This window comes from Dendrobates tinctorius, unplaced genomic scaffold (assembly GCF_039654945.1).
Source record: "Dendrobates tinctorius isolate UK_male_01 unplaced genomic scaffold, ASM3965494v1 ptg000273l, whole genome shotgun sequence".
NCBI lineage: Eukaryota > Metazoa > Chordata > Amphibia > Anura > Dendrobatidae > Dendrobates > Dendrobates tinctorius.
The window spans coordinates 97,097-169,185 of record NW_027361940.1 but is presented as its reverse complement, the minus strand read 5'-3'; the positions used below and the strand labels follow the sequence as shown (position 1 = coordinate 169,185).

At 47.1% G+C, this 72,089-nt stretch overlaps 1 long non-coding RNA gene across 1 annotated transcript; it reads right to left on the bottom strand.

Annotated features, from left to right (window-relative positions):
- Positions 1–42,195: 42,195 nt before the first annotated feature.
- Positions 42,196–67,706, bottom strand: LOC141072460 (uncharacterized). The gene is made up of 3 exons (XR_012226688.1): positions 67,531–67,706; positions 66,475–66,611; positions 42,196–42,717 (listed from the first exon to the last, which is right to left on the bottom strand). It is a non-coding gene; the product is annotated as an uncharacterized lncRNA (long non-coding RNA).
- Positions 67,707–72,089: the final 4,383 nt, after the last annotated feature.

The window sequence follows — 72,089 nt, the reverse complement described above, 5'->3', positions numbered from 1 at the left end:
TCAGATCCCCCTCTGACACTCTCATCAGCATGATTCTTCAGATCTTCCTCTGACACTCTCATCAGCATGATTCTTCAGATCCCCTCTGACACTCTCATCACCATGATTCTTCAGATCCCCCTCTGACACTCTCATCAGCGTGTTTCTTCAGATCCCCTCTGACACTCTCATCAGCGTGATTCTTCAGATCCCCTCTGACACTCTCATCAGCATGATTCTTCAGATGCCCTCTGACACTCTCATCAGCGTGATTCTTCAGATCCCCCTCTGACGATCTCATCAGCTTGATTCTTCAGATCCCCTCTGACACTCTCAACAGAATGATTCTTCAGATCCCCTCTGACACTCTCATCACCATGATTCTTCAGATCCCCCTCTGACACTCTCATCAGCGTGTTTCTTCAGATCCCCTCTGACACTCTCATCAGCGTGATTCTTCAGATCCCCTCTGACACTCTCATCACCATGATTCTTCAGATCCCCTCTGACACTCTCATCACCATGATTCTTCAGATCCCCCTCTGACATTCTCATCAGCATGATTCTTCAGATCCCCCTCTGACACTCTCATCAGCATGATTCTTCAGATCCCCCTCTGACACTCTCATCAGCTTGATTCTTCAGATCCCCTCTGACACTCTCATCAGCATGATTCTTCAGATGCCCTCTGACACTCTCATCAGCGTGATTCTTCAGATCCCCTCTGACACTCTCATCACCATGATTCTTCAGATCCCCCTCTGACAATCTCATCAGCTTGATTCTTCAGATCCCCCTCTGACACTCTCAACAGAATGATTCTTCAGATCCCCCTCTGACACTCTCATCAGCTTGATTCTTCAGATCCCCCTCTGACACTCTCATCAGCATGATTCTTCAGATGCCCTCTGACACTCTCATCAGCGTGATTCTTCAGATCCCCCTCTGACAATCTCATCAGCTTGATTCTTCAGATCCCCCTCTGACACTCTCATCAGGATGATTCTTCAGATCTTCCTCTGACACTCTCATCAGCATGATTCTTCAGATCCCCCTCTGACACTCTCATCAGGATGATTCTTCAGATCCCTCTCTGACACTCTCTTCAGCATGATTCTTCAGATCTTCCTCTGACACTCTCATCAGCGTGATTCTTCAGATCTTCCTCTGACACTCTCATCAGCATGATTCTTCAGATCTTCCTCTGACGCTCTCATCAGCATGATTCTTCAGATCCCCTCTAACACTCTCATCACCATGGTTCTTCAGATCCCCCTCTGACACTCTCATCAGTGTGATTCTTCAGATCCCCCTCTGACACTCTCATCAGTATGTTTCTTCAGATCCCTCTCTGACACTCTCATCAGCATGATTCTTCAGATCTTCCTCTGACACTCTCATCAGCATGATTCTTCAGATCCCCTCTGACACTCTCATCAGCATGATTCTTCAGATCCCCCTCTGACACTCTCATCAGCGTGATTCTTCAGATCCCCCTCTGACAGTCTCATCAGCATGATTCTTCAAATCCCCTCTGACACTCTCATCAGCGTGATTCTTCAGATCTTCCTCTGACACTCTCATCAGCATGATTCTTCAGATCCCCCTCTGACAGTTTCATCAGCATGATTCTTCAAATCCCCTCTGACACTCTCATCAGCGTGATTCTTCAGATCTTCCTCTGACACTCTCATCAGCATGATTCTTCAGTTCCCCCTCTGACACTCTCATCAGCGTGATTCTTCAGATCCCCTCTGACACTCTCATCACCATGATTCTTCAGATCCCCCTCTGACAATCTCATCAGCTTGATTCTTCAGATCCCCCTCTGACACTCTCATCAGGATGATTCTTCAGATCCCTCTCTGACACTCTCATCACCATGATTCTTCAGATCTTCCTCTGACACTCTCATCAGCGTGATTCTTCAGATCTTCCTCTGACACTCTCATCAGCAAGATTCTTCAGATCTTCCTCTGACAATCTCATCAGCTTGATTCTTCAGATCCCCCTCTGACACTCTCATCAGGATGATTCTTCAGATCCCTCTCTGACACTCTCATCACCATGATTCTTCAGATCTTCCTCTGACGCTCTCATCAGCATGATTCTTCAGATCTTCCTCTGACACTCTCATCAGTGTGATTCTTCAGAACCCCTTCTGACACTCTCATCAGCATGATTCTTCAGATCCCCCTCTGACACTATCATCAGCATGATTCTTCAGATCCCCCTCTGACACTCTCATCAGCATGATTCTTCAGATCCCCCTCTGACACTCTCATCAGCTTGATTCTTCAGATCCCCCTCTGACACTCTCATCAGCATGATTCTTCAGATCTTCCACTGACACTCTCATCAGCAAGATTCTTCAGATGTTCCTCTGACACTCTCATCAGCATGATTCTTCAGATCTTCCTCTGATGCTCTCATCAGCGTGATTCTTCAGATCTTCCTCTGACACTCTCATCAGCGTGATTCTTCAGATCCCCCTCTGACGCTCTCATCAGCATGATTCTTCAGATCTTCCTCTGACACTCTCATCAGCAAGATTCTTCAGATGTTCCTCTGACACTCTCATCAGCATGATTCTTCAGATCTTCCTCTGACGCTCTCATCAGCATGATTCTTCAGATCCCCCTCTGACACTCTCATCAGCATGATTCTTCAGATCTTCCTCTGACGCTCTCATCAGCATGATTCTTCAGATCCCTCTCTGACACTCTCATCAGCATGATTCTTCAGATCTTCCTCTGACACTCTCATCAGCAAGATTCTTCAGATGTTCCTCTGACACTCTCATCAGCATGATTCTTCAGATCTTCCTCTGACGCTCTCATCAGCATGATTCTTCAGATCCCCCTCTGACACTCTCATCAGCATGATTCTTCAGATCTTCCTCTGACGCTCTCATCAGCATGATTCTTCAGATCCCTCTCTGACACTCTCATCAGCATGATTCTTCAGATCTTCCTCTGACACTCTCATCAGCGTGATTCTTCAGATCCCTCTCTGACAATCTCATCAGCATGATTCTTCAGATCCCCCTCTGACACTCTCAACAGTGTGATTCTTCAGATCTTCCTCTGACACTCTCATCAGCATGATTCTTCATATCTTCCTCTGACAATCTCATCACCATGATTCTTCAGATCCCTCTCTGACAATCTCATCAGCATGATTCTTCAGATCCCCCTCTGACACTCTCAACAGTGTGATTCTTCAGATCTTCCTCTGACACTCTCATCAGCATGATTCTTCATATCTTCCTCTGACAATCTCATCAGCATGATTCTTCAGATCCCCCTCTGACACTCTCATCAGCATGATTCTTCAGATCCCCCTCTGACACTCTCAACAGTGTGATTCTTCAGATCCCCTCTGACACTCTCATCAGCATGATTCTTCAGATCTTCCTCTGACACTCTCATCAGCATGATTCTTCAGATCCCCTCTGACACTCTCAACAGTGTGATTCTTCAGATCCCTTCTGACACTCTCATCAGCATGATTCTTCAGATCCCCTCTGACACTCTCATCAGCGTGATTCTTCAGATCCCCCTCTGACGCTCTCATCAGCATGATTCTTCAGATCCCCCCTCTGACACTCTCATCAGCATGATTCTTCAGATCTTCCTCTGACACTCTCATCAGCATGATTCTTCAGATCCCCCTCTGACAATCTCATCAGCTTGATTCTTCAGATCCCCCTCTGACACTCTCATCAGGATGATTCTTCAGCTCCCCCTCTGACACTCTCATCAGGATGATTCTTCAGATCTCCCTCTGACACTCTCATCAGCGTGATTCTTCAGATCTTCCTCTGACACTCTCATCAACGTGATACTTCAGATCTTCCTCTGACACTCTCATCAGCATGATTCTTCAGATCTTCCTCTGACACTCTCATCAACGTGAATCTTCAGATTTTCCTCTAACGCTCTCATCAGCATGATTCTTCAGATCCCCTCTGACACTCTCATCACCATGATTCTTCAGATCCCCCTCTGACACTCTCATCAGTGTGATTCTTCAGATCCCCCTCTGACACTCTCATCAGTATGTTTCTTCAGATCCCCCTCTGACACTCTCATCAGCATGATTCTTCAGATCCCCCTCTGACACTCTCATCACCATGATTCTTCAGATCCCCCTCTGACACTCTCATCAGCATAATTCTTCAGATCCCCTCTGACACTCTCATCAGTGTGATTCTTCAGATCCCCCTCTGACACTCTCATCAGTATGTTTCTTCAGATCCCCCTCTGACACTCTCATCAGCATGATTCTTCAGATCCCCCTCTGACACTCTCATCACCATGATTCTTCAGATCCCCTCTGACACTCTCATCAGCATGATTCTTCAGATCACCTCTGACACTCTCATCACCATGATTCTTCAGATCCCCCTCTGACACTCTCATCAGCATAATTCTTCAGATCCCCTCTGACACTCTCATCAGCGTGATTCTTCAGATCCCCTCTGACACTCTCATCAGCGTGATTCTTCAGATCTTCCTCTGACACTCTCATCAGCGTGATTCTTCAGATCCCCTCTGACACTCTCATCAGCATGATTCTTCAGATCCCCCTCTGACACTCTCATCACCATGATTCTTCAGATCCCCTCTGACACTCTCATCAGCGTGATTCTTCAGATCCCCTCTGACACTCTCATCACCATGATTCTTCAGATCCCCCTCTGACACTCTCATCAGCATAATTCTTCAGATCCCCTCTGACACTCTCATCAGCGTGATTCTTCAGATCCCCCTCTGACACTCTCATCAGCATAATTCTTCAGATCCCCTCTGACACTCTCATCAGCGTGATTCTTCAGATCCCCTCTGACACTCTCATCAGCGTGATTCTTCAGATCCCCCTCTGACACTCTCATCAGCGTGATTCTTCAGATCCCCTCTGACGCTCTCATCAGCATGATTCTTCAGATCCCCCTCTGACACTCGCTTCAGCGTGATTCTTCAGATCCCCCTCTGACACTCTCATCAGCATGATTCTTCAGATCCCCCTCTGACACTCTCATCAGCATGATTCTTCAGATCTTCCTCTGACACTCTCATTAGCGTGATTCTTCAGATCCCCCTCTGACACTCTCATCAGCATGATTCTTCAGATCCCCCTCTGACACTCTCATCAGCATGATTCTTCAGATCCCCCTCTGACACTCTCATCAGCATGATTCTTCAGATCCCCCTCTGACACTCTCATCAGCATGATTCTTCAGATCTTCCTCTGACACTCTCATCAGCGTGATTCTTCAGATCCCCTCTGACACTCTCATCAGCATGATTCTTCAGATCCCCTCTGACACTCTCATCAGCATGATTCTTCAGATCCCCCTCTGACACTCTCATCAGTGTGATTCTTCAGATCCCCTCTGACACTCTCATCAGTATGTTTCTTCAGATCCCCCTCTGACACTCTCATCAGCATGATTCTTCAGATCCCCTCTGACACTCTCATCAGCGTGATTCTTCAGATCCCCTCTGACACTCTCATCAGCATGATTCTTCAGATCCCCCTCTGACACTCTCATCAGCATGATTCTTCAGATCTTCCTCTGACACTCTCATCAGCGTGATTCTTCAGATCCCCTCTGACACTCTCATCAGCATGATTCTTCAGATCCCCTCTGACACTCTCATCAGCATGATTCTTCAGATCCCCCTCTGACACTCTCATCAGTGTGATTCTTCAGATCCCCTCTGACACTCTCATCAGTATGTTTCTTCAGATCCCCCTCTGACACTCTCATCAGCATGATTCTTCAGATCCCCTCTGACACTCTCATCAGTGTGATTCTTCAGATCTTCCTCTGACACTCTCATCAGCATGATTCTTCAGATCCCCCTCTGACGCTTTCATCAGCATGATTCTTCAGATCCCCCTCTGACACTCTCATCAGGATGATTCTTCAGATCTCTCTCTGACACTCTCTTCAGCATGATTCTTCAGATCCCCTCTGACACTCTCATCAGCGTGATTCTTCAGATCCCCTCTGACACTCTCATCAGCGTGATTCTTCAGATCCCCCTCTGACGCTTTCATCAGCATGATTCTTCAGATCCCCCCTCTGACACTCTCATCAGCATGATTCTTCAGATCCCCCTCTGACACTCTCATCAGGATGATTCTTCAGATCTCTCTCTGACACTCTCTTCAGCATGATTCTTCAGATCCCCTCTGACACTCTCATCAGCGTGATTCTTCAGATCCCCTCTGACACTCTCATCAGCGTGATTCTTCAGATCCCCCTCTGACGCTCTCATCAGCATGATTCTTCAGATCCCCCCTCTGACACTCTCATCAGCATGATTCTTCAGATCCCCCTCTGACAATCTCATCAGCTTGATTCTTCAGATCCCCCTCTGACACTCTCATCAGGATGATTCTTCAGCTCCCCCTCTGACACTCTCATCAGGATGATTCTTCAGATCTCCCTCTGACACTCTCATCAGCATGATTCTTCAGATCTTCCTCTGACACTCTCATCAACGTGATTCTTCAGATTTTCCTCTAACGCTCTCATCAGCATGATTCTTCAGATCCCCTCTGACACTCTCATCACCATGATTCTTCAGATCCCCCTCTGACACTCTCATCAGTGTGATTCTTCAGATCCCCCTCTGACACTCTCATCAGTATGTTTCTTCAGATCCCCCTCTGACACTCTCATCAGCATGATTCTTCAGATCCCCCTCTGACACTCTCATCAGCGTGATTCTTCAGATCCCCCTCTGACACTCTCATCAGCATAATTCTTCAGATCCCCTCTGACACTCTCATCAGTGTGATTCTTCAGATCCCCCTCTGACACTCTCATCAGTATGTTTCTTCAGATCCCCCTCTGACACTCTCATCAGCATGATTCTTCAGATCCCCCTCTGACACTCTCATCAGCATGATTCTTCAGATCCCCCTCTGACACTCTCATCACCATGATTCTTCAGATCCCCCTCTGACACTCTCATCAGCATAATTCTTCAGATCCCCTCTGACACTCTCATCAGTGTGATTCTTCAGATCCCCCTCTGACACTCTCATCAGTATGTTTCTTCAGATCCCCCTCTGACACTCTCATCAGCATGATTCTTCAGATCCCCCTCTGACACTCTCATCACCATGATTCTTCAGATCCCCTCTGACACTCTCATCAGCGTGATTCTTCAGATCCCCTCTGACACTCTCATCACCATGATTCTTCAGATCCCCCTCTGACACTCTCATCAGCATAATTCTTCAGATCCCCTCTGACACTCTCATCAGCGTGATTCTTCAGATCCCCCTCTGACACTCTCATCAGCATAATTCTTCAGATCCCCTCTGACACTCTCATCAGCGTGATTCTTCAGATCCCCCTCTGACACTCTCATCAGCGTGATTCTTCAGATCTTCCTCTGACACTCTCAACACCATGATTCTTCAGATCCCCCTCTGACGCTCTCATCAGCATGATTCTTCAGATCCCCCTCTGACACTCGCTTCAGCGTGATTCTTCAGATCCCCCTCTGACACTCTCATCAGCATGATTCTTCAGATCCCCCTCTGACACTCTCATCAGCATGATTCTTCAGATCTTCCTCTGACACTCTCATTAGCGTGATTCTTCAGATCCCCCTCTGACACTCTCATCAGCATGATTCTTCAGATCCCCCTCTGACACTCTCATCAGCATGATTCTTCAGATCCCCCTCTGACACTCTCATCAGCATGATTCTTCAGATCTTCCTCTGACACTCTCATCAGCGTGATTCTTCAGATCCCCTCTGACACTCTCATCAGCATGATTCTTCAGATCCCCTCTGACACTCTCATCAGCATGATTCTTCAGATCCCCCTCTGACACTCTCATCAGTGTGATTCTTCAGATCCCCTCTGACACTCTCATCAGTATGTTTCTTCAGATCCCCCTCTGACACTCTCATCAGCGTGATTCTTCAGATCGCCTCTGACACTCTCATCAGCGTGATTCTTCAGATCCCCCTCTGACGCTTTCATCAGCATGATTCTTCAGATCCCCCCTCTGACACTCTCATCAGCATGATTCTTCAGATCCCCCTCTGACACTCTCATCAGGATGATTCTTCAGATCTCTCTCTGACACTCTCTTCAGCATGATTCTTCAGATCCCCTCTGACACTCTCATCAGCGTGATTCTTCAGATCCCCTCTGACACTCTCATCAGCGTGATTCTTCAGATCCCCCTCTGACGCTTTCATCAGCATGATTCTTCAGATCCCCTCTGACACTCTCATCAGCGTGATTCTTCAGATCCCCTCTGACACTCTCATCAGCATGATTCTTCAGATCCCCTCTGACACTCTCATCAGCGTGATTCTTCAGATCCCCTCTGACACTCTCATCAGCGTGATTCTTCAGATCCCCCTCTGACGCTTTCATCAGCATGATTCTTCAGATCTTCCTCTGACACTCTCATCAGCATGATTCTTCAGATCCCCCTCTGACACTCTCATCAGGATGATTCTTCAGATCTCTCTCTGACACTCTCTTCAGCATGATTCTTCAGATCCCCCCTCTGACACTCTCATCAGCATGATTCTTCAGATCCCCCTCTGACACTCTCATCAGGATGATTCTTCAGATCTCTCTCTGACACTCTCTTCAGCATGATTCTTCAGATCCCCCCTCTGACACTCTCATCAGCATGATTCTTCAGATCCCCTCTGACACTCTCATCAGCGTGATTCTTCAGATCCCCTCTGACACTCTCATCAGCGTGATTCTTCAGATCCCCCTCTGACGCTTTCATCAGCATGATTTTTCAGATCCCCTCTGACACTCTCATCAGCGTGATTCTTCAGATCCCCTCTGACACTCTCATCAGCGTGATTCTTCAGATCCCCCTCTGACGCTTTCATCAGCATGATTCTTCAGATCCCCCCTCTGACGCTTTCATCAGCATGATTCTTCAGATCCCCCCTCTGACACTCTCATCAGCATGATTCTTCAGATCCCCCTCTGACACTCTCATCAGGATGATTCTTCAGATCTCTCTCTGACACTCTCTTCAGCATGATTCTTCAGATCCCCTCTGACACTCTCATCAGCGTGATTCTTCAGATCCCCTCTGACACTCTCATCAGCGTGATTCTTCAGATCCCCCTCTGACGCTTTCATCAGCATGATTCTTCAGATCCCCTCTGACACTCTCATCAGCGTGATTCTTCAGATCCCCTCTGACACTCTCATCAGCATGATTCTTCAGATCCCCTCTGACACTCTCATCAGCGTGATTCTTCAGATCCCCTCTGACACTCTCATCAGCGTGATTCTTCAGATCCCCCTCTGACGCTTTCATCAGCATGATTCTTCAGATCTTCCTCTGACACTCTCATCAGCATGATTCTTCAGATCCCCCTCTGACACTCTCATCAGGATGATTCTTCAGATCTCTCTCTGACACTCTCTTCAGCATGATTCTTCAGATCTCTCTCTGACACTCTCATCAGCATGATTCTTCAGATTTTCCTCTGACGCTCTCATCAGCATGATTCTTCAGATCCCCCTCTGACACTCTCATCACCATGATTCTTCAGATCCCCTCTGACACTCTCATCACCATGATTCTTCAGATCTCCTCTGACACTCTCATCAGCGTGATTCTTCAGATCCCCCTCTGACGCTCTCATCAGCATGATTCTTCAGATCCCCCTCTGACACTCTCATCACCATGATTCTTCAGATCCCCCTCTGACACTCTCATCAGCATGATTCTTCAGATCCCCCTCTGACACTCTAATCAGCATGATTCTTCAGTTCCCCTCTGACACTCTCATCACCATGATTCTTCAGATCCCCCTCTGACACTCTCATCAGCATGATTCTTCAGATCTTCCTCTGACACTCTCATCAGCATGATTCTTCAGATCCCCCTCTGACACTCTAATCAGCATGATTCTTCAGATCTTCCTCTGACACTCTCATCAGCATGATTCTTCAGATCTTCCTCTGACACTCTCATCAGCATGATTCTTCAGATCTTCCTCTGACACTCTCATCAGCATGATTCTTCAGATCCCCTCTGACACTCTCATCAGCGTGATTCTTCAGATCCCCTCTGACACTCTCATCAGCATGATTCTTCAGATCCCCCTCTGACACTCTCATCACCATGATTCTTCAGATCCCCCTCTGACACTCTCATCAGTATGTTTCTTCAGATCCCCCTCTGACACTCTCATCAGTATGTTTCTTCAGATCCCCCTCTGACACTCTCATCAGCATGATTCTTCAGATCCCCCTCTGACACTCTCATCAGTATGTTTCTTCAGATCCCCTCTGACGCTCTCATCAGCATGATTCTTCAGATCCCCCTCTGACACTCTCATCACCATGATTCTTCAGATCCCCCTCTGACACTCTCATCAGTATGTTTCTTCAGATCCCCCTCTGACACTCTCATCAGCGTGATTCTTCAGATCCCCCTCTGACACTCTCATCAGTATGTTTCTTCAGATCCCCCTCTGACACTCTCATCAGCGTGATTCTTCAGATCCCCCTCTGACACTCTCATCAGTATGATTCTTCAGATCCCCCTCTGACACTCTCATCAGCATGATTCTTCAGATCCCCCTCTGACACTCTCATCACCATGATTCTTCAGATCCCCCTCTGACACTCTCATCAGCATGATTCTTCAGATCCCCCTCTGACACTCTAATCAGCATGATTCTTCAGATCCCCCTCTGACACTCTCATCACCATGATTCTTCAGATCCCTCTCTGACACTCTCATCAGCATGATTCTTCAGATCCCCCTCTGACACTCTCATCAGCATGATTCTTCAGATCCCTCTCTGACACTCTCATCAGCATGATTCTTCAGATCCCCCTCTGACACTCTCATCAGCATGATTCTTCAGATCCCTCTCTGACACTCTCATCAGCATGATTCTTCAGATCCCCCTCTGACACTCTCATCAGCATGATTCTTCAGATCCCTCTCTGACACTCTCATCAGCATGATTCTTCAGATCCCCCTCTGACACTCTCATCAGCATGATTCTTCAGATCCCTCTCTGACACTCTCATCAGCATGATTCTTCAGATCCCCCTCTGACACTCTCATCAGTATGATTCTTCAGATCTTCCTCTGACACTCTCATCAGCATGATTCTTCAGATCCCCCTCTGACACTCTCATCACCATGATTCTTCAGATCCCCTCTGACACTCTCATCAGTATGATTCTTCAGATCCCCCTCTGACACTCTCATCAGCATGAGTCTTCAGATCCCCCTCTGACACTCTCATCAGCATGATTCTTCAGATCCCCCTCTGACACTCTCATCAGCATGATTCTTCAGATCCCCCTCTGACACTCTCATCACCATGAGTCTTCAGATCCCCCTCTGACACTCTCATCAGCATGATTCTTCAGATCCCCCTCTGACACTCTCATCACCATGATTCTTCAGATCCACTCTGACACTCTAATCAGCATGATTCTTCAGATCTCCCTCTGACACTCTCATCACCATGATTCTTCAGATCCCCTCTGACACTCTAATCAGCATGAGTCTTCAGATCCCCCTCTGACACTCTCATCAGCATGATTCTTCAGATCCCCCTCTGACACTCTCATCACCATGATTCTTCAGATTCCCTCTTACACTCTCATCAGCGTGATTCTTCAGATCTCCTCTGACACTCTCATCAGCGTGATTCTTCAGATCCCCCTCTGACGCTCTCATCAGCATGATTCTTCAGAACCCCCTCTGACACTCTCATCACCATGATTCTTCAGATCCCCCTCTGACACTCTCATCAGCATGATTCTTCAGATCCCCCTCTGACACTCTAATCAGCATGATTCTTCAGATCCCTCTCTGACACTCTCATCAGCATGATTCTTCAGATCCCCCTCTGACACTCTCATCAGCATGATTCTTCAGATCTTCCTCTGACACTCTCATCAGCATGATTCTTCAGATCTTCCTCTGACACTCTCATCAGCATGATTCTTCAGATCCCCCTCTGACACTCTCATCAGCATGATTCTTCAGATCTTCCTCTGACACTCTCATCAGCATGATTCTTCAGATCTTCCTCTGACACTCTCATCAGCATGATTCTTCAGATCCCCCTCTGACACTCTCATCAGCATGATTCTTCAGATTCCCTCTGACACTCTCATCAGCGTGATTCTTCAGATCCCTCTCTGACACTCTCATCAGCATGATTCTTCAGATCTTCCTCTGACACTCTCATCAGCATGATTCTTCAGATCTTCCTCTGACACTCTCATCAGCATGATTCTTCAGATCCCCCTCTGACACTCTCATCAGCATGATTCTTCAGATCTTCCTCTGACACTCTCATCAGCATGATTCTTCAGATCCCCCTCTGACACTCTAATCAGCATGATTCTTCAGATCTTCCTCTGACACTCTCATCAGCATGATTCTTCAGATCTTCCTCTGACACTCTCATCAGCATGATTCTTCAGATCCCCCTCTGACACTCTAATCAGCATGATTCTTCAGATTCCCTCTGACACTCTCATCAGCGTGATTCTTCAGATCCCTCTCTGACACTCTCATCAGCATGATTCTTCAGATCCCCCTCTGACACTCTCATCAGCATGATTCTTCAGATCTTCCTCTGACACTCTCATCAGCATGATTCTTCAGATCCCCCTCTGACACTCTAATCAGCATGATTCTTCAGATCCCCTCTGACACTCTCATCAGCGTGATTCTTCAGATCCCTCTCTGACACTCTCATCAGCATGATTCTTCAGATCCCCCTCTGACACTCTCATCAGCATGATTCTTCAGATCCCCCTCTGACACTCTCATCAGCATGATTCTTCAGATCTTCCTATGACACTCTCATCAGCATGATTCTTCAGATCCCCCTCTGACACTCTAATCAGCATGATTCTTCAGATCCCCTCTGACACTCTCATCAGCGTGATTCTTCAGATCCCTCTCTGACACTCTCATCAGCATGATTCTTCAGATCCCCCTCTGACACTCTCATCAGCATGATTCTTCAGATCCCCTCTGACACTCTCATCACCATGATTCTTCAGATCCCCTCTGACACTCTCATCACCATGATTCTTCAGATCCTCTCTGACACTCTCATCACCATGATTCTTCAGATCCCCTCTGACATTCTCATCACCATGATTCTTCAGATCCCCTCTGACACTCTCATCACCATGATTCTTCAGATCCCCCTCTGACAATCTCATCAGCGTGATTCTTCAGATCCCCCTCTGACAATCTCATCAGCTTGATTCTTCAGATCCCCCTCTGACACTCTCATCAGGATGATTCTTCAGATCCCCTCTGACACTCTCATCACCATGATTCTTCAGATCCCCTCTGATACTCTCATCAGCATGATTCTTCAGATCCCCCTCTGACACTCTCATCAGCGTGATTCTTCAGATCCCTCTCTGACACTCTCATCAGCATGATTCTTCAGATCCCCCTCTGACACTCTCATCAGCATGATTCTTCAGATCTTTCTCTGACACTCTCATCAGCGTGATTCTTCAGATCCCCTCTGACACTCTCATCAGCGTGATTCTTCAGATCCCCCTCTGACGCTCTCATCAGCATGATTCTTCAGTTCCCCTCTGACACTCTCATCAGCGTGATTCTTCAGATCCCTCTCTGACACTCTCATCAGCATGATTCTTCAGATCCCCCTCTGACACTCTCATCAGCATGATTCTTCAGATCTTCCTCTGACACTCTCATCAGCATGATTCTTCAGATCCCCCTCTGACACTCTAATCAGCATGATTCTTCAGATCTTCCTCTGACACTCTCATCAGCATGATTCTTCAGATCCCCCTCTGACACTCTCATCAGCATGATTCTTCAGATCTTTCTCTGACACTCTCATCAGCGTGATTCTTCAGATCCCCTCTGACACTCTCATCAGCGTGATTCTTCAGATCCCCCTCTGACGCTCTCATCAGCATGATTCTTCAGTTCCCCTCTGACACTCTCATCAGCGTGATTCTTCAGATCCCTCTCTGACACTCTCATCAGCATGATTCTTCAGATCCCCCTCTGACACTCTCATCAGCATGATTCTTCAGATCTTCCTCTGACACTCTCATCAGCATGATTCTTCAGATCCCCCTCTGACACTCTAATCAGCATGATTCTTCAGATCTTCCTCTGACACTCTCATCAGCATGATTCTTCAGATCTTCCTCTGACACTCTCATCAGCATGATTCTTCAGATCCCCCTCTGACACTCTAATCAGCATGATTCTTCAGATCCCCCTCTGACACTCTCATCAGCATGATTCTTCAGATTCCCTCTGACACTCTCATCAGCGTGATTCTTCAGATCCCTCTCTGACACTCTCATCAGCATGATTCTTCAGATCTTCCTCTGACACTCTCATCAGCATGATTCTTCAGATCCCCCTCTGACACTCTAATCAGCATGATTCTTCAGATCCCCTCTGACACTCTCATCAGCATGATTCTTCAGATCCCCCTCTGACACTCTCATCAGCATGATTCTTCAGATCCCCCTCTGACACTCTCATCAGCATGATTCTTCAGATCCCCCTCTGACACTCTCATCAGCATGATTCTTCAGATCCCCCTCTGACACTCTCATCAGCATGATTCTTCAGATCCCCCTCTGACACTCTCATCAGCATGATTCTTCAGATCCCCCTCTGACACTCTCATCAGCGTGATTCTTCAGATCCCCTCTGATACTCTCATCAGCGTGATTCTTCAGATCCCCTCTGATACTCTCATCAGCGTGATTCTTCAGATCCCCTCTGACACTCTCATCACCATGATTCTTCAGATCCCCTCTGATACTCTCATCAGCGTGATTCTTCAGATCCCCTCTGACACTCTCATCAGCGTGATTCTTCAGATCCCCCTCTGACGCTCTCATCAGCATGATTCTTCAGATCCCCCTCTGACACTCTCATCACCATGATTCTTCAGATCCCCCTCTGACACTCTAATCAGCATGATTCTTCAGTTCCCCTCTGACACTCTCATCAGCGTGATTCTTCAGATCCCTCTCTGACACTCTCATCAGCATGATTCTTCAGATCCCCCTCTGACACTCTCATCAGCATGATTCTTCAGATCTTCCTCTGACACTCTCATCAGCATGATTCTTCAGATCCCCCTCTGACACTCTAATCAGCATGATTCTTCAGATCTTCCTCTGACACTCTCATCAGCATGATTCTTCAGATCTTCCTCTGACACTCTCATCAGCATGATTCTTCAGATCCCCCTCTGACACTCTAATCAGCATGATTCTTCAGATCCCCCTCTGACACTCTCATCAGCATGATTCTTCAGATCCCCCTCTGACACTCTAATCAGCATGATTCTTCAGATCCCCTCTGACACTCTCATCAGCATGATTCTTCAGATCCCCTCTGACACTCTCATCAGCATGATTCTTCAGATCCCCCTCTGACACTCTCATCAGCATGATTCTTCAGATCCCCCTCTGACACTCTCATCAGCATGATTCTTCAGATCCCCCTCTGTTTCTTTTATTACAATAATTGTATAAATTCTCTTCTGATTAGTGATGAGCGAGCATACTGGAATACTCGGATGCTTGACCCAAACACCGAGCCCAATGTAAGTCTATGGGAAACCCCAAGCATTTTTCCGGCACCCCCAGGGGGTCTTTAGAAGGTCTAGAAATTCCAGAAATCAATGGGAACAGTGCAGAAATGACACGGGTACAACATGGGGAAGACCCTTGGAAGCTTTTCTGACTCCCAGGTCACTGCTGTGAACCATTGGGTCAGAGTCTTAGGCCATTTTTCCGGGCGCACAATAAAACATATGGGTCGCCCTCCCAGGGCTGTGGGGTACTCAGTACCAGGCCGGTGTCAGCGGGATGTGTCACAGCATCGGTCTCCCGGTCCGTGGCCCTGGGTGCCCAATTAATAGGGGAAGTTGAATGGTGGAATGTAGTTAATGGAATAGTTTGTGACGCCACCTGTGGTGTTTGGCAAGTGAGGTGTTAAACCGACGCTGCATGCAGATCCACTGGGACTGATGGTGTGGTGCAGCAAATGTGTAAAAGCTCCCAACAGGTGAAGCTGTAGTCCCAGGGCAGTGTAGATGTGGTTGGCATGGGGATGTAGCAGTGCCGGAAGGGTAGGAAGCAGACAAGACACAGCAGGGTGCAATTTCTGTACCTTTACTTGATAAACGCACTCCAGGGTCCTGATTACAGATGGTATTGGAGCAGGCTAGCCTGGAAGCAGCTCAGGGATTCTCTCTCAGCAGATGGGCTGTGCAGTCTCCTTCCTAGCGCTTATTTGGGTGAAGTACTCCTAGTACTGAGATACACTGAAGTTCCTCCTAATTCTCTTCTATTAGCAGTCCTCGTATGGCAGACAGCTGTAGCCGCTATTCCTCTCTTGGCTCACTCTGTGCTGTTGTGCCTCCGAGTCTTAGATGGGGGTAGGGCATTTACAGCCTCCTACTCCTCTGGTGTCTGTTGCAGGACCGTTAGTATCCATACAACCGTGGAGACCAGGCTCCAGTTCATGCGCTCTCAATGTGAGGGAGCTCTCCTTCCTCAGCTCAACCTCCAGCTTCTCTCCACACGTCTGCACATGTGGACCTCCTCACACTAACTGAACACTCCTTCCTCTTGGCCCTCAGAGAGCACTCCTCCCCTCAATTCTGGTTCAGAGTCCCCCCTGCTGGCCTGGAGTGGAACTGTGTTGCATGTATAGGTTAACTGCGAGGGAGACCCTTCACTGCTTCCAAGCCTGGCATTACCCTCCCTGGAGGAAGGCAAAGCCACTGTGGCGGCTATACTCCTGGGGGCGCCACATTCCCCCCTACTGCAAGTCAGCACTCCTGGGCTGAACAAAACATGAAAAACATATAAACATATAGACAATGTAAACAATTATAATTGTACAAGATTTGTATATAAAGGGTAACATTTACAAAAGCCAAGAGCTCCAAAAATAGTCCCATGATGACAAGACCAAGCATCAATGTCCATGGTCCATTCCTGGGCAAATGGTGAACTAAATACAAATTGGTGACCACACAAGTCCTGTGGTACAATGTCCATAAAGCAAAACTGGCAAATTCCAAAGGCAACTCTTACAGATTACCTGTAGGCACAAAACTTGAAAAACAGTTACATATATACATTTCAACATTCACATTAACTTTAGCTATATACGATATCTGATGGGTGGTATACCTTGCGTGGTACGGGTAGACCTGCGTAATGCTGGTGTAGTGGGTAATGTAACTGGATACACTACAGGGGGGTTCTACATGGCACAGGGATACTAGACTGTCTGTGGACTCTTAGACTCACCATGGGCATAACAGGTTCACCACTGGCAGGGCGAGGGTTCTCTGGCTCCACTGCTGGTGTGGCTTCTGCTGCCTGATTTTCCTGATCCTCAGGATTTTCTTGAGTCACTTCTTTCTGTGCTACCAATTGGGGAAATGTCAACACCGGCACCACTATAGCATCATTTACTTTAGTCCAATTTGCAGGGAATTCTCCAAGTATGGTGCTGACCTTTTCTTCTTCTATGGGTTGGATGTTATCTTGTTCTTCCATTCTTTCTCTTAACTGGTCAGGGCATAATTTCAAATGATCCCTTGATATTGCTGCTGAGGTTTCTCCTCCATCTTTACTAATAAGGCACACCTTGGTATTGTCAAAATTTGAGGGTAGGATGGTGTGGCGCCCCTGAGGCTCAGTCGCCACAGAGGTACTGCACCTTCTCCTAAGGTGTAGTGCCCCACCAACTAGGTAAGTTGGAAACTCCTTTGTACACTCCAACACCTGCACCCACACACAGGATAGTTCAGCAATGGACCACATTGCGGCTCCATGCTTAGATGATAGCAGAGCACCTTTGTGGGTCCTTGCTTCGTAACACGAGATGTGCTGGGAGGTGGGTGGAGTTAGATATAAAAGAGTGGGAAAGGTTAGAGTTCAGTTAAGTCTGGAGTGGAGATCAGTCTGGAGGAGAGGCTGAGAGCAGGCTGACAGGAGCTCAAGGCGGAGGAAAGCAGTCAGTCAGGAGAGGCTGAGGACTGGTCTTATTGGAACGAGCTCCCTAGGAGAGGAAGAGAGGAAGGAGTGCTGCAGCTGTCTCTGTGATCTGAGTCAGCTGTCACTGGAAAGGAACAGAAGGAGAAGGACGTAGAACTGCAACCTAAGCTTCCATAAGAGAGAGAAGGAACAGCGTGGAACGAAGGAGTAGGAGAACAGAGAGGAGTTGTGGGTTGGAAGAGGAACCCTGCCTATAGGTTCTCAGCGCAAGGCCGGGGCCCGGTCCCCGAGGTTGTATGGACACTTATGGTTCTGCAGCAGACACCGGTGGAGTACCTGGCTGTAAATTCACTACTCCCTTCTAAGACTTGGGACACAACAGCAACTGAATAGAGAGCCAGGACTCTGGAGAAAGGAGTCCTCGATAGAGGCTACAGCTGACTGTCATGCAAGTAGAGTTGTTAGGAACATCTGACAGGAGGAACGTCAGAGTACCACGGTACTGGAGCTCTTCACACTAAAAGGCGCAATAGAGGAGTCGTTCAGGAAAGGTACATGTTGGCGGAGTGTTGGAGAGGAGAAGCCTGACTTGCCCGGGAGGTTGATTGAGTCTCTACCCCGGAGGACACGGCACAGAGGCAGGCACCAGTGTGTACCATGAACTGTGAGTAAAGCTTTGGAACTACAAGCCCTGGTATCTTCCAGTCATTGTGCACCAACACCATCAGCACCGCTACATCTGGGTATCCTCCTTTACACTACCTGCGCCTATCCACTGCCCTGGGGTTACAGCTTCACCTGTGGGGAGCTACACCATCTATGCTGCAACAGCCCCAGAGGATCTGCACGCAGCGTTGGCTTAACATCTTGCTTGCCAAACACCACAGGTGCCGTCACGAACTATCACATAAACTATATTACAAACCACCATTGATATTGGGCGCCCAGGGCCACGGACCAGGTCACAGCTGCCGTGACACATCCCACTGACACCGGCCCGGTACCGAGTACCCCACAGCCCTGGGACGGGGGCGACCCAATGGTATAAGGTTCAGCTTCCCATTGAACATCCAGCTTATGCAGTCTTCTTTTCCTCTTGAGGACTTGTTCTCCTGGTGACAAGGGAACTGCAGGTGCATGCTGATTGTAGTGCCTTTCTTGCTTTTGTCTTGCCTGGGCTAGACTCTTCTCCACACACTCTTGTACTCTTCTGTACTGCTGTTGTCTTTCTGTATCCCAGTCAGCATCTGGTGATGTTACTTCTGGTGTCAGGACTCCCATGTCCAAATCAATAGGCAATTTCCCAGGCCTTGCTCTCATTAGGTAGGCTGGAGTACAGTTGGTGGAATTCACAGGAATGTGGTTGTAGAGGTCCACCAGATCTGGCAACTTTTCTGGCCACAGATTCCTCTCCTTCAAAGGCAATGTCTTCAGTAGGTCAATCACTACCTGGTTTATCTTCTCACACATGCCATTGGTCTGTGGGTGATACAGTGTTGTCCTGATCTTCTTACAACCATACAAGTTACAGAATTCCTGGAACACTTCTGCCTCAAAGGCGGGACCTTGATCTGTAAGCACTTGCTCAGGTTATCCATGTGGTCTACAGAAGTGCTGTTGGAATGCTCTGGCTGCTGTCCTGGCTGTTTGATCTTTGACAGGCACAACTACCAGGAATCTTGAGTAGTGGTCCACGATGGTAAGAGCATAGATGTTGCCTGACCGGCTTGGGACCAGCTTCACATGGTCCAGGGCGACCAAATCGAGTGGCTGTTTGGTTACTATTGGCTGCAGAAGAGCTCGCTGGCTGTTTTGATCCTTTCTGCGCAGGTTACATTGTCCACACTCCCGGAACCACCTCTCAATGGATTTCCTCATACCAGCCCAGTAGAACCTCTCCCGGAGCAATGCTTACAATTTCTTCCATTCAAAGTGTCCAGCTCCATTGTGGTATGCTTCCAGGACTATTGATGCATCTCTCTTTGGGACTATCACCTGCCAGACCAGCTCATGAGTGTGGGCATTGATACTCCTCTGACACAGCTTTCCTTCATAAATGAACAGCCGACCTCTTTCCTTCCACCACTGCTGGGTTTCTTCAGGAGTATTCGACTCTGGGTGTGAGTCAGCTTGTGACAGTAGCCCCTTCACCAGGTGGACCGCGGGGTCATTATCCTGAGTTTCTGCCCAGTCATGATGGGGCAATGGATTTAGGATGACCTCTTTCAAGCCAGACTGTCTTTTTCTCATTCCTTGGGCACGGTGGGCCGCAAGTGGCCAGTGGAAGGGAGGCAACTCTATTTCTTCAAGAGCCTCAGGGTCTTCTCCTGCATCTGGCAGATTAGGCGTTCTGTATAGCACATCAGCATTGGCATTCTTGTGCCCTGTCCGGTACTTGATGGTAAACTCATAGTTAGACAGCCGAACCATCCATCACTGTTCCAGTGCACCTAGTTTTGCAGTGTCCAAGTGAGTCAACGGGTTGTTGTCCGTGAAGATGGTAAACTTGGCTGAAGCTAGGTAGTGCTTGAATCTCTCAGTCACAGCCCAGACTATGGCGAGGAACTCCAGCTTAAAGGAACTATAGTTGTCTGGGTTCCTTTCAGTGAGACGCAGCTTCCTGCTGCGTAGGAGATCACTCTTTCTCTGCCATTCTGTACCTGCGACAGTATTGCTCCCAGTCCCACGTTGCTGGCATCAGTGTACAACACAAAGGGTTTGTCATAATCTGGGTAGGCCAGAACTTCATCTCCTGTGAGGGCCATCTTCAATCTGGTGAAGGACTTCTCCAACTCCTCAGTCCATTCAAATGTGGAATTCTTCTGTTTGGTCTTCTTGGACTGCCCCACCAGAAGATTTTGCATAGGAGTGGCTATTTCCGTGAAGCCCTTGAAGAACCTTCGGTAGTAGCCTACCAACCCGAGGAATTGACATACTTCATGGAGGTTGCTGGGCTTTGGTCAGTCCCGGATGACTGTGTCTTTGTCAGGATCTGGTGCCACACCTTCTGCACTCACTACATGACCGAGGTACTGTACCTTGGGCTTCAGGAAGTGGCATTTGGAAGGCTTCACTTTTAGGCCAAAGTTGGACAAGGCTTCAAACACCTCAGCCAGGTGCTCCAGATGGTCTTCAGAAGTCTTGGAGAAAACAATGACATCATCAAGGTACAACAGGACTGTCTCAAAGTTCATGTGTCCCAGGTAGCACTCCATCAGCCATTGAAATGCTCCTGGGGCAGTGCAGAGCCCGAATGGCATATAGTTGAACTCACAGAGACCCATTGGAGTGGTAAATGCTGTTTTCTCCTTGTCTGCCTCTGCCACGGGAACCTGCTAATACCCACTAGTGAGATCCAAGGTGGAAAAGTAGTTAGCAGTTTTAAGTGCAGCTAATGACTCTTTAATTCTGGGTAATGGGTAGGCATCTTTATGTGTAATGCTGTTAATTTTCCTGTAATCAACACACATTCTCATGGTACCATCCTTTTTCTTTACAAAAACTATTGGAGCTGCCCAGGGGCTACAACTGTCTCTGATAACCCCAGCTTCCTTCATCTCTCTCAACATACTCTTAGCACATTGGTATTGTGTTGGGGGTATAGGCTGGTACCTTTCTTTAATGGGTGGATGATCTCCAGTGGGGATATGATGTTGAACCCATTTTGCCTGCCCAAAATCTAGTGCGTGCTTACTGAATACCCGCTCATATTCTTGTGTCACTCTGTAAACCCCATTTTTCTTGTATGAGGGTGTAGAGTCAGTTCCCACCTGCAGTTGCTGGCACCACTCCTTCAGCTGCTTTACAGAGCCATTGTCCTCCACCTGATCGGATGAGACCAAGGGTTCTGCTGCCTGTATTGCATTGTTACTGACAGTGAGCAGCTTAGCAACTGTGGCGTACCGAGGTATTGTGGCCTCCTCCTCCCCACAATTCAAGAGGCGTACAGGTACTCTCCCTTTACGTACATCAACCACCCACTGGCTGTCAGGACGGTGGGCCTGCTATCAGATTATACTGGCTCTACCATTGCCTGGTAATCTTTCCCTCTGAGGCCTATGGCTGGCCAACACCAAATCAACATTTCACATCTGGGGGATATTGCAATGGGGAAGGGATCACTCACTCTGACACTACCAATCTCTCCGCCAGAGTTCTACCTGTCGTCTTTCCATCAGGGCTCTGATCTCCTTCTGCAGGACTCGTTGTTCACTGGAACCAGCAGTCTCAGCCACCTGTTGCAACAAGACAATAACCTCGGAAAGACAATTTTCAATTACATTTGTACCAAGAGTCATCATGGGATTACATCCTCGTCGATCAATATCCACAACTATCAGACCATGAGATTTTAACTCCACCCTCCCCACTTCAACAGTAATTTCTTTACATCCCACTTGTGGTAAAGACTGACCATTGCTGGCAACTACTGTCAGTTCATCAGTTGGGCCACGGGTGAGTTCAGAGTCAGCCCAATACGGCTTGTAAAGGATATACGGCATAGTGGTCACCTGGGAGCCAGTGTCCAGCAAAGCGTTCATGGGGATGCCGTCAATCACCACTGGAAGGATCGGTCTCCCTCCCACATACTTGGCTCGCCAGTTCTTTGGGCCTTGTGGTCCTACTCCTGGGGGTTGGCCCTCTGCCCCAGGGGTTGCTCGTTTAAAGGACAAAATCTTGCAAGATGACCTGCCTTGTAGCAGCGACGACAGATAGGACGTCCGTCCTGGTCATAGCGGTCGTTATTCCTTCCTTGGAGTGGCGGGGTTCTGCTCCTCTGGAGCCACGGGACATCCTCTGGACTGGAAGCAAGCTGGATCTTTTCCTTGGAGGACACCTGTAGGGACTGCACGGTTTTAGTTAGTGCAGCCATCCCTTTGGTCAACTCCTGGACCTGAAGACGCAGCTCTTCTGTAGGATCTTTATCCAGAGTCTGTGCATCAGCCTCCACAGGGATGGAAGGAAAAGAAGTAGCTTCCTGATGGTAGGTGATCGCTGGGCGCCTAGGGGGCGCTGGACGGCTGTCAGTTGATTCTTGCAGAACCCGAATAGCCCTGTCCTTAAAATCAGCAAAGTCCAGATCAGGGTTTTGCAGGGTTATGATACACAACTGTCCTCTGTGGGTACTGGACAGGAGTCCTTCAATGAACTGCTCCTTTAACAGTTTATCTTCCTCCTTCACACTGTCAGGATCAACTTGCTTAACTGCTCGCAGCGCCTCAGTGTCCTGCCAGGCTTTCACCTCTCTCTTCGCTGCACCCGTTAGCTGTACAATAAGGATGTTCGCTTTCTGGCTTTCAGACAGAGGGTATACTTTAAACAAACTGCACATTCTCTCTTTAAATTCACTCAGGGTATATGACTCACCCGAGTATTGCAGTAGCCAGGCCGCTCCCAGAAGGTAGGGCATAGACAGCGGCATTATGGGGACCGCTGCGGCAGGCGCTACTCCTTGCGGCGCTGCAGGGTTCACAATGGCGTCCGCCGCTGCATTGTCGGCACAGACATTCTCTTCCCCCCCTAGTTAATGTTAGCCAGGGCCGGGGGTTGTGTGAGCTCACCGGCGGCCGCTTTGCAGGCCCGAAGCTCCTGGCTGTAGGCCTCAGCTCCTCCTCTTCTCACGCGCTGTCCTCTCTTCCCGCGCGGCACTTCACTTTTTTGCGCTCTGCGGCAGGCTCCGCCCATGAAGGCCTATCCCTCTTTCTTCCCGCGCGCGCCAAGAAGCACGGCAATGGCGGCAATTGGTGCCAATTTCACACACAGTCTTTTACACAAGCACAGTCTATGGCACACAGGACCCGGGGGGGGTACCGGTCTCCGTAATCCTGTTCGTGATGCCAAGTTGGGTCGCCCTCCCAGGGCTGTGGGGTACTCGGTACCGGGCCGGTGTCAGCGGGATGCGTCACAGCAGCGGTAACCAGGTCCGTGGCCCTGGGCGCCCAATTAATAGGGGACGTTTGAATGGGGGAATGTAGTTAATGGAATAGTCCGTGACGCCACCTGTGGTGTTCGGCAAGTGAGATGTTAAGCCGACGCTGCATGCAGATCCACTGGGACTGATGGTGTGGTGCAGCACAGGTGTAAAAGATCCCCACAGGTGAAGCTGTAGTCCCAGGGCAGTGTAGATGTGGTTGGCACGGGGATGTAGCAGTGCCGGAAGGGTAGGAAGCAGACAAGACACAGCGGGGTGCAATTTCTGTACCTTTACTTGATAACTGCAGTCCAGGGTCCTGATTACAGATGGTACCGGAGCAGGCTAGCCTGGAAGCAGCTCAGGGATTCTCTCTCAGCAGATAGGCTGTGCATTCTTCTTCTTAGCGCTTACTTAAGTGAAGTACTCCTAGTACTGAGTTACACTGAAGTTCCTCCTAATTCTCTTCTACTAGCACTCCTCGTATGGCAGACAGCTATAGCCGCTATTCCTCTCTTGGCTCACTCCGTGCTGTTGTGCCTCCAAGTCTTAGATGGGGGTAGGGCATTTACAGCCTCCTACTCCTCCGGTGTCTGTTGCAGGACCGTTAGTATCCGTACAACCGTGGAGACCAGGCTCCAGTTCATGCGCTCTCACTGTGAGGGAGCTCTCCTTCCTCAGCTCAACCTCCAGCTTCTTTCCACACGTCTGCACACGTGGACCTCCTCACACCAACTGAACACTCCTTCCTCTTGGCCCTCAGAGAGCACTCCTCCCCTCAATTCCGGTTCAGAGTCCCCCCTGCTGGCCTGGAGTGGAACTGTGTTGCATGTATAGGTTAACTGCGAGAGAGACCCTTCACTGCTTCCAAGCCTGGCATTACCCTCCCTGGAGAAGGGCAAAGCCACTATGGCAGCCATACTCCTGGGGGCGCCACACATACAAAACATAGTAACATAGTAACATAGTTATTAAGGTTGAAGGGAGACTTTAAGTCCATCTAGTTCAACCCATATCCTATCCTAACTTGCCCTAACATGTTGATCCAGAGGAAGGCAAAAAAAAACCCCATGTGGCAAACAGTAAGCTTCACATTGGGGAAAAAAATCCTTTCCCGACTCCACATACGGCAATCAGACTAGCTCCCTGGATCAACGCAATATTAAGGAGACTAGTGTATATACCCTGTAATATTATACTTTCGAAGAAAGGCATCCAGTCCCTTCTTAAATTTTAGTAGGGAATCACTCATTACACCATCATATGGCAGAGAGTTCCATAGTCTCACTGCTCTTACAGTAAAGAATCCGCGTCTGTGAGTATGCTTAAACCTTCTTTCCTCCAGACGTAGAGGATGCCCCCTTGTCCCCGTCACAGGTCTAAGAGTAAAAAGATCATTAGAAAGGTCTCTGTACTGTCCCCGCATATATTTATACATTGTAATAAGATCACCCCTAAGAATAACCCCAGGTGTAATAACCTGTCTTGGTATTGCAGACCCCCAGTTCCCTAATAACCTTGGTCGCTCTTCTCTGCACCCGCTCCAGTTCAGCTATGTCTTTCTTATACACCGGAGACCAGAACTGTACACAGTATTCTAAGTGTGGTCGCACTAGTGACTTATATAGAGGTAAAATTATGTTCTCCTCATAAGCATCTCTGCCTCTTTTAATGCATCCCATTATTTTTTTGCCTTTGCAGCAGCTGCCTGACTCTGGCCACTAAATGTGAGTTTGTCGTCCACCCATACACCCAGGTCTTTTTCAGTGACAGTTTTGCCCAGTGTTTTACAATTAAGCACATAATTATACATCTTGTTCGTTCTACCCAAGTGCATGACCTTACATTTATCCCCATTAAAGCTCATTTGCCATTTATCAGCCCAAGCTTCAAGTTTACATAAATCCTCCTGTAATATAAAATTGTCCTCCTCTGTATTAATTACCCTGCAGAGTTTAGTGTCATCTGCAAATATTGAAATTCTACTCTCTATGCCCCCTACAAGGTCATTAATAAATATGTTAAAAAGAAACGGGCCCAATACTGACCCCTGTGGTACCCCACTGCTAACCGTGACCCAGTCCGAGTGTGCTCCATTAATAACCACCCTTTGTTTCCTATCCCTGAGCCAGCTCTTAACCCACTTACACATATTTTCCCCTATCCCCATTGTTCTCATTTTATGCATCAACCTTGTGTGTGGCACCGTATCAAAAGCTTTTGAAAAGTCCATGTACACCATGTCCACTGCATTCCCTTGGTCCAGTCCTGAACTTACCTCTTCATAAAAGCTTATCAGATTAGTCTGACAGGAACGGTCCCTCATAAACCCATGTTGATATTGGGTCATGGGGTTATTCTTCTTCAGATACTCCAGTATAGCATCTCTTAGAAAACCCTCCAGGATTTTACCCACATTTGAGGTTAAGCTCCCTGGCCTATAATTTCCAAGTTCAGTTTTTGTCCCCTTTTTGAATATTGGCCCCACATTTGCCATACGCCAGTCCTGTGGTACAGACCCTGTTATTATGGAATCTTTAAAGATTAAGAATAATGGTCTATCTATGACTGTGCTTAATTCCTGCAGTACTCGGGGGTGTATCCCATCCGGGCCCGGGGATTTGTCAATTTTAGTGATTTTTAGACGCCGCCGTACTTCCTGCTGGGTTAAGCAGGTGACATTTAATGGAGAATTTTTGTGATCCCTAATCATGTTCTCATAGAATCATAGAATCATAGAATCATAGAATTGTAGAGTTGGAAGGGACCTCCTGGGCCATCTGGTCCAACCCCCTGCTCAAAGCAGGATTCGCTAAATCATCCCAGTCAGATGTCTGTCCAGCCTCTGTTTGAAGACTTCCATTGAAGGAGAACTCACCACTTCTCGTGGCAGCTTGTTCCACTCATTGATCACTCTAACTGTCAAAAAGTTTTTTCTAATATCTAATCTGTGTCTCCTCCCATTCAGTTTCATCCCATTGCTTCTAGTCTTTCCTTGTGCAAATGAGAATAAAGTTGATCCTTCTACAATGTGACAGCCCTTTAGATATTTGTAGACAGCTATTAAGTCTCCTCTCAGTCTTCTCTTTTGCAAACTAAACATTCCCAAATCCTGCAACCTTTCCTCATAAGACAGGGTTTGCAGACCGGTCACCATTCTGGTCGCTCTTTTCTGAACTTGCTCCAGTTTGTTGATGTCTTTTTTAAAATGTGGTGCCCAAAACTGGACACAATATTCCAGATGAGGTCTGACCAAAGAGGAGTAGAGGGAAATAATGACTTCACGTGATCTAGACTGTATGCTTCTGTTAATACATCCTAGAATTGCATTTGCCTTTTTTGCTGCTGCATCACACTGTTGACTCATATTCAGTCTGTGATCTATTAGTATACCCAAGTCTTTTTCACATGTGCTGTCACTTAGCCCTATTCCTCCCATTCTATATATGCTTTTTTCATTTTTATTGCCCAGATGTAGTACTTTGCATTTCTCCCTGTTAAAAACCATTCTGTTAGTTGCTGCCCACTTCTCCAGTTTATTTAAATCTTTTTGAATCCTCTCTCTCTCTTCTCTAGTATTAGCTATCCCTCCTAGCTTTGTGTCATCAGCAAATTTAATCAGTTTACCCTCAATTCCTTCATCTAAATCGTTGATAAAGATGTTGAACAATACAGGGCCCAGGACAGAGCCCTGTGGTACCCCACTTGAGACATTCTTCCAACTGGATGTGCAGCCATTTACGACCACTCTTTGGGTCCGATCACTAAGCCAGTTATGAATCCACCTAACAGTTGCCTTGTCCATTCCATACTTAGTCATTTTTTCAATAAGGATTGTATGAGAGACTTTGTCAAATGCTTTGCTGAAGTCAAGATATACTATATCTACAGCATTTCCTTGATCCACCCAATCAGTGATACCGTCATAGAAGGAAATTAAGTTAGTCTGACATGACTTATTAGTTACAAACCCATGCTGACTCTGTTTAATCACTTCATTCTTATCCAGGTATTGACATACATGTTGTTTAATAATTTGTTCAAAGATCTTTCCTGGTATAGAAGTCAGACTCACCGGCCTATAGTTACCTGGGTCCACCTTCTTCCCCTTTTTGAAGATAGGAACAACATTTGCTCTTCTCCAGTCTTCTGGCACTTCTCCTGTTCTCCAAGAATTTTCAAAGATTATAGAGAGGGGTTCAAAAATTTCTTCTGCTATCTCCTTCAGTACTCTGGGGTGTAATTCATCTGGACCTGGAGACTTGAATTCATTTAGGCTAGCTAAGTGTTTCCTCACTATCTTTCTGTTTATAGATATCCTGGATTCTTCTATTCCCTTAATAGGACAGTGAATAACAGTTGATGTTACATTTCCTTTCTGAGAGAAAACAGATGCAAAATAGGAATTTAAAAGTTCAGCCTTCTCAACATCCTGTCTTACCATTTCATCATTTTCATCCTGTAAAAATCCTATAGCATCTTTGACTTTTCTTTTACTTTTGACATATCCCCAAAATCCTTTATTATTGCTTTTGACATCTCTTGCAAGCCTCAATTCATTTTCAGCTTTAGATAATCTGATTTGTGCCCTGCAGGTTCTGCAGACAGCATTATATTCTTCTTTAGATATGCCTCCCTCTTTCCATTTTATAAACATTTTTTTCTTCCTTTTTAGCATGTGCTTAAGTTCTGTGTTCATCCATCCTGGTTTCCTTAACTGCTTCCTATTCTTCCCTCTTTTCGGAATTGTTAACAACTGTTATGGGATTTTCTTGTATAAATCCTGTTGGAAAAGTCATTTAGCATATTGGCTTTTTCCTCATCCACCATCTCACCCAGACTATTATTAGGGGACCAACACTATCATTTTTTAGTTTCTTACTATTTATGTAGTATAGAATATTTTGGGATTATTTTTACTTTCTCTGGCAATGAGTCTCTCTGTCTCAATCTTTGCTGTCTTGATTTGCTTTTTACAGAATTTATTTAATCTTCTGTATTTAGCTAATGCCTCATCACTCCCCACTTGCTGTAATTCTCTAAATGCTTTATTTTTATCTCTTATTTCACCCCTGAGGCTACTTTCACACTTGCGTTTTTTTGCGTTGCGCACCGTTCGCAGTGCAAACGCACATAAAAAGTGCATCATGCGTTTGTGTGCAGTTTTTGCGGTTTTGAGCATGTTTTTTTTTTTTTTAAACCGCATGCTTTTTTTGCGCTGACGTGCGCATTACCATGCGCACGTTAGCGCATCCATAGACTATAATGGGTGTTTGGGTGAAAAAAAAGCATGTGTTTTTTGGGGACAAGTCAGACCCACAAAAAATGCAACAGGATGCATTTTGTGCGCCCAAGCGCACACTACAAAAAAAACGCATGCGCATACAAACGCATACAAACGCATGTGTATGCGCACCCATGCAAAGTATAGGAAAAAACCGCAAGTGTGAAAGCAGCCTTACAGCTCTATTTAGCCATAGTGGTCTCCTCCTATTTCTCGCAGGTTTATTCCCATACGGTATATATTGTGCACAGCTCCTATTCAGGAGGATAATAAACGTCTCCCATTTTCTTTGTGTATTTTTATGTCTCAGGATATCGTCCCAGTTATTGCACCAAGATCATCTCTCATCCGTTGGAAATTTGCCTTCCTGAAGTTTCGTGTCCTTGTAACCCCTCTACTACACATCTTATTACAGGACACCTGAACACTTATTATCCTGTGACCACTATCCCCCCAGTGACCCCCAACCCTTATATCTGATCTGCGGTCTGGCCTGTGGGGTAATATTAGGTCTAGCAGTGCCCCCTCTTGTCGGGTCCTGAACCTGTGGTGAAAGGTTATTGTCTCTCATCGTTGTCAGACACCTATCACCTTTGCTGAACTGCAGGTTTCGGTTCCCCAATGTATTTCACGGTAGCTGAAGTCCCCCATAATAATGACTTCTCCTTGAGTCGCTGCTTCATCTATTTGCTTTATGAGGATATTCTCTGTTGCTTCCATTATTTTTGGAGACTTATAACAAACCCCTATCAGTAATTTATTATTTTCCCCCTCCCCTTATCTCCCCCCACAGGGACTCTACATTCTCATTAGATTCATATATATTATCACGCAGGATGGGTTGTAAGGATGATTTTACATATAAACACCCCCCTCCCTCTCGTTTATTAGTTCGGTCATTTCTGAACAGACTATAGCCCTGTAAATTATCCCCCGGTCACGGCTCTCGTCCGGCCATGTCTCAGATATCCCCACTATGTCAGAATTATGCTCCAACAACATTAACTCCAATTCCTCCATCTTGTTGGCGAGGCTTCTGGCATTAGTATACAAAAAAACAAAACCAAAATGGATTTTCCTGGAAATATGTTGAGGAGCATCTTCCTCCAGGTTAATGACTTGTATATAAGGCAAAATAAATAACCCAAAACTAAAATGTTCCTCCACCACTTGGGCTATGTTCACACACAGCGTTTTTGATGCGTTTTTGAACTTTAGCATTGCTTTCAACCACTACAAATGCCTTCACTGGGAAAAGTCATTGTAATATTCTACAACCCTAGCTGGCCATGTGGTGTGTGACACATCAGCAGACACATCCTGTTCCATTTATGAAGGAGGGACTCTTAAAGCCACAGAGCCAATTTTTATAGGGCCAGCAGTCGGCCCTCGCTATTCTTAGAGAGCCATCAGGAGGCCATGCTTTATTGTTCCCATTATTGTCTCCTATACTGTTAATGCGTATGTAGTGAGTGGCAGGGCTGTCCAAAATTTGTACGCACCCCAACAACCCTTTGAAGAGACGTACAGGAGGGCCTCCTGAAATCAATGTTCCCATTATTAGGAAGTTGGTACTCCCATACTGTTTGCCTATGCAGTGATTGCAAGGCCTGCCCCAAATTGCACGTGTAAGGAGGAAGACCGGGCTGCGGGTACCTGCATCACGCTGAGTTTGGAACTGTAGACGCTGCATCCAGTGTTGCCGGGGGGAAAGAGCACTCCGCAGCAACAGAGGTAGCGTGGAGATGTGCCCTGGCAGAGCTTATGCAAACGCTCCAGTGAGTTCTCAGAGCGTCCGAGTGAAGTGCTCAGGCGGAGGAGCGTGGCCAGGTGCAGGACCCTGAGGTTCGTTCCCCATTACTGATAGACACGCAGCAGCACACATGTGAGACAGAGACTCCTGCAGCAATCCCCACTCTGGCTACACTCCCTGCAAGGAGACCATTGCCATCCTTCTTGTTACAAATTAAATAGCATTGTTAGACAGCTTTTTCTGCAATCCCTTTGTTCAAAAAACCAGGGGAAGAGTCTTGAGGAGATCATTTGCATATTCCCAGTGCCTTCTGGGATAAGTGAAGAGTCTCCGCGAGCTCAACGATCACTGGGTTTTGGCCATTGCAGCTGAAAAGAGGAAATCGGAAAACCAGGGGAAGAGTCTTGAGGAGATCATTTGCATATTCCCAGTGCCTTCTGGGATAAGTGAAGAGTCTCCGCGAGCTCAACGATCACTGGGTTTTGGCCGTTGCAGCTGAAAAGAGGAAATCGGAAAAACCGAATCTGGGCTCATCTTTCATCGTTTTTAAGAAATCTCAATATGGAAGAGGCCAGGAGCCATTTGGTGAGCTGCATTTCTTGCTACATGTTCACAGATTTACCAGTGGAAAAGCCAAACTTCACATGCCACAAATGCAGCTTGTGTCCCTGTTGGAGGAAAAGTTGCAAAATCTCGAAGAGAGGTTAGCTACGTTGAAGATCATTAAGGAAGGTGAAGAGTTCTTGGACAGAGCAGAATTATCTCTTCATGTTACAGAAAGAGAAGAAATTCGAAGTGCACCTGAAGAAACAGAGGACTGGAGACATGTGACCCAGAGAAGCAGGAGGATCAGGAGGCAGTCAGCACCCATACTGCTCAGAAACCAGTACCAGGCTCTCACGCAGGAAAACGATGAAGAAATACATCAGGATAAGACTTTGCCAGCAAACAGCAACCTTGTACGCCTTCAGAGTCCTCCTGGATGGAGAAAGAAAAATGTTGTGAAGAAGAAACGGAGAGTGGTGGTCATGGGGGATTCCCTGCTGAGAGGAACAGAGGCCGCTATCTGCAGACCGGATATAACTACAAGAGAAATGTGTTGTCTTCCAGGTGCAAAAATTAAAGATGTGTCTGACAGGATATCAGGACTCTTCAGACCTACAGATGACTACCCATTCCTGCTACTACATGTGGGGACAAATGACACCGCAAGAAACGACCTGGAAACCATCTGCAGAGACTTTGAAGACTTAGGCAAGAAAGTGAAAGAACTGGGAGCGCAGGTGGTCTTCTCTTCCATCCTCCCAGTGGATGGCCATGGAACAAGGAGGTGGAGTAAGATTCTGCAGGTGAACAACTGGCTACGTCGATGGTGCCGTCAGCAACGATTTGGATTTCTGGATCACGGAGTGAACTACTTATACGATGGACTACTTGCTAGAGATGGGGTGCACCTTACGAAGACTGGAAAGCATGTATTTGGAAGTCGCCTTGCTACACTTGTAAGGAGAGCTTTAAACTAGAACAACATGGGAAGGGAAGCAAAAGACCAGAAAAAGCCATACACCTGACAAATGCTACTGAGAACTCTGCTATTAGAAGTGGAAAGGAAGAACAAAGACGAAAGAATCTAATTAATAAAAATATTGGAGAAAGAGAAACCAATCACAAACTAAAATGTTTCTATACTAATGCACAAAGCATGGGCAACAAACAAGGAGAATTGGAACTACTAACACAGGAAAAGAAATATGATGTCATTGGAATCACTGAAACTTGGTGGGACAATACACATGATTGGAATACAAGACTAAAGGATACAACTTATTTGCAAGAAACAGACTTGATAAACGAGGAGGGGGTGTCGCATTGTATGTTAGAAACGCGTATATCTGCACAGAGATTGAAGCTTCAGAGACTGGGAGTTCTGTGGAAACTGTTTGGGTAAGAATACAAGGACAGAACAATGGAAAGGACACCATTGTAGGCATTTACTACAGGCCGCCTGTGCAAGCTGAAGCTATGGATGAACTCTTTATGCATCAAATGGCCAAGTTCTCCAAAAAATATGACATAGTTGTCATGGGAGATTTCAACTATCCAGACATTTGTTGGGAATCTCTCTCAGGCAAAACTAACAGGTCAAGGAAATTCTTATCCTCTCTTGCTGACAACTTTATCTTCCAAAAGGTAAGGGAGAAAACAAGGGGAACTGCTACCTTGGATCTAATCCTTATAAACAGGGAGGAAATGGTTGAGGAGGTAAAAGTGGCTGGGACCCTAGGAGGTAGCGACCATGCTATTTTAGAATTTTGGATACTAGAGGCGGAAGACCTGTGAAGACTCAGACATCAAGGTTAGATTTCAGAAAGGCAGATTTTAAGGGATTCAGAAAGAGAATTGGAGGGATCCAATGGCTGGATATCCTTAAAGACAAAAATGTCCAGGAAGGATGGGAAATCTTGAAAAATGAAATTCTCAAAGCACAGTTGTTAACAATTCCGAAAAGAGGGAAGAATAGGAAGCAGTTAAGGAAACCAGGATGGATGAACACAGAACTTAAGCACATGCTAAAAAGGAAGAAAAAAATGTTTATAAAATGGAAAGAGGGAGGCATATCTAAAGAAGAATATAATGCTGTCTGCAGAACCTGCAGGGCACAAATCAGATTATCTAAAGCTGAAAATGAATTGAGGCTTGCAAGAGATGTCAAAAGCAATAATAAAGGATTTTGGGGATATGTCAAAAGTAAAAGAAAAGTCAAAGATGCTATAGGATTTTTACAGGATGAAAATGATGAAATGGTAAGACAGGATGTTGAGAAGGCTGAACTTTTAAATTCCTATTTTGCATCTGTTTTCTCTCAGAAAGGAAATGTAACATCAACTGTTATTCACTGTCCTATTAAGGGAATAGAAGAATCCAGGATATCTATAAACAGAAAGATAGTGAGGAAACACTTAGCTAGCCTAAATGAATTCAAGTCTCCAGGTCCAGATGAATTACACCCCAGAGTACTGAAGGAGAAAGCAGAAGAAATTTTTGAACCCCTCTCTATAATCTTTGAAAATTCTTGGAGAACAGGAGAAGTGCCAGAAGACTGGAGAAGAGCAAATGTTGTTCCTATCTTCAAAAAGGGGAAGAAGGTGGACCCAGGTAACTATAGGCCGGTGAGTCTGACTTCTATACCAGGAAAGATCTTTGAACAAATTATTAAACAACATGTATGTCAATACCTGGATAAGAATGAAGTGATTAAACAGAGTCAGCATGGGTTTGTAACTAATAAGTCATGTCAGACTAACTTAATTTCCTTCTATGATGGTATTACTGATTGGGTGGATCAAGGAAATGCTGTAGATATAGTATATCTTGACTTCAGCAAAGCATTTGACAAAGTCTCTCATACAATCCTTATTGAAAAAATGATTAAGTATGGAATGGACAAGGCAACTGTTAGGTGGATTCATAACTGGCTTAGTGATCGGACCCAAAGAGTGGTCGTAAATGGCTGCACATCCAGTTGGAAGAATGTCTCAAGTGGGGTACCACAGGGCTCTGTCCTGGGCCCTGTATTGTTCAACATCTTTATCAACGATTTAGATGAAGGAATTGAGGGTAAACTGATTAAATTTGCTGATGACACAAAGCTAGGAGGGATAGCTAATACTAGAGAAGAGAGAGAGAGGATTCAAAAAGATTTAAATAAACTGGAGAAGTGGGCAGCAACTAACAGAATGGTTTTTAACAGGGAGAAATGCAAAGTACTACATCTGGGCAATAAAAATGGAAAAAGCATATATAGAATGGGAGGAATAGGGCTAAGTGACAGCACATGTGAAAAAGACTTGGGTATACTAATAGATCACAGACTGAATATGAGTCAACAGTGTGATGCAGCAGCAAAAAAGGCAAATGCAATTCTAGGATGTATTAACAGAAGCATACAGTCTAGATCACGTGAAGTCATTATTTCCCTCTACTCCTCTTTGGTCAGACCTCATCTGGAATATTGTGTCCAGTTTTGGGCACCACATTTTAAAAAAGACATCAACAAACTGGAGCAAGTTCAGAAAAGAGCGACCAGAATGGTGACCGGTCTGCAAACCCTGTCTTATGAGGAAAGGTTGCAGGATTTGGGAATGTTTAGTTTGCAAAAGAGAAGACTGAGAGGAGACTTAATAGCTGTCTACAAATATCTAAAGGGCTGTCACATTGTAGAAGGATCAACTTTATTCTCATTTGCACAAGGAAAGACTAGAAGCAATGGGATGAAGCTGAATGGGAGGAGACACAGATTAGATATTAGAAAAAACTTTTTGACAGTTAGAGTGATCAATGAGTGGAACAGGCTGCCACGAGAAGTGGTGAGTTCTCCTTCAATGGAAGTCTTCAAACAGAGGCTGGACAGACATCTGACTGGGATGATTTAGCGAATCCTGCTTTGAGCAGGGGGTTGGACCAGATGGCCCAGGAGGTCCCTTCCAACTCTACGATTCTATGATTCTATGATTCTATGGGCGTACCCAGGATCAAAACTAGGGGGGTGGCAAGCCATGGTCACCAGCCCAGCACCTGTATATACATCACCAGCCCAGCACCTGTATATACATCAGAAGCCCAGCACCTGTATATACATCACCAGCCCAGCACCTGTATATACATCACCGGGCAGTCCAGCAGCTGTATACATCACCGGGCAGCCCAGCACCTGTATATACATCACCAGCCCAGCACCTGTATATGCATCACCAGGCAGCCCAGCACCTGTATACATCACCAGCCCCTACCCAGCACCTATATATACATCACCAGCCCAGCCTCCAGTCCAGCACCTGTATATACATCACCGGGCAGCCCAGCACCTGTATATGCATCACCAGGCAGCCCAGCACCAGTATACATCACCAGCCCCTAACCAGCACCTATATTTACATCACCAGCCCAGCCTCCAGCCCAGCACCTGTATACATCACCAGCCCCTACCCAGCACCTATATTTACATCACCAGCCCAGCCTCCAGCCCAGCAACTGTATACGTCACCAGCCCCGACCTGTGGGCCACTGCGATGGGAGGGTCTGAGAAAACTCTCACAGAACTTTGCCAGTGTTCCCTTGTCTCTGCTGGATTGGAGTTGTGTCTCTCTCGCCTGTAATCCTTGATTGTCAAACTAACTGCGACCTCTGCCGCCAGCGTTTTTAGATGGGAATTTTTTTAATAATAACAATGGACCTCTGGTACTGCAACATTTTAGTAGACCTGTCCGCCTCAAGAATAAGAGGTAGAAAGTTCCCCTTGTAGTGTGGGTCTAGAAGTGTCACCAACCAGTAATGAGTGTCACCCAAAATTTTGAGAATGCGAGGGTCACAGGAAAGATTGCGCAACATAAAGTCAGTTATGTGTGTCAGACTGCTATCAGGCAAGACTTCCGTGTCCTCTACAAGAGGATGACTGACCATGCTCTTCCTCCTCCCTGTCCTCAGGCCATCCACGCTGAACAGATAGTATGAAAGTTGTGCAGGTAGTACCATCTATAGCACATGAAAGTAGCTCCTGTTCTTCCTCCTCCTCCTCCTCTTCCTCATTGTCACCCAATCCACGTTGGGATGACAAGACGCTGGGCTGTGTGTAATCACACTGTGTAGTTCCTTGCTCCATGTCCTCATGCTCTGCCTGCAATGCATCCTCTTTGATTGTGAGCAGAGAGCATTTCAGAACACAGAGAAGGAGGATTGTGATGCTAATTATGGCATCGTTGCCGCTCACCATCTTGGTGGATTCCTCAATGTTTTGGAGGATGGTACACATGTCTTACATCCATGTCCACTCCTGAGGTCTTCTCCGTGGAGTCTTAACTGCATACCGAAGGCCTTGTTGATGTTGGTAGTCAACAACTGCCCTCTTCTGCTCACAAATCCTTCCCAACATCTGCAGTGTAGAGTTCCAGAGTGGGGACATCACACACCAGATAGTCAGAAGCTGCAAACGCTGCTGTACTTTGACCAGCAGATCCAGCAGCTGTGTAGGTTTTGAGAATCCACTGAACCACAAGGTTAAGCACATGGGCCAGGCATGATACATATATGAGCTCACCTCAGGGCCGTGACCAGGTTCCGGCCATTGTCATGTAAGTGGTCATAAAGAAACTGTCTTTTTCCCCAAACACGTCCCGGTTTGGGAATGTATATATTATTTATCGGTATATATTTAATGGTACTATAATGTTTCTGCTATATATATCTATATACATTGTGTAGATAGGGAAAGTGCAGTACCTCAATGTGGGCACTAGATGGGGGGTATAATAGTGTATACAGTTGTCATAGGAGGAGCCAGCAGCAGATAAGATAGGGGGTTTTCCGTTCTTTGGGGAGTAGGGCCACAGAGCCCAGGCAGGGCGGATGACTCCGTAACATTGGGAAGAGGGAATCCCAGCCGTCCAGGGCCAGGCGGACAGAAGTGCAGCAGTATAGGATCACAGGTTAATCTAAAATGTGGCAGCCCCTCCCAGGGCTGTGGGGTACTCGGTACCGGGCCAGTGTCAGCGGGATGTGTCACAGCAGCAGTGACCCGGTCCGTGGCCCTGGGCGCCCAAGTAATGGGGGAATTGAAATGGTGGAATGTAGTTAATGGAATAGTTTGTGACGCCACCTGTGGTGTTCGGCAAGTGAGATGTTAAGCCGACGCTGCTTGCAGATCCTCTGGGGCTGGTGGTGTGTTGCAGCCAAGATGGTGAAGCTCCCCACAGGTGAAGCTATAGCCCCAGGGCAGTGTAGATGTGGAGTTAGAGGAGAGGCACAAGTGATGTGGAGGTTGGTACCCAGATGTAGCAGTGCTGGGTGTGTTGACGCAAGAATCAATGGAGGACACCAAGGCTTGTAGTTCCAAAGCTTTACTCACAGTCTGTAGTACACACAGGTGCCTGCCTCCATACTGTGTCCTCCGGGTCAGAGGCTCAATCAACCTCCAGGTCAGATGGAATGCTCCCTTCCAACGCTCCGCCAACATGTACCTTTCTGAACGTCTCCTCTTATAGCGCCTTTTTGTGTGAAGATCTCCTAGTACTGAGTTACACTGGAGTGCCTCCTGACAGATGTTCCCAAGAACTCTACTTGTACGGCAGACAGCTGTAGCCTGCTTCGGGGACTCCTCACTCCTGGCTCACTATCCAAGTTGCTGTTGTGCCCCCAAGTCTTAGATGGGAGTAGTGCATTTACAGCCCATTACTCCACCGGTGGCTGCTGCAGGACCAATAGCATCCATACAACCTCGGGGACCGGGCCCCGGCTTTGCGCTTAGAACTTCTAGGAAGGGTCCTCTCCTAACCCACGTCCTCTCTGTTCCCTTTTTCTCCTTTGTTCCGTACTAATCTCTCTCTCTTATGGAAGATTAGGTTTCAGTTCAATGTCTTTCTCCTACTTTCCTTTCCCGTGCCAGCAAACCCAGGTCACTGAGGTCTGCTGCAGCACCTCCTTCCTCCATCCCTCTCTCAGGGATCTTCTTTCCTCACTCCTGAGTGGCTTCCTCTCCCAGACTGACCTTTAATCCTAAACATTCCCGCTCTTTTATGTATTCTCAACTCCACCCGCCTCCCAGCACGTTTCGTGTTCCAAGCAGGGAGCCACCAAAGGTGCTCTGCTACTCTCTAAGCAAGGAGCCGCAATGTGGCTTTGCTGAACTACTCTGTTGTGTGGGGTGCGAGTGTTGGAGCGTGGTCAGGAGCCTCCAACTTACCTGGATGGTGGGGAACCACACCTCAGGAGGAGGTGCAGTACTTCTGTGGCGACTGAGCCTCAGGGGCGCCACACCCTCATGGGGCGAAACGAACAAGACTCCTCACTCCTGAGTCCCGGCTCACTATCCAAGTTGCTGTTGTGCCCCCAAGTCTTAGATGGGAGTAGTGCATTTACAGCCCACTACTCCACCGGTGGCTGCTGCAGGACCATTAGCATCCATACAACCTCGGGGACCGGGCCCCGGCCTTGCGCTTAGAACTTCTAGGAAGGGTTCTCTCCTAACCCACGTCCTCTCTGTTCCCTTTTTCTCCTTTGTTCCGTACTAATCTCTCTCTCTTATGGAAGATTAGGTTTCAGTTCAATGTCTTTCTCCTTCTTTCCTTTCCCGTGCCAGCAAACCCAGGTCACTGAGGTCTGCTGCAGCACCTCCTTCCTCCATCCCTCTCTCAGGGATCTTCTTTCCTCACTCCTCTCTGAGTGGCTTCCTCTCCCAGACTGACCTTTAATCCTAAACATTCCCGCTCTTTTATGTATTCTCAACTCCACCCACCTCCCAGCACGTTTCGTGTTCCAAGCAGGGAGCCACCAAAGGTGCTCTGCTACACTCCAAGCAGGGAGCCGCAATGTGGCTTTGCTGAACTACTCTGTTGTGTGGGGTGCGAGTGTTGGAGCGTGGTCAGGAGCCTCCAACTTACCTGGATGGTGGGGCACCACACCTCAGGAGGAGGTGCAGTACTTCTGTGGCGACTGAGCCTCAGGGGCGCCACACCCTCATGGGGTGAAACGAACAAGGGAACTCCTGAATGTAGTGAAGCTGAACAGGGAGGACCCTGCGGTACCGGTCGAGACGGTTCAACTGAAGGACATAGGGAAGAGCACAGGGAAAGCGAAGGATATGGTCTGTGCAGAAGTCTGCGTTGATGCTGTAACTGATGTGGACGTACTGCGATTGAAAACAAGTAAAGTTCTACATTTAAAGTTGGAATTGGACTCTTTATGTGCCAGATCAAAGGAAGAAGTGTCTCTGCATCTAAAGGAGGCCTCTGAGAACCAGGCAAGTGAGACTCTATGTATGTTATGCAGGTGTCCAGGACGCGCGAAACCAGACAACTTGGAAGGCCATGACTATGGTCCTGGCTGCCGTTGCTCACAGTCACACATGACCATGCCTGGCTGTAGGTTCAGCGGTGTGAGCCACACATCTGCCTGCTCTTTCAGAACTGTCCACAACTCTTCAGCATTGTGTGGTTTGTCATCTAAGCATATTAGCTTCAGAACAGCCTTTTTCTGTTTGGCTGAGGCAGGGCTGCAGTGCTTCCAGCTTGTGACTGATGTGTTAATTTCTGAGATGGAGGTTGAAGAGGGGGAGGAGGTGAGGAGCTGTAGGCTATAGTGTGTCGTCAACGAGATGTACCGTCCCTGCCCACAAGCACTTGTCCACGTGTCCGTGGTTAGAAGGACTTTCCCAGTAACTGCATTGTTGAGGGCACGGCTAATGTAGTGGGACACATGCTTGTGTAATGCGGAGACAGCACATCGGGAGAAATAGTGGCGGCTGAGAGTACCGAGGGATGGCCGCTGCCATCAGGCTGCAGAAAGCTTCCGTCTCCACGAGCCTAAAAGGCAACATTTTGAGTGCAAGCTGTCGCAAAAAGTGTGAATTTAGTGGCGTGGCCTGTGGGGCGTTGGTTGTATATTTGCGCTTGCGTTCCAAGGATTGGGGTATGGACAACTGAACACTATGCTGGGACAAGGACGTAGACGTGCTTGATGATGGTGCTAGTTGAGTGTGGGCAATGACAGATGCAGGGCAGGATGCATTTTTGCATGCACCGTGGACAGAGGATTGACTTGTACGCACAACAGCCGAAGAAGCAGTGGTGTCACCCGCAGACAGTGTTTCTGGACCTTGGGGTTCAGCCCACAAAGTCGGGTGCTTTTTGCCATGTGCCTGATCATGCTGGTGGTGGTTAGTCTGGTAGTTTTGCTACCCCTGCTGATGTTGGCCTAGCAGGTGGTGCAAATAGCCTTTTGGGGTTTTCGGCATATTCTTTAAAAAGCAACCAGACTTGGGAAAACCTAACAATTGGACTGGCAACTTCCGTCATGTTGGTGTTTTGGGGAATGGTTGCCCGCCTTCTGTCTGCGACCACCACAATGCTTCTTCCTGCCTGTTAGGGTGCTACGCCTCCCTCCCCGTGTGCTACTGTCTTCTCTCTGCATGTCCTCCTGCCAGATTGGGTCAGTTACTATATCATACATCATCTCGTCTTCCACTTCCACACCCTGGTCCTCCTCCTGACTTTCTGGCAATTGTGTCTCATCATCGTCCACCTCTTGTGCCACTTTCCCACCATGTGACCATGGCTGCTCAAATATTTGGGCAACGCTACATGCAATATCCTCTTTCCCCGCTTCAAGTGAACCAGGCGAGAGGCCCAAATCTATAAATGGAAAAGTGAACAGCTCTTCGAAGTGCCCAAGTGTGGGGTCAGTTGTGTCCAGTCACTTGGCATGGTGGGGGGAAGGAGGATCAGGGTGAGGAATAGGCGGTCCAGACTCATGGCTGCTCAGACTTGACCGTGTGGAAGACAGGGTGGTGGTGGTGGTGATGGTGGCAAAGTGACTGGAAGCATTATCCAATGAACAACCTTTTGACACTGCTCTGGGTTCAGTAGTGGTGTGCTGTTGCGGTCCCCTAGCATTAAATGCTGCTCCAGAAGACTTTATTAGCTCTACTGGAATATTGTCACATAAAGGCCCTTTGATGTTTGACAGAAGCTTTATTGCAGCAAACACTTTGTCTTTCAGGATGTTCAGCTCTTTATAATTTATCATTTCAGTTTCTTCCTGCATCACTGATTCGTTTTTGTGAAGGCGCTCCATGTATTCGTTTCTTGATCTCTTCTGGCTCAGTTAGTTTGTTCCTGTTAGGCGTCTATAACATGCCCACTCTTGGGTTAAACGTTCTGTGTATCTCGTTGACTTTCATTCACTTTTGTTAGGCTATCTCACAGAATAGCAAACCTCCCTTGTCTATTTCAGCAGGAGACATGAATTCATCACAAATGTTTGGCTCGATTCCTCCCCAGTTCCTTCTGGTTGGCCTTTCATGGGTTGAGGACAAGAAGCTTCCCGTATCTCTACTCTTCCTGTTAATGTACCTGGTGGGGATCTTTAGTAATTGCACCATTGTTATCCTTATTAAAACCGACCAGAAGCTTCAAGAACCAATGCATATACTGATATCTCTGCTGTCTCTGATAGACCTCAGTGTCTCCTCCTCCGTCATCCCAAAAGTCTTGGCCATTCTGTGGTTTGATTCCACTGAAATTTCCAGCACAGGATGCCTGATTCAGTTCTACATTCTGTACAGCATGTTGGGTCTCCAGTCTTCTCTCTTTGCTCTGATGTCCTATGACCGGTATGTGGCCATTTGTCACCCACTCAGACATTCCACCATAATGAGGCCATCATTTATTACAATATGTGTGATATTCATTGTCTTGCGGAGCTCAGTTTTCATGATTCCTTTGCCAGCAGTGACAGCCGGTCTGACCTTCTGCAGAATGAACATCATAAGCAACTCGCATTGTGAATTTGTTGAAGTTGTAAAGCTGACCTGTGGAGACCTCCTGCCCGTCATCATCTATGTGATCATTCTTATCTGTATCTTCCCTGGAGTAGATAACAGCCTCATGATCTTCTCTTATGTGCAGATCTTGAGGGTAGTTTACATGTTGAAGTCTCCTCAAGCTCGAACCAAGTCCCTGAACACGTGCAGCTCCCATGCCATATTGCTGTCATTGTTTTACATCTCGTCATCATTCCCTCTTTATCTTTTTCTTTTCTATCCTAATTCTCCCCTTTATTGGAAAACATTGACTGAGGCCCTCAGCTTTCTCCTTCTGCCCATGATAAACCCATTGGTTTATGGAGCAAAGACCAAGGAAATTCAGGATGGACTGAGAAGACTTTATTGGAGAAAAATATTGCCTTGAAATGGAAAAAAGGAGACACAATAAAATAAAGAGTTAGAAAATGTGTAGAACCTATTTGTAATTCACAAGTACAGACATGTTGTGGTTGAGTTGTCTTACGATGGACTACAGTGTATGAAGGAGATCTAGTGACATGACGGTGGACCTTATTAAACATCTCCATTTAGGACCATGGGGGGTAGTCAGTGATACAAGCTCCATAGTTTTTACAGTTGTCATTTCCCATTAGTTTACCTACCATGATATTGAGGACTTACGTTGGAATCTTAGGTTTGTGTTGGGGATTCCCTCGCTATTGGACATATTTTGGGAGTTGAGGTAGAGCTCATTACCAAGTCTACATGGACTCTTAGTGAGTCTGCGGACACTGATAACACTGTATTATATGCAGGCTTGTGCCGGTGCAGAGGATTTCTGAGCAGATTCCTCATTATAAACCTACAACAGTTTATGTAGAATGTGCTTCATAACGGCTACAAACATTGTCTTAGAAAACTCTTTTATCCTCTCTGGACTTCTCCCTCTACTTCAGACCCCTCTGTCTCCTCATTGCTAAGGATGAGCAGACCCGTGGATGTTCAGGTTTGTTGGATTTGGCTGAACAGGAGTAAAAAGTTTGGTTAGGTATCCAAACGTGACTCCAAAATTGACCCTGAAGACCAAAGAAACCAATGGGGACCCAAGCTTCGGCGCTGTAAAATAGGCAAAGTAAAGGCTGCAAAAGAAAGCAAAATGGGGTAAGAGCAGGACAAGAGAACAGCAAACAAATATGGATAGGGAAATTACTTAAATTAACATAGAATCCTCTAAAATAGGACCCCCGCGGTGAAAGCAAGTCTGGGCTTGACAGAGGCACGACGTAGGCCCTCGCCCCTCTCCTGAATGAGCCTATGCATTGGCTTTATTTTGGTGGGTCATGAGGCAGAGCAGATGAGGTGTCCTCCGGAGGTCGTTCGCCTCACCCTCCCCTTGCTGCGACTTCTGGATCTGCCCGCACGGGGAGCCACGCTTCCTTCCGACCGCCCCCCCGTGCCATGATTACCCCGGGTAACAGAGTCAGGGATCTATTCCAGAGAGGCAGCCTGACACATGGTTACCACATCCAAGGAAGCAGTCAAGCAATATCCACTTCTCACTGAGCCAGCAGCCGATATTACAAGGCAGAATGGCCGTCCAGGATCATGAAGAGGCTCAGTAATTGGAGTGTGTTATTAAATCCCTTAAAGGGAATCTCACCACTTTCTTGGCATATCATGTAACAATATCATTCAATTTAGTGTCAGCTCTGAATTATACAAGTACGTGTATACTTCCGGGCCATAGAAAGCCATGGCGTATGTCGGCGCATGCGCAATAATGATTTTATGCTTTGCCCACAGTTGGTCAGAGCATACTGTGCACGCGCAAGAGGCCATTTGAATGCGCACGCGCGGTAACTGTATGCCATCTGTGATATTCACAGAAATGAATACGTACAGCAAGACGAGGAGGGGGGTGGAGACGGACAATAAGCCCCGCCCATCGGACCGAGCATATTTACATACACCGCGAGAGGAATAAAAATGGTATTTATGTATCATTGATGGGGAGTCAAGGGGTATAAAAAGTACTTGTATAATGCAGAGCTGACACTAAATTGAATGATATTTTTACATGATATGCCAAGAAAGTGGTGACAGATTCCCTTTAATGAGCATCTATTGGAGGGGAAATCCGGTGCAATCAGCCGCAGTAACTGCAGCTTCAGGAGTGTCCACTAAAGTCTCCCACCACTACTGCGTGCACACAGATGGCTCAGTGGTCAGCACTGTACCATATATAGGGCAGCATGATGGCTCAGTGGTTAGCACTGTACTACATACGTGTCCGCTCTTCGCCAGTCCTTACACTGGCTGCCCATTCATTATAGGATCCAATTCAAAGTACTTTTTCTCACCCACAAAGCTCTCCACAGTGTGGCCCCCTTACATACCCTCCCTCATTCTATCACCCTACCTGTCCTCTCCACAGTGCAGCACCCCCCTACATCTCCTCCCTCATTTCTGTCCAGCCGACCGCTGCGCTCTGCAAACAACTTTCGACTAACCTCAGTTTTGAGTGGATACGGAAAGAAGCGCGAATGGGGTCTTATCCCACAGATTTGACAAGATAATCTCCAAGAAACTGCTCACTTGGTGATGCAAGATAAAGGCTCAAAATGTCGGCTGCTGCAGATTCATGGGACCGACCATATGAAACAATGTGCACGAGGAGTGTGGATTACTTCCGCACTGACGCAACGATACAGTTCCAGAATTATTAAAGTAGTAATGGTGGTTTATTCAACGCGTTTCAAGGTCTAAATGACGCCTTCTGCAGGAAATGCCACACAAAACATAAAAGCGGTACACTTACATTCCTTAAGTACATGCAGGATTCAAAAAATGGCGCCAAACATTCATGTGACACGTGATGTCAGAGGTCAAAGCTAGCAGACAATGAATGTATCTTTGTCAACACAAAATAAATAAAGTTTCAATTTCTCACTAATAATTTCATGTCATTTGCAGGAAATCAAACAGGAAAATAATAAATAATAGCTAAAAAAACATTTTTTATCGATGCGTTAAAAAAAGGTTCTCAAACAAAAGAGGATGAGAATCTGAGGAGAAGCCGCAAAGATCAGCACTCAAGCCCCATATGTGGCCGCGTTGTAATCGCGCCACCGGAGTTTTCCTATTTAGTACTAATCTTTTCTAGTCTCTAATTTATAATCTATTTGATTAACATCATGAATTCTGGGCCACTACTCGATATCCAGATATTTCTTTCCTCTTTACATAGGAGGTTCCTATATATATCTACGTCCTATCAACCATTTTTGCAATGAACAAATTAATAAGCGCCGCTCTCGCTTGCTGGGCTTCTTGATTGTCTCCGTTGTGAGAACATATGGATTATTATCGATTTACTAATTCTCTTTGTATTATCCATGTGCGTCACCGCTTATATAGAAAAAAAGTTTTTAGTGGGTGTGTTCTTAGTTTAGGAATCGGTCTCTTTGTCCCGAGTGGGTGTTGCTTTGCTGCGGACATGTCCCTTTTGGGGTCCTGCACCCGGCTGGCTTGCAGTTCTGCAGCTGCTGACAGTAGCTGACGGTCTTCTGGCTTATCCCTCCTTGCCGTCGTTAGGAATGACTTTATACCACGGATAGTCTCAATTCCCAGCATGATATTTTATTTGCTAAATAATAAATAAAAATCGGACTTCTGTAAATGACAATTTCTTATATATCTATGTTTTAACAGTTTTTGAAGAAACATCCAAACCTCCTTTTATTTGGGAAATAATTTTTTACAGACTTCTATTTCTCAATTATTTTTAAGAATAACTGGAAGCAATTTTTGGAAATAATTTATATTTTATATCCATACTTTTCTAAGATGGTTTATTGTTCTTTTTCTGGTGGTGTTTCATCCACTGCATATCCTTCTGCAAGTTTCATTGATTCCTCCGGTGGTTCGATTACAACGCGGCCACATATGGGGCTTGAGTGCTGATCTTTGCAGCTTCTCCTCAGATTCTCACCCTCTTTTCTTTGAGAACCTTTTTTTAACGCAGCAATAAAAAAAAAATTTTGTTATCATTTATTATTTTCCTGTTTGATTTCCTGTAAAACACATGAATTTATTAGTGAGAAATTGAAACTTTATTCTGTGATGACAAATATACATTCATTGTCTGCTAGCTTTGAACTCTGACGCCACGTGGCATATGAATGGATGGCGCCTTCTTCTGAATTCGGCATGTACTTAAGGAATGTACTGTAAGCGTACCGTTTTTTATGTTTTGTGTGGCACTTACTGAAGAAGGGGTCATTTAGACCTTGAAACGCGTTGAATAAACCACCATTACTACTTAAATAATTCTGAGAACTGTATCATTGTGGTAGCACGGAAATAATCCACACTCCTCGTGCACATTGTTTCGACTAACCTCCGCACTAATCCGTACCTTCCACTTCTGACTCCAAGACTTCTCCCGCGCTGCGCCAATCCTCTGGAATGCTCTACCCCAAGAAATTAGGACTATCCACAATTTGCATAGTTTCAGGCGCTCCCTCAAAACACATTTGTTCTGAGCGGCCTATCACGTTCACTTAATCACAGTCATTCTCTGTGTAAGTGTGCGTGTGTAGCCCACTCACTATCTCCTTCCATCCCTCACTCCCTCAAGATGGCTGGACCATCATTGTATATACACCATTGTAAATACACCAACAAACCAGACTAATTCACATGGTACTTTACCAATCGAATAACATTAATCATGTGCATTTGGATTACTACCGCCTATCATCAAATACCACATAGATAAATCTCAACAAAAGATGATTACAAGGCAACAAGTTTTTTAAATGTCAAAAAGGTATAATTTTATTAGAAAAACACATTAAAAACATAATGCCAAGATATGGGGAGAGAAGGGGGAGGGCAATATGCTCACCGCCATGATCACTCAATAACATGCATAGGCAGCCGGCAGAAAGTACTAAAAATGCAGGAGGATTAGTTTACAAATCAACATATCTACCACAGAAGTGTACTTGTTGCGGCCATAAAAGTAGACTGTTGCCAACAATCTTAAGTGTGACACTAAACTAGCACATAAAATTGTGCTGGTAGTTAATCTAAATATGCAGAGAAAAACACCTCCACGCAATAATGCCTGTGCATCCTTAGGTAAAGTATAACCAAATAACATAGCAGAGTGCAGAATGTCTCCAGTAATATTACCTCTAAGGGGTCCACAATGCTGTACCACAGCCACCTGGGGCTGCACGCCCGCCCCGACGCACGTTTCGGTCTCCTTCCTCAGGGGGCCTGTGACTAATGGTGTGCCCGGATCTTTTATATCCCATAGCAGCGACTGAATCAGCTGTGCAACCAGAAATGACGCTCCCAACCCGGATGTGACGGGCCACACTGTCAAGACGACCGAGACGCCAGCCAGCGTCGGCGTCAGACGGGAGGCGGAGCCAGGGCGGGCCCAACCACCGTCATATGATGCCGAGAGCAGGCTGACGTAGCGGCGAAAAGATAGCGCGCTCGTGCAGGGCAGGGGCGCGGATGGACAGACACAAGCGCTTATGCATAGAACCTACTACTGGGATAGTGGGTGGGAACCTGAGTTAACCCTAACATAACTGGCCATTATCAGGCCACAGAATGTTCTTAATCATACATAAAAACATGATCATAATAACAGATAGCTACACCCTAACATGTCAGGCCATATCTAAGCCCCAAACGACACATATGCACGTATGAACATATAATCATCATATAGGTGATGGTGTCATCAATCCTCCCAGTCGATGGCCATGGCATCAGAAGATGGAATAGGATACTAGTGGTGAACAACTGGCTACGACGGTGGTGCAGGCAGCAAGGATTTGGATTCTTGGACCGTGAATTACCTCTACGATGGACTTCTCGCAAGAGATGGGATACACCTCACAAAACCTGGGAAACACACATTCGCCAGAAGACTTGCCACACTCATCAGGAGGACTTTAAACTAGAAGAAGAGGGGATGGGAGGAAAAACAGCAGACAAGAACATGCAGCAGAAGGACAAACTAATCAAGGATACTAGATGTGGTACAGAGGACCCAAGACAGGGTACTCAGAAGGAAGCTAAGAAAACGGAAGCAAAACTTCTTTCCTGCATGCTGACCAACGCAAGGAGCCTGACCAATAAGACTGAAGATCTGGAGTTGGTAATGTATGAGGAGAAATACGACCTAGTAGGAATAACTGAGACATGGTTAGACGACAGCTATGACTGGGCGGCCAACCTCCAAGGATATGATTAGTTTAGGAGGGATCGTAAAAAAGGAAAGGGGGTGGAGTCTGTCTATATATAAAGAAGATATACAAGAGGGAAATGAAGAGGTGGAGTCTCTATGGGTGGAGATACAAGGAGGGAAAAGTAATAAAATCCTCATAGGGGTTATAAGCCTCCAAATATAACAGAAACCACTGAGAATGTATTATTGAGACAAAGAGACAAAGCAGCAAATCCCAAGGAGGTGATTATTATGGGGGACTTCAACTACCCCGACATAGACCGGGAGACCGAAACCTGCGGATCTCAGAAAGGAAACCAATTTCTGTCAGTGACCAAGGATAATTATCTGTCCCCACTTGTGCAGGGCCCAACTAGAGGGACGGCCCTCCTGGACTTAATGTTAAGCCACAGGCCAGATAAAATAACAGAAGTCCGAGGCGATGGCACCGAGGGAACAGTGACCACAATGTAATACAATTCCACTTGTCCTTCAGTAAGGTGCCCTGGAAGGGGGTCACGAAAACGCTGGATTTCAGGAAAGCAAAGCTTGATCAGCTTAGAGAGGACCTTCCCCGAACTGATTGGGGCAATGTCCTCAAAAATAGGAGCACAGAAAATAAATGGGAAATATTTAAATCCGTTTTACACCCCCACTGCGAGCTAGCCATACCGTACAGAAATAAAAGGGCTAGGAACAGGAGAACACCAATGTGGCCAAATAAGGGTGTAAAAAGGGCAATAAAGAACAAGAACAAGGCATTTAGGAACCTAAAACAAGAAGGCAATGAAGAAGCATTAAAAAGTTATAGAGAAAAAAATAAAATGTGTAAAAAACAAAGACATTTACAAAAAGTGGAAACTGAGAGACTCATTGCTAAGGAAAGTAAAACAAACCCCAAACTATTCTATAATTATATAAACAGTAAAAGGATTAAAATGGATGGTGTCGGCCCTTTAAAGAACAATGAGGGTGAAATCATAGAGAGCGATGTGGGAAAAGCAAATGTTGTAAATACTTTTTTCTCAACAGTGTTCACACAGGAAAAGGATTTGCCAGAGGAAATGCAGAGTGATAATGTAAACTCCCCATTAAGTATTACCTGCCTAACCCAGGAAGAAGTGCAGAACCGCCTTAGTAAGATGAAAAGGGACAAATCACCAGGCCCTGATGGCATTCACCCTCGGGTATTAAGGGAGTTAAGTAATGTGATAGACAGGCCTCTATTCCTTATATTTAAAGACTCTATAGAAACAGGGTCTGTTCCTTTTGATTGGCGGCAAGAAAATGTGGCACCAATATTCAAAAAGGGGCGTAAAAGGGAACCTGGAAACTATAGGCCGGTAAGCTTAACATCTGTGGTGGGTAAAATTTTTGAAGGGTTTCTAAGGGATACCATTATGGAATATCTCAATGTTAATAAATGTTTAACTCCATATCCACATGGATTTATGAAGGATCGCTCCTGTCAGACTAACCTGATCAGCTTCTATGAGGATGTAAGCTCTCAAATGGACCCAGGAGAATCATTGGATGTCATTTATCTCCACTTCTCTAAAGCATGTGACACTGTCCCACATAAAAGATTGGTAAGTAAGAGGAGAAAGCTTGGGCTAGGGGAAAATGTGTGTAGATGGGTAGGTAGCTGGCTTAGTGATAGAAAACAAAGAGTGGTTATTAATGGTGCATACTCAGATTGGGCCAGGGTTACTAGTGGGGGACCACAGGGTTCTGTATTGGGCCCCCTACTATTTCATATATTTATTAATGATCTAGTGGATGGCTTACACAGGAAAATATCAGTATTTGCAGATGATACAAAACTATGTAAGGTCGTTAGCACAAAGGAGGACAGTTTACAACTACAGAGAGATTTGAGTAAATTGGAGAATTGGGCTGAAAAATGGCAAATGAGGTTTAACACAGATAAGTGTAAGGTTATGCACATGGGAAGGAGAAACAGATGCTACAATTACTTACTAAATGGGAAACTGCTGGGGAAATCAGACATGGAAAAAGACTTAGGCCTCTTAGTAGAGTTGAGCGAAACGGGTCGAAAAATTTCAAAAGTCGCCGACTTTTGGCAAAGTCGGGTTTCATGAAACGAAACCCGACCCTAGGATGAGGTCGGCCACGAGGTCGGCGACTTACGCACCAAAGTCACGTTTCAAAAGTTTGTTTTGCGCTCTTTTTCAGCCAATCAGGATCCACGGACACTGTGGGCAACGTGATGACATAGGCATGGGTCACCACCATCTTTCACAAGGGCATGCAAGTGATTGGCTTGCTTTGGGGGGCGTCACAGGGTGTATAAAAGGGCGTGCACGCCGACCGCCATCTTACTCATGCTGATCTCAGAATAGGGAGAGCTGCTGCTGATTCTGTAGGGAGAGCGTTAGGCAGGGAAGAAGACACCAAAAACTGCTTCTGCTGCTAGCGATTTTGCCTGTACAACACACCAGTCACTGTGTGTGCAGTGCAAGGGGAGGCTATATAGTGGTGTATCAGTGGTGTTGGTTGTTGGGCTGCCTTTTAAGGCTTCCTGACATTCCTGCATTGCTGTTTACCCACTGCTCCGCAAACTGCTTTTTTAAAAGCAATCCCAATTTTTTTTTTTGTCCTGCTGAGGTACTGAGCGTGCATTTTTTCACACCATACAGCGGTGTACGCTCCTCACACAGTACCGTGTAACGGCTGTTATCACAGCCACAGTGAAGCTATCAGTGTGTCACTCTGTGAGAATAAAACAAGGACATGTTCCGTTCTTACAGACCTGCACTCTAGGGAGATTCCTATTCTGCCCAATTCTACATACACCTTGTAGTTTGTGATACACTAGCCAATTTCTGCCTGTGACATAGCGCTGTGATATTCAGTGGGCCTCACACAATCCATAAGTGTCCAGTGTCCACAAGTGTGTGCAGAAATTCAAAATCTCCCTTATCCTCTAGTCACTTTGGTCACAGCTGTGCCATCGAGCCTTTGACAGAGCGCTCAGATATTCAGTGGGCCTCACACAATCCAAAAGTGTCCAGTGTCCACAAGTGTGTGCAGAAATTCAAAATCTCCCTTATCCTCTAGTCACATTGGTCACAGCTGTGCCATCGAGCCTGTCACATAGCGCTCAGATATCAGTGGGCCTCACACAATCCATAAGTGTCCAGTGTCCACAATTGTGTGCAGAAATTCAAAATCTCCCTTATCCTCTAGTCACTTTGGTCACAGCTGTGCCATCGAGCCTGTGACAGAGCGCTCAGATATTCAGTGGGCCTCACACAATCCATAAGTGTCCAGTGTCCACAAGTGTGTGCAGAAATTCAAAATCTCCCTTATCCTCTAGTCACTTTGGTCACAGCTGTGCCATCGAGCCTGTGACAGAGCGCTCAGATATTCAGTGGGCCTCACACAATCCATAAGTGTCCAGTGTCCACAAGTGTGTGCAGAAATTCAAAATCTCCCTTATCCTCTAGTCACTTTGGTCACAGCTGTGCCATCGAGCCTGTGACAGAGCGCTCAGATATTCAGTGGGCCTCACACAATCCAAAAGTGTCCAGTGTCCATAAGTGTCTGCTGAAATTCAAAATCTCACTTATCCTCTAGTCACTTTGGTCACAGCTGTGCCATCGAGCCTGTGACATAGCGCTCAGATATTCATTGGGCCTCACACAATCCAAAAGTGTCCAGTGTCCACAAGTGTCTGCTGAAATTCAAAATCTCACTTATCCTCTAGTCACTTTGGTCACAGCTGTGCCATCGAGCCTGTCACATAGCGCTCAGATATTCATTGGGCCTCACACAATCCAAAAGTGTCCAGTGTCCACAAGTGTCTGCTGAAATTCAAAATCTCCCTTATCCTCTAGTCACTTTTGTCACAGCTGTGCCATCGAGCCTGTGACATAGCGCTCAGATATCAGTGGGCCTCACACAATCCAAAAGTGTCCAGTGTCCACAAGTGTCTGCTGAAATTCAAAATCTCCCTTATCCTCTAGTCACTTTTGTCACAGCTGTGCCATCGAGCCTATGACATAGCGCACAGATATCAATGGGCCTCACACAATCCAAAAGTGTCCAGTGTCCACAAGTGTCTGCAGAAATTCAAAATCTCCCTTATCCTCTCGTCACTTTTGTCACAGCTGTGCCATCGAGCCTGTCACATAGCGCTCAGATATTCAGTGGGCCTCACACAATCCAAAAGTGTCCAGTGTCCACAAGTGTCTGCAGAAATTCAAAATCTCCCTTATCCTCTCGTCACTTTTGTTACAGCTGTGCCATCGAGCCTGTCACATAGCGCTCAGATATTCATTGGGCCTCACACAATCCAAAAGTGTCCAGTGTCCACAAGTGTCTGCTGAAATTCAAAATCTCCCTTATCCTCTAGTCACTTTTGTCACAGCTGTGTCATCGAGCCTGTGACATAGCGCTCAGATATCAGTGGGCCTCACACAATCCAAAAGTGTCCAGTGTCCACAAGTGTCTGCAGAAATTCATCTCCCTTATCCTCTCGTCACTTTTGTCACAGCTGTGCCATCGAGCCTGTCACATAGCGCTCAGATATTCATTGGGCCTCACACAATCCAAAAGTGTCCAGTGTCCACAAGTGTCTGCTGAAATTCAAAATCTCCCTTATCCTCTAGTCACTTTTGTCACAGCTGTGCCATCGAGCCTGTGACATAGCGCTCAGATATCAGTGGGCCTCACACAATCCAAAAGTGTCCAGTGTCCACAAGTGTCTGCTGAAATTCAAAATCTCCCTTATCCTCTAGTCACTTTGGTCACAGCTGTGCCATCGAGCCTGTCACATAGCGCTCAGATATCAGTGGGCCTCACACAATCCAAAAGTGTCCAGTGTCCACAAGTGTCTGCAGAAATTCAAAATCTCCCTTATCCTCTCGTCACTTTGGTCACAGCTGTGCCATCGAGCCTGTCACATAGCGCTCAGATATTCATTGGGCCTCACACAATCCAAAAGTGTCCAGTGTCCACAAGTGTCTGCTGAAATTCAAAATCTCACTTATCCTCTAGTCACTTTGGTCACAGCTGTGCCATCGAGCCTGTGACATAGCGCTCAGATATCAGTGGGCCTCACACAATCCAAAAGTGTCCAGTGTCCACAAGTGTGTGCAGAAATTCAAAATCTCCCTTATCCTCTCGTCACTTTGGTCACAGCTGTGCCATCGAGCCTGTGACAGAGCGCTCAGATATTCAGTGGGCCTCACACAATCCATAAGTGTCCAGTGTCCACAAGTGTCTGCAGAAATTCAAAATCTCCCCTGTCCTATAGACACCTTGTACCTTGTTTTACATTACTATATAGTTTGTTGGATTTTGTCTACATTTCTACCAAAAATGAGGAAGGCTGGTGGAAGAGGCCATGGAATTGGGCGGGGGTTGGCAGCTGGTAATGATGGTGTTGGTGGTGGATCTGATGGTAGTGGCAAGAGCAAAATAGGACCGAATGCAGGAGGTGTTGAGCCTGCGTCATCGTCTGGCTACATAAGGCCTCGAACGCTTAGTTTTCTAGGAGTTGGCAAACCGCTTTTAAAGCCAGAGCATAAGGAAAAAGTTTTGTCTTACATTGCTGACTCAGCCTCCAGCTCTATCGCCTCCTCTTCTTCAGTTGTAAAAAGTAAAAGCACTGAGTCGTCATTGGAGGCCCATGTTCATGAACCACACCTTTCCTTGTGTCCTTCACCCCAACCAAGATTGAAGGATGACGCAGGCCATACTACTGATTACTCCATGGAGCTGTTTTCACATACCATGCCTGGATTATCAAGTCAAATGGTGAATTACCCAGGCCAAGATGAATCTGACATGGAGTGCACTGATGCACAGCCGCTGATGGATGATTCTGCTGGTACATTCACTCAGAGCACTACATTGTCCTCGCAGTGTACAGAGCCAGATTCTGACCCTGATGAGACTCAGGTGCCCCTTCCCGCACACTATACCACCATACACGGTGACACAGAGGAAGGTGCACATGACATAGAAGAGGAGGTGATGGATGACCCAGTTGTTGACCCAGATTGGCATCCATTGGGGGAAGAGGGTGCTGCTTCCAATAGCTCAGATGAGGAGCATCCACAGCAGACATCGACATCGCAACAGCTGTTATCTGGCAGGCCCGGAGCACTCCAAAGACAGGTTCCAAACATCAAAAGAGTTGCTGGACAGCTTGTCCAGAGGGTCAAAAGATCACAGTGTGCTAGGCCGCAAAATATCTGCCAAAGTAGGAAGAGTGCAGTGTGGCACTTTTTTGAACAAAATCCTCATGATCAGGCCAAGGTTATCTGTAAGAAGTGCGCAAAGACCTTTAGCCGAGGGAAAAATCTGAAAAATTTGAATACCAGTTGCATGCTTAGACATTTAACCAGCATGCACTTGCAAGCGTGGACACAACACCAAACCTCAAGTGCCACATGTGCAACTGATCACAACGAAGGTAGTCAGCAACGCTACATTGTTTCCCCCACTGTAAGCCCACCGGTTAGCACAGCAGCAAATGTTGAGGTGTCGTTGCAAGGCCACAGCAGTCAGGGAATCCCACTGTTATATCAACGAAAGACTGATTCTAGGCCATCAGAAAGAACACCAACTCCATCACCATCATCAACCCTCTCTCAGTCCGCCCTGTCCACCGCTACTTCCACCATATGCAGCTCTCAAGTCCAGCTCACCCTCCCAGACACTATGAGTAGGTCAAGAAAGTACTCAGTCTCTCATCCGCGTACACTGGGTTTGAACGCCCAGATTGCCAAACTAATCTCGTTTGAGATGATGCCCTTTCGGTTGGTGGAAAGCGTAGCTTTCCGCGAACTCATGGCCTATGCAGTACCACGCTATGACCTACCAAGTCGCCACTTCTTCTCTCGCAAAGCCATCCCAGCCCTCCACCATCATGTGAAAGACCGCATTGTCCATGCACTCAAGCAGTCAGTGAGCGGAAAGGTGCACCTCACAACTGATGCATGGTCCAGTCGGCATGGCCAGGGCCATTACGTGTCCATCACTGCGCACTGGGTTAATGTGGTGGATGCAGGGTCCACAGGGGACAGCGGTGGTGGGACAGTGCTGCCTAGCCCACGGTATAGGAAACAGTTGGCTGTAGGCGTTCGACCCTCCTCCTCCTCCTCCAGAAGCGAAAGCTCGTCCACAGAGCGCAGTCGTACGAGCACTCCATCTGCAGCTGCCACTGTTGCACACGAGGTGTCCCCCTATCGAGCAGCTAGTGGAAAGCGTCAGCAGGCAGTGTTGCAGATGATGTGTTTGGGCGACAGACACACCGCCGAGGTGCTGGCCGAGTACTTTCAGCGACAAACTGAGTCATGGCTGGGCAGTGTACATCTTGAGGCAGGCAAGGTAGTTAGTGATAATGGGCGTAATTTTGTGGCAGCCATAGCCCTTTCAAAACTCAGCCACATACCTTGCTTGGCTCACACCTTGAACCTGGTGGTGCAGTGCTTCCTCAAAAATTATCCGGAGTTAACAGCCCTGCTCCAGAAGGTGCGAAGACTGTGCGCGCACATCCGCCGGTCGCCTGTACACTCCGTTCGTATGCAGAAGCTGCAGCAATTGCTCCACCTTCCCAACCACCGCCTCATTATCGACATTGCAACAAGGTGGAACTCCACCCTGCACATGGTGGAGCGGCTGTGCGAGCAGAGGCAGGCCATAATGCATTTGTGGGAGGATACACGGCCAGGCACTTTGAGAGCAGACATGGAGTTGACCGGTGTGCAGTGGTCGAAGCTGAAAGACCTCTGTAAAGTCCTTCAGTGTTTTGAGGAATGCACACGGCTGGTAAGCGCAGACGACGCCATCCTAAGCATGAGCATCCCACTTATGCGTCTGCTCATGCAAACTTTGACGCACCTTAAGGAGCAGGCTTCTGCAGCCAATGTTGATGAGGAGGAAGAGGAGGAGGGAATCCTTGATGACATTCAGCCATTGTCTGCTCAGGGACCTCTCCTGGACGAGGTGGAGGAAGAAGAGGAGGAGGAGGAGGATGATGGGGATGATTACTTAGGGGAGGAGGATGCATCTCGTGGGGCAAGAGAAAATGTTGGCGTGGCAAGGTCTGGTACAGGGTTTGTGCGTGACTGGAGGGATGTGGATTTGGCAGAAAGTGCTCCTCCAACCAGCACTCGCAGTGCATCATTGACACCGGGAACATTGGCCCACATGTCAGATTATGCCTTGCAGATCCTAAAAAGGGACCCCCGCATTGCCAAAATGATGAACGATGACGACTACTGGTTGGCCAGCATCCTGGATCCACGCTATAAAGGCAAATTACAAAACATCATGCCACAGGAGAACCTTGACCTAATATTGGCTAATAAACAAGCAACTCTGGTAAATCGGTTGCTTGAGGCATTCCCAGCACACAGCAGCGGTGATGGTTCTCACACGAGTCGTACGGGCCGGGGGCAGCTTGGCAGAGGTGTTCGTGGTGCACACAGCAGAAGTGGCGTTGGAGACAGGGGTTTCATGACAATGTTGTGGACTGATTTTTCAAGTACCGCTCACACAACTGGTAATACTGCATCGATGGAAAGTGACAGGAGACAGCAGTTGTCAACTATGGTTACAAACTACTTTTCCTCCCATATCGATGTTCTCCCACACAGGTCATTCCCCTTTGACTATTGGGCCGCTAAACTGGACACCTGGCCTGAATTGGCACAATATGCCTTACAGGAGCTCGCTTGCCCAGCTGCAAGTGTGCTATCGGAAAGAGTCTTCTGTGCAGCTGGATCAATCCTGACAGAAAAAAGGACCCGTCTGTCAACCCAAAATGTGGATGATCTAACCTTCATTAAAATGAACCACGCATGGGTTTCCAAGGATTTTGTCCCACCTTCCCCTGATGACACATAGGGTGACAGAAAAATGGCTTGCTTTGGTCCACCTCTTCCTGGGACTTGACCTATTTCACCTTTTGCATCAGCTGAATGTCCAACATCAACATATGCCACTTTCTAAAACTCCCTAACTGTGCTGCCTCCACCCCCCATGGCCGGGGTCACCACCTAGCGCACGACACCATGCGAGTGCCGTTGTCCTGGACAGGTGGGTAGGCCGACTCTTGGGCGCGGGCACTGGCACAGGGTCCTTCATAGTGCAATCAAGTGTCTCTGACAGTGGTGGTGCACACCCGCCGTCAGACACACCGCCGTACTATGAGGGGCCCAGTGCCAGTACCGACGCCCACGAGTGGGCCCCCCTTGCTTGGGCAGGGCCCCAGCATTTGCAATCTTTACCTCTCCCTGCTCCTCCGCTGTGTAGTCTGGGCCGTCAAATCCATACTGTGCCTGACACCGTCTGAGCCTGCCTCCTGATGTATAGACATATCTTTTGAATGTGTACGCTATCCATACATGTTATCCAGGGATACGGTACCCTTTCTAACCTTTGTGCAATCACGTGCAATCCATACTGGGCCTAACACCGTCTGAGCCTGCCTCCTGAAGTATAGACATATATTTTGAATGTGTACGCTATCCATACATGTTATCTGGGGATACGGTACACTTTCTCACCTTTGTGCAATCACGTGCAATCCATACTGGGCCTAACACCATCTGAGCCTGCCTCCTGATGTATAGACATATATTTTGAATGTGTACGCTATCCATACATGTTATCCGGGGATACGGTACTCTTTCTAACCTTTGTGCAATCACGTGCAATCCATACTGGGCCTGACACCGTCTGAGCCTGCCTCCTGATGTATAGACATATATTTTGAATGTGTACGCTATCCATACATGTTATCTGGGGATACGGTACCCTTTCTAACCTTTGTGCAATCACGTGCAATCCATACTGGGCCTAACACCGTCTGAGCCTGCCTCCTGATGTATAGACATATATTTTGAATGTGTACGCTATCCATACATGTTATCTGGGGATACGGTACCCTTTCTAACCTTTGTGCAATCACGTGCAATCCATACTGGGCCTGACACCGTCTGAGCCTGCCTCCTGATGTATAGACATATATTTTTAATGTGTACGCTATCCATACATGTAATCCGGGGATACGGTACCCTTTCTCACCTTTGTGCAATCACGTGCAATCCATACTGGGCCTGACACCGTCTGAGCCTGCCTCCTGATGTATAGACATATATTTTGAATGTGTACGCTATCCATACAAGTTATCTGGGGATACGGTACCCTTTCTCACCTTTGTGCAATCACGTGCAATCCATACTGGGCCTAACACCGTCTGAGCCTGCCTCCTGATGTATAGACATATACAGTGGGGCAAAAAAGTATTTAGTCAGTCAGCAATAGTGCAAGTTCCACCACTTAAAAAGATGAGAGGCGTCTGTAATTTACATCATAGGTAGACCTCAACTATGGGAGACAAACTGAGAAAAAAAAATCCAGAAAATCACATTGTCTGTTTTTTTTTCATTTTATTTGCATATTATGGTGGAAAATAAGTATTTGGTCAGAAACAAAATTTCATCTCAATACTTTGTGATATATCCTTTGTTGGCAATGACAGAGGTCAAACGTTTTCTGTAAGTCTTCACAAGGTTGCCACACACTGTTGTTGGTATGTTGGCCCATTCCTCCATGCAGATCTTCTCTAGAGCAGTGATGTTTTTGGCTTTTCGCTTGGCAACACGGACTTTCAACTCCCTCCAAAGGTTTTCTATAGGGTTGAGATCTGGAGACTGGCTAGGCCACTCCAGGACCTTGAAATGCTTCTTACGAAGCCACTCCTTTGTTGCCCTGGCGGTGTGCTTTGGATCATTGTCATGTTGAAAGACCCAGCCACGTTTCATCATCAATGCCCTTGCTGATGGAAGGAGGTTTGCACTCAAAATCTCACGATACATGCCCCATTCATTCTTTCATGTACCCGGATCAGTCGTCCTGGCCCCTTTGCAGAGAAACAGCCCCAAAGCATGATGTTTCCACCACCATGCTTTACAGTAGGTATGGTGTTTGATGGATGCAACTCAGTATTCTTTTTCCTCCAAACACGACAAGTTGTGTTTCTACCAAACAGTTCCAGTTTGGTTTCATCAGACCATAGGACATTCTCCCAAAACTCCTCTGGATCATCCAAATGCTCTCTAGCAAACTTCAGACGGGCCCGGACATGTACAGGCTTAAGCAGTGGGACACGTCTGGCACTGCAGGATCTGAGTCCATGGTGGCGTAGTGTGTTACTTATGGTATGCCTTGTTACATTGGTCCCAGCTCTCTGCAGTTCATTCACTAGGTCCCCCTGCGTGGTTCTGGGATTTTTGCTCACCGTTCTTGTGATCATTCTGACCCCACGGGGTGGGATTTTGCGTGGAGCACCAGATCGAGGGAGATTATCAGTGGTCTTGTATGTCTTCCATTTTCTAATTATTGCTCCCACAGTTGATTTCTTCACTCCAAGCTGGTTGGCTATTGCAGATTCAGTCTTCCCAGCCTGGTGCAGGGCTACAATTTTGTTTCTGGTGTCCTTTGACAGCTCTTTGGTCTTCACCATAGTGGAGTTTGGAGTCAGACTGTTTGAGGGTGTGCACAGGTGTCTTTTTATACTGATAACAAGTTTAAACAGGTGCCATTACTACAGGTAATGAGTGGAGGAAAGAGGAGACTCTTAAAGAAGAAGTTACAGGTCTGTGAGAGCCAGAAATCTTGATTGCTTGTTTCTGACCAAATACTTATTTTCCACCATAATATGCAAATAAAATGAAAAAAAACAGACAATGTGATTTTCTGGATTTTTTTTTCTCAGTTTGTCTCCCACAGTTGAGGTCTACCTATAATGTAAATTACAGACGCCTCTCATCTTTTTAAGTGGTGGAACTTGCACTATTGCTGACTGACTAAGTACTTTTTTGCCCCACTGTATTTTGAATGTGTACGCTATCCATACATGTTATCTGGGGATACGGTACCCTTTCTAACCTTTGTGCAATCACGTGCAATCCATACTGGGCCTGACACCGTCTGAGCCTGCCTCCTGATGTATAGACATATATTTTGAATGTGTACGCTATCCATACATGTTATCCGGGGATACGGTACCCTTTCTCACCTTTGTGCAATCACGTGCAATCCATACTGGGCCTGACACCGGCTGAGCCTGCCTCCTGATGTATAGACATATATTTTGAATGTGTACGCTATCCATACAAGTTATCTGGGGATACGGTACCCTTTCTCACCTTTGTGCAATCACGTGCAATCCATACTGGGCCTAACACCGTCTGAGCCTGCCTCCTGATGTATAGACATATATTTTGAATGTGTACGCTATCCATACATGTTATCTGGGGATACGGTACCCTTTCTAACCTTTGTGCAATCACGTGCAATCCATACTGGGCCTGACACCGTCTGAGACTGCCTCCTGATGTATAGACATATATTTTGAATGTGTACGCTATCCATACATGTTATCCGGGGATACAGTACCCTTTCTCACCTTTGTGCAATCACGTGCAATCCATACTGGGCCTGACACCATCTGAGCCTGCCTTCTGATGTATAGACATATATTTTGAATGTGTACGCTATCCATACATGTTATCTGGGGATACGGTACCCTTTCTCACCTTTGTGCAATCACGTGCAATCCATACTGGGCCTAACACCGTCTGAGCCTGCCTCCTGATGTATAGACATATATTTTGAATGTGTACGCTATCCATACATGTTATCCGGGGATACGGTACCCTTTCTAACCTTTGTGCAATCACGTGCAATCCATACTGGGCCTAACACCGTCTGAGCCTGCCTCCTGATGTATAGACATATATTTTGAATGTTTACGCTATCCATACATGTTATCTGGGGATACAGTACCCTTTCTCACCTTTGTGCAATCACGTGCAATCCATACTGGGCCTAACACCGTCTGAGCCTGCCTCCTGATGTATGGACATATCTTTTGAATGTGTACGCTATCCATACATGTTATCCGGGGATACGGTACCCTTTCTCACCTTTGTGCAATCACGTGCAATCCATACTGGGCCTGACACCGTCTGAGCCTGCCTCCTGATGTATAGACATATCTTTTGAATGTGTACGCTATCCATACATGTTATCCGGGGAAACGGTATCCTTTCTAACCTTTGTGCAATCACGTGCAATCCATACTGGGCCTAACACTGTCTGAGCCTGCCTCCTGATGTATAGACATATATTTTGAATGTGTACGCTATCCATACATGTTATCTGGGGATACGGTACCCTTTCTAACCTTTGTGCAATCACGTGCAATCCATACTGGGCCTGACACCGTCTGAGCCTGCCTCCTGATGTATAGACATATATTTTGAATGTGTACGCTATCCATACATGTTATCCGGGGATACGGTAGCCTTTCTCACCTTTGTGCAATCACGTGCAATCCATACTGGGCCTGACACCGTCTGAGCCTGCCTCCTGATGTATAGACATATATTTTGAATGTGTACGCTATCCATACATGTTATCTGGGGATACGGTACCCTTTCTCACCTTTGTGCAATCACGTGCAATCCATACTGGGCCTAACACCGTCTGAGCCTGCCTCCTGATGTATAGACATATATTTTGAATGTGTACGCTATCCATACATGTTATCCGGGGATACGGTACCCTTTCTAACCTTTGTGCAATCACGTGCAATCCATACTGGGCCTAACACCGTCTGAGCCTGCCTCCTGATGTATAGACATATATTTTGAATGTGTACGCTATCCATACATGTTATCTGGGGATACGGTACCCTTTCTCACCTTTGTGCAATCACGTGCAAACCATACTGGGCCTAACACCGTCTGAGCCTGCCTCCTGATGTATAGACATATCTTTTGAATGTGTACGCTATCCATACATGTTATCCGGGGATACGGTACCCTTTCTCACCTTTGTGCAATCACGTGCAATCCATACTGGGCCTGACACATCTGAGCCTGCCTCCTGATGTATAGACATATCTTTTGAATGTGTACGCTATCCATACATGTTATCCGGGGAAACGGTACCCTTTCTAACCTTTGTGCAATCACGTGCAATCCATACTGGGCCTAACACCGTCTGAGCCTGCCTCCTGATGTATAGACATATCTTTTGAATGTGTACGCTATCCATACATGTTATCCGGGGAAACGGTACCCTTTCTAACCTTTGTGCAATCACGTGCAATCCATACTGGGCCTAACACCGTCTGAGCCTGCCTCCTGATGTATAGACATATATTTTGAATGTGTACGCTATCCATACATGTTATCCGGGGATACGGTACCCTTTCTAACCTTTGTGCAATCACGTGCAATCCATACTGGGCCTAACACCGTCTGAGCCTGCCTCATGCTGTATAGACATATATTTTGAATGTGTACGCTATCCATACATGTTATCTGGGGATACGGTACCCTTTCTCACCTTTGTGCAATCACGTGTAATCCATACTGGGCGTGAGAATGGCTGGCGAGCTGTTAAGCAAGCTACAGCACCTGTGGTTTGCACACGTAAGTTTTTCATTTTTTCAGGAATGACGGTTAGGCCTAATTCTGGAACTGCGGTTGACCTGCACTTACTGGGAAATCATTGTTCGCGGGTAATAATTGTAATCAGTGATCCCCATCACTAACGTTGTTCAGCGGGTTATCTGCACCTGTAAGCGACAAACGCTGGCCTTTTCAGTGTAGCACACATGCAGCCACGGACATGTAAGGGCATGACACACCAGTTATTGGCCAATCTCATGTGCCAGAGCCTCACGTGTCCCTCTAGTAAGCCGGACTCGGACCGCGGGGCATGACGGAGTCTCGTTCGTTAACGGAATTAAGCTTGCAATGTGTGCATCTGTTCTGTAGCTGGCATGGTTGAGGTTTCCCAGGTGGAGTCGAATTTAACCGTAGGCTCCACTCCTGGTGGTGCCCTTCTGGACATTCCTTTAAGGTTCAGCTTTGCAACCATACTGCCCACGTAAAACAAACACTTTGCCTTCATGAACGCTGTTTGGAGGGTCATGACTCGTGGGAATAACGCCGCCCAATCAGTTAACCTGCTAGAGAGATCGTTCGTTGCTCCCAAGCATGACATCACACTCCCTAGGAAGAAGGTAATGCCACTGTGGCGACCATACTCCTGGGGGCGACACAAGTGCACTAATGCCCAGCCACTGCTCGATGAATCTGCTGGTACATTGACCCAGACCACTACATTCCCCTCGCACGCTACACGACCTGAATCTGACCCTGATGAAACTCAGGTTACCCTTCCCATATACAGTTCCATCTTACACGGTGACAAAGAGGAAGCTGCAGATGAAAGTGCAGGTTCGGCCCACCCGCCATCAGACACACCACCGTACTATCAGGGGCCCTGTGCCAGTGCCGTCGCCAACGAGTGGGCCCCCCCTGCTTGCTCAGGATCACAGCACTTGCAAAGTTGAAATACTGTGCAGTGAGATGGAAGATGGGAACGACGAGGAGTCAAGACTAGTACAGGGATTCCCTAGCGAGGAGACTTATTTGATTGTTTTCAATGTTGGGACAGCAATTTTTGGGGAGCACTATACTCTGGAGAATGATAGATGGGGCCCACCATACACTGGAACATTCCAAAGGTGGACATCAGACACTGGAGCAGCATTTACAGGGCCCATTATACACTAGAGCAGTAGAAATGGGGCCCATTATGTTTGGAGCATTATTTGGGCCCATAAGACAGTGGAGCTTCATCCATGGGGACCAACATATACTGTAGCATTATGTGGAGCTCATCATATACTGTTTCAAACATTATATGGGACCAATGATTCTGTATGGAGAAATAGATGGGCCTCGTCATGAGATGTAAAAAGTGAAGTATTTTTCATTGTACTATACCGCTATTTCTCTGCCGTATCGGAGCATGATGAGTTGTGGTATGTGTTAAAGGGGCGCTCTTTCGCCCAGGGCACATGAAAACCTGCAGCCATCCCTCCCCCCCACAACTTTAGCCAAATAACCCCCATTTTTCAGTTCGTAACTTGTATTATGAAGTTAATTAAGGTTGACAAGCTTAAGTAAGAAGAATTGATGCTTTTGGCATTCAAATGGGCACTGTAGGTGTGTTTCCTGTCCTCCTCTCACTGCCGACTTTTATTCCCCATTGACTTACATTGGGTTTCGTGTTTCGGGACGACCCCGACTTTTCCCTATAATCGGACGATCTTGCTCGACCCGACTTTCGGAAAAGTCGGGTTTCATGAAACGAAACTCCACCCTAAAAAACCAAAAGTCACTCAACTCTACCTCTTAGTCAATAAGAAGCTAAATTGGAGTGCCCAGTGTCAGGCAGCTGCCGCCAAAGCAAATAGGGTCATGGGATCCATTAGAAGAGGTCTGGGGACACGAGATGAAAACATAATTCTCCCTCTGTACAAATCACTCGTCAGACCACACTTGGAGGATTGTGTGCAATTTTGGACGCTGGTGCTCAAGAAAGACATTACTGAACTTGAAAGGGTTCAAAAGCGGGTACTAAAATGATAAATGGAGTTGGTTCATTACAATACCCAGAAAGGTTATCAAAATTAGGTCTATTTACTCTAGAAAAGAGAAGACTTAGGGGAGACTTAATATATATGTACAAGTATATCAGAGGGCAATACAGAGATCTCTCCAATGAACTGTTTGCACCAAGGACTGTGACAAGAACAATGGTTCACCTGTCTTTTTATCAGGTATGGAGTTGTCTCCCACCGGTCTATCAGCTTTCCTGACCGTCTTTTGGCTCTCACCATCACTCTATCCCCCGGAGAAAACAGCTCTGTTTGAACGGGTCGCGTGTCCCTATGGGCCACCTGACGAAGTCGATCACCCACCACCTGATGCACCACCCTCAATTGCCGCCGGTGTTTTTGTACCCATTCAGATGCAGTCTGAGGGGGATTGGAGGAGGGATTCGGCATGCTCAAATCCTCAATGTCCCTGCCGTGCCTCCCGAACATCAACATGTGTGGTGAATAGCCAGTAGTGCTGTGCATTCTATTATTGTAGGACCACAGCAATTTGGGGAGATGCTCAGGTCAGCGCACTTGCTGTTTACCTTCTAATGTCCTCAACATCTGCAACAAGGTTCGATTATCACGCTTACATGCCCCATAAGGCGCTGTTATCGACTGTTCGATACCATGCAGTTGGTACAGCTCCTTCATCAGCGAACTCTGGAAGCATGTCCCCTGATCCGAGTGTATTCTCTGCGGAACCCCGAACACTTGGAGGAAATGTTGACACACAGCCTCAGCCACTAACTCTGCTGTCTGGTCTCTGATTGGCACCACCACAGCCAGAGGCGTATCTAGGCTTTCTGGCACCTGGGGCAAGAATTTGGTTCGGCGCCCCCCCCCAAGTACATATGCGACTTGCACACTTAGTCATGTACCCATGAGATGCTCTCCCTAATACTCTCAATGTTCAGTAAAAAACTGAGAGAAGCAGGAAGAGAAGCTCGTTGTCACAGGACCATAACTATGAAAATCGCATATGAGTGAAGTGTCCGTGTGATGACTACTGGAACCTGTAGAGCTGAATCCTGACACTGCAGCTTCTGAATTCTCACATCTAATGCACTGCACACTTTTAGGATTCTCCCTTGCCGATGTACAGTCATGTCAGCACAAGTATGTGATTTATATACTTCTGGCCACATTCCGACTAGACGTGCCCGGCCTCGCTCTGTTCATTTTCATTGAGTGAGGCCACACATGTCTAGTCAGCATGTGACCGCATGTATGTAAATTACCGGCACGAGAGAATCCTGACAGTGTTCAGTGAGCACTGTGAGAATTCAGAAGTCTGCAGTCACATAGAATGTCTGCAGACTCAGCACAAACCTGGACAACCCCTTTAATGTTCCTAACAAATAAAAACATGAGAAAAAGTCAGTATCACAAATAACATTTACATCCAGGTACCTTATAGATGACGTCGTCTCTGCAGTCGTTCTCCTTCTTTTCTTCTTCTTGTTCAGACCCCATGATGCGTTTTCTCATCCACATCCTGCAGACTTCCATCTTCTCCGGTCTTCTGCAGCAAATCTCCACACGATGCCCTTAAAGATAGAAGTGTCATTATAATGCTCCGAAATAAAAATATCTGCAATATACTGTCTCCTCACACTATTCCCCTCCCTCCTCATACTGTCTCCTCTCACATCCCACCTGTTCACCATACTGTCTCCTCACATATTTACCCCCTCACTGTCTATACTGTCTGCTCACACATACCCCCGACTCCCCATACTGTGTCTGCACACATCCCATCACCCTCACTCCCCATACTGTGTCCACATACATTTTTCCCATCGCTACTCATACTGTGTCCACATACATTTACCCGTTCACACCCCTTACTGTCTGCACCCATCCGGCAATCTGTTTCCTCATACATACTCTTCATTTTGTGTCCTCAAATCTCCCCACACACATTAAATCCCCCCACTCCAAATCCCCCCATCTGCCACACTCATTAAGCACCCCCATCCCCACTCCAAATCCCCCCACACATTAATTCCCTCATCCCCACTCCAAATCCCTCACACACAATAAATAACCCCCATCCCCACTCCAAATCCCCCCACACATTAAGCATCCCCCATCCCCACTCAATAACCCTCGTCCCTACTCCCAAATCCCCCCACACATTATGTACACCCCACACATTAACCCCTATCTCCACTCATTAACCCCCCACACATTAACCCCCATCTCCACTCATTAACCTCCATCCCCACATTAACCTCCATCCCCACATTAACCTCCATCCCCACATTAACCTCCATCCCCACATTAACCCCCATATCCACTCATTAACCCTCCACTCATTAACCCCCCCACTCATTAACCCCCCCACTCATTAACCCCCATCCCTACATTAAGCCCCCCATCTCCACTCATTAACCCCCCCACTCATGAACACCCCCCATCTCCCATCTTCGGTGGTTCTTCAGCTCCACAGAGGAGCACACTTACCACCATCGTTCGCGCTGGGCACCGAGGATTGAAGTCTGCAGCGTGATCACATGACCTGATCACGCTGCTGACGTCGCTCTGACCCGGCGCTCTGGTCAGAGCTTCAATTGTACTGGCATCTGTATAGACGCCAGTACAATTGCTGCCTGGGAGCCGGCACGGCCTCCTTCTCTGCGTCGGCTGTCAGCTTGACAGCTGACACAGAGAACAGCCGACACACAGGACGGGGGGCGGCAGAACGCAGCCACCGGGGGGAGACACTACGGACCGCTGCATTAGGCGGTCCGACTGCGCCCCCCTGCTGGCTGCGCCCGGGGCAACTGCCCCGGCTGCCCCCCTCTGGATACACCCCTGACTACAGCATACTTGGTAAAGTGATCTGTCATTACCAGGCAATAGGAGTACCCAGCCGTAGAGTACCCTATCAAAACATAGTCAATCAGGAGTAGCTCTAACGGAGTGGAAGTCTTAATAGACTGTGGAGGCCCGCTGCCAGGACTTTTACTGAGCCCACAGACCCAACACTGCCGACACGCGTCTTCCACCATCCCTCACAACTCAGGGCAATAGAGGACTCGCTGTAGCCACTGAAGTGTCTTTTCACTTTCAAAGTGGGCTCCCTTCACATGCGCCTCGTGAGTGACCACCAGACCCATCCATCCAGGGATTACCATTCAGTACCATGCTGTAGCTCGGATGGCAGGTACACCTTATGATACAAAAGGCCCTGTTACAAAAAATTTGTCTCACAGTCACAGTAGTTTCATTCCTTTAGTGGACAGTTGAGCCTTGTCCTCTGCACGGGGCCAGACCCCGTTTTGTACCCAGTGACGCACAAATGCAATGTTTGGGCAGTTGTTCTGGATTTTTGCCCAATCTGAGATCGTTTTACCCAAGACATAAGGCATCCTTGATGCCACCCCCCTTGGGTGTACCACACTTCAGAAAATAGGTACCAAGGCCGGAGTTTCAGTGTCCTCAAGTTGATCATCAACATTTTCCCCAGATGGCCCAAGGGGTACACTTGACAATGCATCTGAATTTCCGTTTTCCCACCCAGAGCTAATCTTAATGCGATAATTACATTTAGCAAGGTGGGTGACCCACCGCTGCTCCAGTTTTGCATTCTCTAAGGCTAGGTTCACATTACATCTATTTGGGCAGCATATCGTCTGTATGCGCAAATGCATGCAAAAACGCATGTTTAAGCAGCGTTTTTTATCCGCATCATCTTACGCATGATGGCAAAAAAGTTGCGTGTGCATGCGTTTGCGTTGTTTGTGCGCATGCGTTCGATATTTCCAATGTTTTCCAGTAGCTTTTCCTTGACACCAGGCACCCAATGGGCAAGCCTCATGGGTAGTGTTGAGCATTCCGATACTGCAAATATCGGGTATCTGCCGATATTCGCAGTATCGGAATTCCGATACCGAGTACCGATATTTTTTCAATATCGAATACCAGAATCGGAAGTTCCCATAATGCAATGAGCCACTGCTGTGGCTGTGATTGGCTGCTGAAATGATGTCATCATGATGCGCGGTCTGTACGGGCCGGTCGGGGGTCTGTGCCGGCTGTCGGCGATCTGTACGGGCCTGCCAGGGGTCTGTGGCGGCTGCCGGGGGGTCTGTGCCGACTGCCGGCGGTCTGTACGGGCCTGCCGGGGGTCTGTGTGTGTGCAGGCATCGTCCGATGGGACTACAAGTCCCATCGGGCGATGCCTGCTACAATGACAGTGATTGACACATTAGCCAATGATGGGACAGTAGTAGTTCCATCATCCGGCTAATGTGTTGAATGTAAAAAAAACAAAACATACATACTACATATATACTACATGCTACATACATGCTACATACATACATACTTCATATATACAAGCTACATATATATGAATGTATTGTATGTAGCATGTTTTATGTATGTTGTATGTATGTAGCATGTATGTAGTATGTAGTATGTATGTAGAATGTATGTTGTATGTATGTTGTATGTATGCTGTATGAATGTAGTATATATGTAGTATGTATGTATTATGTAGTATGTATGTATGTTGTATGAATGTAGTATATATGTAGTATGTATGTTGTATGAATGTATGTAGTATGTTATTTTTTCTTTTTACATTCAACACATTGAACATTAGTCTCCTTAATATTGCGTTGATCCAGGGAGCTAGTCTGATTGCCGTATGTGGAGTCGGGAAGGAATTTTTTTCCCCAATGTGAAGCTTACTGTTGCCACATGGGGTTTTTTTGCCTTCCTCTGGATCAACATGTTAGGGCAAGTTAGGATAGGATATGGGGTGAACTAGATGGACTTAAAGTCTCCCTTCAACCTTAATTACTATGTTACTATGTTACTATGTTACATTAGCCGGATGATGGGACTACTACTGTCCCATCATTGGCTAAGGTGTCAATCGCTGTCATTGTAGCAGGCATCGCCCGATGGGACTTGTAATCCCATCAGACGATGCCTGCACACACACAGACCCCCGGCAGGCCCGTACAGACCGCTGGCAGTCGGCACAGACCCCCTGGCAGCCGGCACAGACCCCCGGCAGGCCCGTACAGACCTCCGGCAGGCCTGCACAGACCCCCGGCAGTCAGCACAGACTCCCCGGCAGCCGGCACAGACGCCCGGCAGGCCCGTACAGACCCCTGGCAGCCGGCACAGGCCCCCGGCAGGCCCGTACAGACCCCCGGCAGCCGGCACAGACCCCTGGCAGCCTGCACAGACCCCCGGCAGGCCTGCACAGACCCCCGGCAGTCGGCACAGACCCCCGGCAGGCCCGTACAGACCCCTGGCAGGCCCGTACAGACCTCTGGCAGCCGGCACAGGCCCCCGGCAGGCCCGTACAGACCCCCGGCAGCCGGCACAGACCCCTGGCAGGCCCGTACAGACCACTGGCAGCCGGCACAGACCCCCGGCAGGCCCGTACAGACCCCCGGCAGCCGGCACAGACCCCTGGCAGGCCCGTACAGACCACTGGCAGCCGGCACAGACCCACAGCAGGCCCGTACAGACCTCTGGCAGCTGGCACAGACCCCCGTTTGGCCCGTACAGACCCCCGAGAGGCCCGCACAGAGCCCGCCTGCACACACAGACACGCACAGTGTCCGCCCACGCACCGCACACACTTTTCCCCCATCCCGAACTTGATGTACAAGGAAAGAAAGGGGTTTTTTTAAATCCGATATTTCTGTCCCATTGACTTGAATGGGACTTCCGGTATCGGAATCGGCGATACCCGATACTTTTTGTGTCTCGGGCCGATCCAATCCGATCCGATATTTCTGGATATCGGATGGTATCGCTCAACACTACTCATGGGATTAATGTATAGAGACACACTGCTCAGGTGAAACCCTCATCTTTTGCTGCTGTATCCAGCTGCAAGATGGATCTTAGCGTGGAGAGCTTCCTATTAATCTTGATTTGCTATTGAAATTGGCTGTTGCCTTTGCTGTGGTTTGGAAAGAAAAAAGAAGAGAAAAGAGAATGACGGAGAAGACGTCGTCGTCACTATTGGCAACAACCCATCTCAGAAGTCTAAGAGAGCCGTCGAGCCTACCACTCATTGTACACCGAGTGCACGAAAACCCGGAAAAGTTTTTCAAGTACACGAAGATATCGGAACAGAGCTTCGATGACTTGCTGCTACATGTCCAATGATCCATCACCAGGCAGGACACACAACTACGTCAGGCAATTCCTGCTGAGGAACATCTGTTGGTGACACTAAGGTACGTAATGTTGAAAAAGAAACACCTGTGTTACAGAACCACTCAGCACCCAGAATATGTTGTGCAGTTATATGTATATATAATAGGTTCCATGTGAGATGCATGTCCCTAATGTATCAGCAGTGTCCGCCCTCCCCCCACCTTTGTAATTCCCACAGTAAACATCGGCAGGCTCCGGCCACCTGCAGCTTTTGTAATGCATGTCTGGCCTGACGCTTGTCTATTGGCCGGCCCTCTGTATCTATGTGATATAATCTGTGTCCTGTGAGTAAAGTGTTGTCAGACTGGAAATACATGGAGAAGCAGTGATCTTTTATATGCGCCCATGCACTCAGAGGAATTCCAGCCAGCGTCATTCAGACTCCAGCCAACACAGAGCGCACCTCCGAAAATACGGGGTGGTACTGAAAGAGGTACCCCAGCTTGGAAGACCCCGTTACATTGGTGGCAGACAGCGGGATTTGATACCCCTTCTACAGGAGGAAAGGAATGAATGGAAAATAACTACCAGAAGTTAAAGAGGACTACATTCAAAGATCTGGTGGAAACCCGAGGGTTGATCACCAGCAACAAAACAAAAGCGGATTTGATAGCAGCCATCATGGAACACGACAGTACAGCGCCCCCCAATGTGAACGTGGAGGAGACCGAATTCCAGAGGGAGGTAAATAACAGACTGGCGTTCTATGGCCCAAACCCTGCAGTAGAGATCATACGAGAGGTGATGGCTGATGTGCGTACTGATCTGAAGGAAAAGATGGCTGAGCGGACCAGGATAGAGCTAGCCAAGATGGAGATGGCAGGCAGAGC